Raw genomic sequence first — 72,089 nt, forward strand, 5'->3', positions numbered from 1 at the left:
CAAAACCTCCCCCATTATTATATAGAGAAAAGGAGAGATAGGATCTCCTTGTTTGATTCCCCTTGACGAGGAGAAAAAACCTTGTGGTTTCCCTTTTACCAAGATTGAGAATTTCGGAGTGGAGATGCATTCAAATACCCAATCAATCCAATGTTTTGCAAAGCCAAAAGCTTGCATAACCTTGCTAAGGAAGCACCAATCTACACTATCATAAGCTTTTGATATATCTAATTTAATCATCATACCTGGTCATTTTGTTCTTTGGAGAGTATGAATTGCTTCTTGTGCTATTATAGCTCCATCAAGAATTGAGTGACCTGCTACAAACCCTGTTTGTTCTTATGATATAATTGATTCCATGAGGGGCTTCATTCTATTCATCATGATTTTTGAAAGGATTTTATAGACAATGTTGCAAAGTGAGATAGGTTCTAAAGTCTCTTAGATTTAATGCATTCTCCTTCTTAGGGATGAGGGTAATGAATGTGTTGTTTACTTCCTTAAGAATCCTTCCTAATCTTCTTGAGCATTCTAGGGCTTCCACAAGATCCTGCCTAAGATGTGCCAACACTTCTTAAAGAAATCTGCTGGGAAGCCATCCGGGCCAGGAGCTTTACCCGAGGGCAATTGATTAAGAGCTTGAAGTACTTCATCCAACTTTATTCTCTCATTAAGATTTTGATTTTGCTCATCTGTGATAATACTGGGGATCACTGCCAACATTTTTTTTTGCTCCAGGAATTAGGAGCCTTCTCGATTATTTAAAAGATTGGAGAAGAAAGTGATAATTTCCTTCTTAATCTCCTCAGGGTCATCTATGATTTGGTTGTCCTCAGCCTCTAGTTTTGATATCCAGTTATTTCTCGTTCTGATCTTTGTTACATTGTGGAAGAACTTGGTGTTTTTGTCTCCCATTCTAAGCCAATTCTCCCTAGATTTCTGCTTCCAAAATATTTCTTCTTTAGATAATATATCCTGATATTCCAATAGGAGCATCTTTTCTTGTTGGAAGGATTCCTGGTCCATACCTTCCAGGATGATCTTGTCATTTAGAGTTGCAATTCTTTCTTCTATCGAACTTTTTGTTGAGAAGATATTTTTGAAGTGCTAGGAGTTCCATTGAAGCAGTTTCTGCTTTGCAATTTTCAGCTTAGCAATAAAGTAGAAGAGTCTTGAGCCTTCCACCGAAGCTTCCTTCCACCAGTTTTCTATCAAAGTCAGAAAGTTTTGATCCTTCATCCACATATTCTCAAACCTGAATGGGGCTCTGTAGCTTGCCTTGTTTCCAAGCAAGGAGAGCAATATGGGATAATGATCTGATCCTGAACAAGGAATAACCGAACAAGAGGGGGAGAAAGGGAAGCACCTCAAGTCTCCTTGCCAAAAAAATCTATCTATTTTTTCCGCTATATTGCTAAATCCCTTCGTTCTATTTGTCCAAGTGAATCCATCACCTAAGTCTATTTCCATCAGGCCATTCCTATCAATCCAGTCATTGAAGTCCTGCTAAATCCACCTAAACGGATTAATCCTCCCCTTTTATCAAAAGTTCTTTTGGTAGCATTGAAGTCTCCTCCTATAAAGAGATGTTCCTTGGTTAATGAAGACAGGACTTCATCTAAGGAAGACCATAAAAGTCATTTTTTGAGGGGGGAGACTAGGCCATAAATGTTTATAACAAAGAAAGTTGAGTTGGACTAGAGATGAAAAACTTTAGCCAAGATCCAGTTTCTATTTGAAGCAATACCATCAACTTTAACTTGGGAAGGCTTCCAGATTATCATTAGGCCTCTTGAAACCCCTTCTGAATCCACTGTCACTTGTGAGGACGTTTGAAAATGAGAGCTAATTCAACTTCCAAATGCAATAGGTTGCATATTATCTAGCTTTGTTTCTTGTAAGAAAATGATATCTGCAAAGACCAAAAGAATCCTCCTTTTGATCACCCTTTGTTTGTTAGGGGCATTGAGGCCCCTAACATTCCATGATAAGATTTTCATTGTTGTTCAGAAAGGGGATTTCCCTTCCCTACTTTCCAAAGCTCTTGAAGTTTTGATTGGTTTTCAGCAGCACCATCTAAAGATCTGGCCTCCATAAGAGATTTGCGACCCTTCTTAGGAGGGGAAGAGCCAAGGTCTGGTTTTTCCAATCCCTCTTGATTATGATGTAGGCCTAGCTTCCTTTTTTCCTTGACCTGAGAGTACAGGACTGCTAGGGGAGTATCTAAAATTGTGTCTGGGTCTTCATCCTGGACCATTAGATCATACAGAAGTTTCTTAGCATTCTGGGCTATAGAGAAGCCCAAATCTTGAGGGGCTAAAGTCGATGATATCATGGATGGGTTTGGACTATCCATCGATAAGTTAAGAAACTGTTCTGCTGAGGGAAATTCTGAGGGAGAGTAAATCTCACCATCAGATGGAAGGGGCTCATGGTCCTCTTCTAAATCAGCTATAAGATCATTTTCCATGACCTCCTCCTCCTGCAGGATTTTAGTAATATGCAAGGGTTTTTTATAGGTTTCATTTGTTGAAGGGAACCTTTATGCTTATTACACCTTAAACTGTTATTCTTTTTTAGAACCTTGATAGGAGGCTGGGAGAATATGTTAAAAGCTCCTCTGGTGAGGGAGGGAGTTTTTTTTTTACCAAATAGACTTCTAACCGCTTTTTTAGATTGCAACTTTACAAGCGGGGAAAGAATGAGAGGGGGACAACTATGAGGAGAAGGAAGAGTAGTTGGAGAGACCATACTTGTACTATAGTGCAACAACACACCTTTAGAATTTTTAGGGCAGTGATTAGATCTAGAAGTGTGAAGTTTTTATGGCTCTAGAGGAGCTGGAGGCACGTGAGAGGAAACACGTTCTCTGTCTTGAGTATGTTGAATAGCATTCTTGCCTAGCTGATTTGCATCCACTGCTGATGGAACCATTAGATTATCCTGAGCCCTGACCAGCTTCTGACCTTCTTGCTCTGGGATTCGTTGTTGTTGAGGCTAGGGTGTGAGGTGGATAGCACCCATTGAGGCTGTCATTGAGCTATTTTTTATTATTTGGTTTTGAAGGATACATTTGCCAGGGATTTCCTTACCCAGCCTTCTCACTTTTTGTTTCCATCTTCCCATTTCTAAAATAATTTCTAGGTCGCTATAGAAGCCTTTTTTAAGATCAATCTCCACATAGATATTTGCTACATCTCCTTTAAGGCTTTTCAAGAAATCCTCCTCAATACCTCCTAAAGCATCACCTATTTTCAGAAAAGCCTCCGAGAACCAAAACTCAAATGGAAGACCCACTAAATACAACTAGACGGGGGATTTCTCAAATCTATGTTTCGCCGGATCAAAGCCTAGTTTCCAATTTATAAAGTTGAAAGATGGCCCTTGAAAGAACAACGGGCAACCTTCCATGATTGCTTTCTTTAAGGACAAGTCAATACACTCTAGAAGAAAGAAATCATTCTGCAGCTGTCTTATTGTCACCAAACCTTGAAAAGAAGACATCCACCAGGAGATTATTTTTTTTGCTATTTCCGCCTATACGACACCATTATGCAAAAAAGGCATTTTCTTTTAGTCGGGCAATCATGGGGTTCATGGAATCGGAAGGTAGAACAAAAAGTTTTCTACCCATGGATTTCCCACTCCATTGCTGGTCCTTGCATGCAAAGTTAGGAGGCAGATGATGAAAAGATGGTTTTTTAAAACCCAATGATTTTGTGCTCTTGAAAGGCAGGATAGGTGCAGCTATAGGGAAAGACTGCTTGGTTTGGCGACCATCATGGTTGCAGGCCAGAGTTGCATTGGATGTAGGGCATTTCTGAATCCTAGCTAGGATTGGGATATTATTTGGGCATGTTGCTACTTTCTTGGCCCAAGAGTCCAAGTTTAAGTGTTTTCGAGCACTTACGACCTAAGCATTAGAGCCCAGCCAGAAATTCCTTTGAAATTTCTTATTCTTCTTTCCTTGTGTGATTGAAGGCAAATGATATGAGTGCGGAGTTTGAAAGCACACTGATTTCTTTACAACCGACGGAGGCTCTCTGGTAGAGAAAAATCGTGGGCTCCATGGCCTTCCATATCCCCTGCCTGGCCTTGATTTGAATCCGCCATGAGCCTGCCAAGAGCCCACCATTCTGGTTTTAACTTTTTCTTGGATCTTTTTAAACACCTCCATTAATCATTTTTTATTATATTGGACAAAAATATAAATTAGAAACAAAATTATAGCAAAAATTTCATCAATTTATTAGATGTAACAACAACAACATTACAATAGCACTATCAAGAAGAACATTAATCAGAATTATATGGATTCTAAAAAGCAGACATGTCTGGTAAACTTTTTAATGTGACAACGTGAAACGCTTTTGATCCAGAGCTATGAACCGGTGAGGCCAGAATCAGGGGACCTCATCCCCACACTTCACTTGTTATTTTGACCCGAAGCTATGAACCAGTGAGGCCACAATCAGGGGACCTCATCCCCACATTTCACTTGTTCAAACCCGCGAGCACAATGACCCAGTGAAGACACAAAGCGTGCAAGTACAATGGCCCAACAGGGGTTTGAACCTTGGTGGTCGCTTCACCAATGAAGTGTTTTAACGACACTACATGTCTGAAGACTTGTTCCATTAAATTTTAGAAATATGTATATTTATTATTTATTTTTAGAATGTTTTTAATTATTTTATTTAATATTAATTATCATATTTATTTAATTTTATTTTTTATAAATATTTGATATATTATATTTAATAACCATAGCTAAACACATGCTTTTCAAAATCAATGTCAAAGATACATTTTTTTATTTTAAATCTATATTGTTTTAGTTTATATTTAAATTATTTGGTATAATAGCGTTCTAAGTTGCAAAAGGTTCATAAGTGCACTAATTGAAGCAAAGGGAAAGAAAATCATGATTTATACTTCAATAATTTTTTAGAGGATAATATTGAGAATATTTGTACCTGTAGTATATTTGATGAACAAATGATTTATTATCAATCTATCACATGATCACATGTTTATCCATAGATAGAGGATAAAATATTTATCTATGAAATATAAAGGCTATTAAATATGCATGAGTAAATTAAAAATTTATAAATTTATCATTAGTTTTTCTTTTAACAACAAAGAGATTTGTTATTTATTTTCTATTTGATCCACTTTGTATATCATTCTATTATGAAAAATAAAATACCTTATATGGATCTTATAATGGGTGGTTATCGCCCTTCAAAAACTATCTGGGGAGCAAATATGGAAAGTATAGCTCATCCATTGGTTAAATTTTTATGGATCATTACTATATATATGTAGTATGTCTATTTTTGTTTTGAACGAAACAATGAATTATCCATGCTTATGCTCATGAAAATATAAGTTGATCTCCTTGCTACTTTTATGAGGATAGTTATATGATATTTAGCAAATAAAAAATCTATAATATTATATTTTTTATTTGAACCAAGCATCAAGTCTAATTGATTACTAAATTACTAACTATATTGGTGCTTTGGCAAGATTATGTATTCAAATTATATGATGCAGGTGGTATTACATGGATGGTGAAATACTTTAAAAAATGACTATCTTTATGTGTCTTTAGCTCTTGAAAAATCAATATGGATTTGAATATTTATGGAACAATTCTAGTAGGATACATATAAAGGTACCATCTTACTTGAAGTTATTTTACTCTTTCCAAAGAATATCATTTTGAAGGAGAGAAAAGAATGTTGAAGATTCATGGGAACCTTGCTAAAGTGAAAGTATCTCATCATAAAAGTTCTCTCTAGTTCCATCATAAGAGAAAATTAAAGATCATGTGCACATTATATATATTAGAATCTTAGCCATCACTTATTAAAACTTCTATGCAGCAATCGACTTTTAGGTGATGGCAATGAGGAGAAGTGTACATGACACCATGAAGTGGATAAATCCAAGTTGTAAGACCTATAAGAATTATATGATCCAAATTCAAATCAATTATTTGCCTTAGGTGATGACATTAAGGGGGACTGTGCATGTCAATGACACCACCTAGTGGCTAAATCCTAAATTTAAATCCTACAAGTAGTTATAAGTAAGTCTTAATATGCATAAAAGAAGACCTATAGTTATTCATAAGTCCTTAAATCCTTTGGGTAGGCATAAGTAAGTCTGAATAGAAATTTAATAAGACTTATATAGGTAGTAGTAAGTCTTTAAATCCTATAGGTTGGCATAACTGAATCATAATAGGCATTCAATAAGAGCTATACAGGCACAAGTAAGTCCTTAAGTCCTATAGGTAGGCATAAGAAAGTCCTAATAGGCATAACATAAGATCTATAGATGTTAGTAAGTCCTTAAATCCTACAAGAAGGCATTAGTAAGTCCTTAAAGCCTCTAGATAGGCATTAGTATGTTCTTGGTTTTAAATCCTATTGGTAGGCACTTGTAAGGCCATTGTTTTAAGTCCTATGGGTACATTTGGATAAATTCTTATGATCACATTATATTAATTCTTATGTAACTATTGTAAATTCTTCGCCCTCAAAATCTTCCACTTGTAAAATCTTTGTATTAACTCCTACAAGCACTATGCATTGAACCTCAAGGGAGGCTAATTTGAGGAGATTGCAACTCCAATATAATTTTTTATAAGACCTCGTAGCTTCATTTTTAGAACATTCAAATTTTAAACTATCATGAAATGACTTTCACATAGTCCAGAATGCATGATCTTTCCGTTAGCATATATTTGTGTCCCTATCTATCACCATCAAAGAAGACTTGCATTATTGGGTTACTTCATTTTTTCTTTTATGGAAACTAACATGTGATTCCTCCTATTGACATTAAGGTAGAACTTGTTAGAACATAATGTTATTGGGGTTCTTACCCTTATGATATTTATATAATGTTCTAACATAAGGTTATTAAACCTTATATATTATATGCTTTATTAAGAATATCCCATTTGAAATAATTATAATCTAATTTAACTATTAGAGTATTAATTATATATGAATGGGTTTTATTGAAAATGTGTGACTAGTGATGTCACCCTTCCTCTTATATTTAAGAAGGTTAAATTCTCTCATTTGAGAGGTGTGGAATTTGGAGATTTATTGTGAGTTATATCACTATGCATAAGAGGTATTGTTGGCTATATGGAAGTATTGGAAGAGTATTTTTAGGTTGAAGTCTATTTATTATAGGGTTGTTGGTTTTCTCCCCATTGGTCTTGGGTTCAACTTTGAGGCCTGAATATCAATTGATGCACTTGGTAGGGAGGTTGCTGGGTACATTCCCAAAGAGTAGTCTCGCATCTGGTCACCCCAAATGTGTGTTAGGATAGGTCACAGGGATACCCTATGGCAACAAAAAAATGTATTTATTATAGATTATATTTTATAATTATTTTAACAAAATGATGCTTTATGGGGGTTTTTACCTAAAAGGGTTTTCCCATGTATACCTTGTGTAATGTGTACATTTATGAATGTATGATTCTCATCTTATTTATTTACATCTTGTTTGTAATGATTAGTATCCTAAGATCCTAATTTCTAATAGTAATCGCATCTCTCAAGCATCTAAACTACTTAGAAATTATTTTAATATATGCAAGAAAAGTGTATATCTTGGCATGTCATGTAGGAAATTCATTAATGTTTCAACATATGCTTTGATATCACATGATAACAGCATAATTTAATACTGTAGTTTTCCAATAGCAACTGTTTGGTTTGCTTTTATGAGGAATTAAAAATTCTTCAAAAAGGATGATCATAGGGATTAGAGGAATAAGGAAGAATTAAAAATTCCTTGGAGGAAGGGATGTCTAGAGGAATAGGAAAAGGGAATTTAAAGAAGGTGGTTGCATAGAAGGGACAAGGAGTTGACTTTGTGGCTAATCATGAGGATTAGCCACTAGTAACTCATTAGGAGAGGGATTAGAAGAATGATTAGGTGGGATTAGGTAAAATGGGATTTGTAGGAGGATTTGACTAGGAGAGAATAAGTGGAGGGAATTAAAAATTAGAAGAATAATGATAAGTGAGGTTAGGGGGCTTCTAGAAGAATTCATTAGTTTAATGATGGTTTAGGGAAAAAGGTGATTTGTAGGAATCACCTAGATTAATTAATTAATTGAAATTAATTAATTAAATAAGAGGAATTTAGAGAGAATTAATTTTAGGGATTTTTAGAAGAATAAAGGTAGATTGATTTATTAAATAAATCAATCAGGAGACTATAGTGACAACATTAATTATATTTAATTAATATTGAGAAGGAATAGGAATTGGCACAATTAATAAATTAATTATGCAAGGAATTTAAATAAATAAATTAAAATAATTAATTTAAGTGTCTACAAGAGGCATATGTTAGTGATGATAATGTTGAAACAATATAGTTCTATCCTACTAAATGGCAAATTTTTATCGTTATGTTTGTAAATCTTGCAAAGTGTTTATGGATATTGAGCTTGCTTTCATTTATTTTACATCTTAAGCAGAAATATTACTAGATTTGAAATCTTTTCTCTTATGTGTCATTGCCTATTGATTTGGGTGGAAAGAAAATATAGGCACAGGTTCTGCAATTTTCTATACATCTGCACTTCATAGCTAATAGGCATGAATTGTGCCTTGACTTTAGCTTTCATCCTTTCCTAGGAGGTTGTCATACTTTTTCCCTCCTTAACTCTCTCTCCTTGTACATAGTTCCACCATGTAAGAGCAGACCCCTTCAACCTTGCTTTTTCCAACTTAACCCTCTTATCTTCAGGGATTTCTTTGTACTCAAAATGACTGGTCAATGCTTCAATCCAGTCTATCACCTCTTTTTCTTCCATACTTCCACTATATATAGGAAAACCATCAATGGTGTCCCTATTGACTGACCTCAAAGCATCTACAAATGCCCTCTGATCTGCAGGTATCTCCTCTACCTCCTTAGAGGATTCCCCATCTTCTTTATCCCTTTCTTCATCAGTGTCACTTTCATCTTCCTTATCCTTAGTCTTTTTCAATTCTTCAAGCTTGGACTCAAGCATCTCTTCAATCAACTTCTTCACTGCATCTTGTGACATACTCTTAGGAGGCATTCTGTTAGCCCCTATTTCAATCTCTTCCTCTAACATACACTAAGACCTACAACCCCTCGACATAGTAGACCTAGTAGCATTTTCCTATTTTTTCTTTTTATTGTCCTTCCTATCATCTTCCTAGCCTTCTACTAAATTAATAGTCACCCCTTTATTTCTCTGCCCCCCTCCCTTATGCCCAATCTTTCTCAACTTAGAAGTCTCTGGGAGAAAATCATAGGGTTTCCTTATTTCAAGGGTCACTTTGAGAAGCTTGTTGATATGCATAGAAGAATTTTTTTTTGGATCTAATATTTTATTATGAGACATTTGAGGAAGGTGATGTTCACATAGGGAACATGCAATAAACTAAAAATGGAATAAGATAGGCACATGCATTGGCTTGAGGATATTTTCAACCAATGCTAATGAAATTGACCTTCCATTAATTGGTGTAGATATATCTCCATTTTTAATGTTGTTGATATTTACTAGAATTATGAAGAGACAACAAGAATACAAGGGAATACAAGATCAAGTTTGAAGGATGCATTGGGATGGATTCATCAATTTCTAAAAAAGAAATTTGAAGAAATTGATAGAGAGATTGGTTCCAGAGTGGCTAAAAGAAAAAGAGGAAAATAATACATGGATTCCCTTCTCTTCCCTAGGCACTTTGGGAAGTCTTCTCAATGAGCCTTGAGGAGTGTGGAGACAAGAAATTCCTTTAAGGCATATCTCTTGGTCTCCACACTTGTCTTGTCACATCCTCTTGGGCCATGTGTGGGCTCACATGGAATCCTAACCCTTCATCTTGGGTCAATCCTAGCCCTCCATTTCTTCTCCTCTTCTCCTATAAATTGATGACTCCATCCCCTTGTTTCACATCTCCAAAATCTTGTAAGTGCATGCTGCTATTTTGCTTAGTGAAATCCATCTAAGTACCCAAACTATAGTCAAATCATCCTCATTTTCATACTTAGCCATTTTGATCATCATCCACAACTTAACTCTTTCATCCATCTATCCATCTTCATCCTCATTTGTGTACATCTTGGAGAGCCAACCACATATCCACATTGGACCAATCCAATCAAGCTAAGGAGCGGCACATTCTTGGCTTCATCAAGATTCCAAATTGGAGGAACAAGAGAACTCTCTTGTCAAGGTATAATAGATTGTTGTTCATGTCTTTCATTTGTATGTTTTGTGTGTTTGATTTGAATTTACAATTAAACCTTGCATAGGATTTGTCCCTTGGTTCACCTCTTTAGGTAGGTGAATGAGAAATAAAAAATGGTAGTAATCAACCTTGATCTTCACTTTGTCTTTGACTTAGGGCCATTGGATTTGATCCCGTGCCCTCCAAAAAAATTTAATGACATTTTACTAGGAGAGATTCATTGAGATTTTTATGCCAAGAAAACTCTAAGGCAAGATGATGAATGGATAAAATATCCCTATCTCATTCATACTCTCACAACTCTCATACCTATAGCATGGATTCTTTCTATACTTGTGTGGAGACATTTTAGTTTCTATGCCTTTGAAACAAAATCATGTCCCTTGTGGTAATGTGAATTTGTAGTATTAATAAAGGAAAGGTTGGGCGTTGGGTTGTGTCGCGGGGATACCACTGGTGCAACAAAAAAAATAAAAATAAAAAATAAAGGAAAGACAAAGGATTTGGCTTTGCTACTTTGATGGCTAAGGTCTCCCATAAAATCAAAAAAGAGATAAAGAAATATTAGATGGTAGAACTCAAAATATGCATGCATATTTAAAGAAAAAATCTTCTAATTTGCATCGAAAAAGCATTTATTTTTACTGCTCATTGGTACAAATGATTTTACATGGATGTCTAATTATTATTGCTCATAGTCAAAACAAGTTTAAAAATTCTTATGGCTAAAAACAAGTTGACCTGAATGCTTGTTCACATAGATTCTGCCATTGTATATTATGCCTCGTACTATGAACATAAAGCCTATCTATTTTAATATTTACTTAAGAACTATTTTATTTTTAATTGAAACAATATTAAATTTTTTAATGATAAGGTCAACCAAATAGAATAGTTCCCCATATTTATTCAAAAACTGATCTGAATTATGGATTCAGATGACAACACCTATCTGAGAACCTAAGGTGTTGTGGATGAACCAGAAAATACAGAATTGAAGCAAGCCAAAAAGTATTGTATTCAATTCAAAAATCCAACATACAGTAGTCCAAGGGATTCCAAGGGTCACCAAAAACTCCTTGAGAATCGAAAAACCAACAGTCATATCAGGTTTATTTACATAATAAAATCTAAAACTATGTAATTTTTCAAAAAACTATATAAAATTTGTCCTAACTTTAACTAGGCATAACTTTCTGCACAGGACTCGGAATTATGAGCCGTTTAACTCATTGGAAAGGTCTCCAAGATTTGTAGGTGAAATCCTCGCCACTTTCAAGGGCTAAAAATGCCCTGAAGGCCTTCAAAAATGTCATTTACTAACATAGAAAAACTAAGAAAATATATAATAATATTTTCAAATTTTCTTCTAATCATTACTTCCCCCTTGAAGAGCAATGGTCTCTATTGTATCAATACTCTGAATGAAATGAGGGAAATGGAGTTGAAGCTTCTCCTTGGCAAACTACTTTCCTTTTTGAGTGATCTGCCCTGCTCGAACCACTTTGTATAGATAAATCTGCTGTTGTTTGAGTGTTTTCACCATGGTGTCCACAATCTGATCACATTGGAATGGAGAAGCTGCACCTGGATTCAATTTTGTAGTGGAAATTGTTTCTGCAACATCTAATAGTGGAGGAAAATATGGCTTCAAGAGTTCCTTTTGAATATGCAGCCACACCTTGTCCTCGACTTGAAAATTATGAGGAGTGCAATACTCATCATGTCTCTCCTTATATTTCTTATTGGTATGCTCCAAGATTTCATCCCTTTTCTTTGCCAGAACCATGGGACTGCCACAGGGTGATGCACTTGGACTAATATGTCCTTTCTCAATCAATTCTTGTATTTGCCTCTTAGTTTCATCATTTCCTAATACTGATCTATGATAGACTGGTTCATTAGGCAATGGAGTTCCTAGTATCAAACCAATAGCGTGTCTTACTTGGCAGTGTGTAGGTACCCCAGTTGGCAACTTAAACAAATTCTCATATTTTATCAAAATTTGGTCCATTCATCTTTTCTGCTATGTTGTGGTGTTTGTGATGGCATTGGAACTATATACATACTTCCTTTCTTCTTCAGAACGAATCATTAATAATATGAATGTTCCTATTTTGACAACCAGCCTCCTACCTTGCTTAGCACTAATCAAAGAGGTAGTGTATGCAGGGCTTACCTCTAGTATTCGGTATTTTTGCTTGCCTAATCTGATTGTCACCCTGTGAGGTCTGGATTCATAGACACCATGGCGCTGGTACATATATGGTTGTCCCAACAAAACATCACAAACACCTAAAGGAGCCACATCACATATTACTTCATCTTTGAAAGGCTTTATAGAGTAGGAAATGTGACACTGCTGGTGCACTTGGATATCTCTCCCTTGACTTACCCATTCAATAGAATAGGGTTGCGAATGTGTTGTTGTTTTTAGATTCAATCTTTTCATGATCTCTACTGATATTAGGTTCTTTTGACTTCCACTATCAACAATAAAGTGCAAGGCTTTTCCTCCGACGCACATCTGTGAGTGAAATAATCTCTCCTCATCCTCCTGGGGCAATATCTTTGTAGTAGCTACCTTTGCATATGGATCAACCTCAATGACCTGTTCATGACTTTCTTTTGGACAAGATTCTGCCACCTGAGGTTCTTCCTTGTCCTCATGTGTCTCCATCATTAAACTTTTTATGGTTCTACAATCTTTTGTGTTGTTAGAGGGGCTCTTATGGAATTCACACCACATATTGTTCTCTTGTGTCATCTTCATACCCCATGCTTTTTTCGTTGGTGAATTAGGAGGAGATTCCTTGGAGCTCTTCCATCTGTTATTTGCAAAGTTATCCCTCCTTCCTTTCTGTTTGAATTTCTCCTTAATTTTTGTAGCAAATTTATATGCACTACGTAAACTCTCTATGTTCGGGAATTCCATTTCGGTTTGAATATACCTATGGAGTCCACTCTGATATTTTAAAACTCGGTGCTTCTCACAATCTTTGATGCCAAGTTTTGTTGTTAAAGCATGAAAAATATTAGTATATTCTTGAACAGTTTGGTCTTTTTTCTGTCGAAGCAATTGCCATTGCATATTTTTGTTCATATGTATCTACATGAAAATATTCTTCCTTTATGTACTCCATGAATTCTCCCCATGTGGTTTTTTTTATCAAAGATGAACATAGTGCTCGTTTCTATTGCCTTGGTTGCTAAATTCGTTTCCCAAGAATCTTTCACATGATTTTCAGCTTTGAGGAGCGAAATTTATTTTCTCTTCATCTGAGAACTGGTTAAGAGAGAAACATCTTTCCAGTTTTGAAACCCAGTCATCAACGACATCTGCATCAATCGTTCCTTGAAAGGTGGGTATATCGAAATTCACTTGCACCTTGAATGGTGTATGCCCTATGAATGGTAGGTTTGCAGGTAACCCACGAATTTCCAGCATCTGCTTGAACTGCTCCATCATTTCTTCTCGTTGTTTTGTTAATGCATCTGCAACCAATGCTTTAATGTCTTCATCGGTCTGCAACTTAGCCATCTGCGATCGTGTGCGTCTCAAACGAAGGTAGTCTGAAGGATTCCTTGTTTCCAACCCCAATCTATGATATGTTGATCACATGTGATATGACACACAAGAGTGAACTTGCTCTGATACCACTGATCCGAATTATGGATTCGGATGACAACACCTAAGTGAGAACCTGAGGTGTTGTGGATGAGCCAGATAATACAGAATTGAAGCAAGCCAAAAAGTATTGCATTCAATTAGAAAATCCAACATATAGTAGTCCAAGGGATTGCAAGGGTCACCAACAACTCCTTGAGAATCAAACAACCAACAGTCATATCAGGTTTATTTACATAATAAAATCTAAAACTATGTAATTTTTCAAAAAAACTATATAAAATTTGTCCTAACTTTAACTAGGCATAACTTTCTGCATAGGACTCGAAATTACGAGCCATTTAACTCGTTGGAAATGTCTCCAAGAGTTGTAGGCGAAATCCTCGACACTTTCAAGGGCTAAAAATTCCTTGAAGGCCTTCAAAAATGCCATTTACTAATATATAGAAAAACTAAGAAAATATATAATAATATTTTCAAATTTTCTTCTGATAAAAAACAAACTTTATATCTAATGCGTAATTATATTAATCCCATCAACCATTACATTAATTTTCTCTAACTATGTATCAAAGAAAAGATCCTCATAAATGCTCACATAGTTCGAAAAAAGAACCATATCACACCTATCAAATCCATCCCTAAAAATTTCCAGTGCTTCAACTTCCTTTTGTTTCTACCCAATGGAAACATCATTAAATGCATCAATCATATAACTCATCTTAGGATTTACTTTGATCTTGGTAATGGAAATTTTAACATTCATACAACATTTCTCCTCAACCATACAGTGTATCATCCTTACAACTCGATAGAGAAACCCAAAGGCCTATGCAGAATTCGTAAAAAAGACCTCCAGCACAACCTTGTCGTGTCTATGCCCACCACTTAGCATCTAAGAACCAATGGTTTGTTTTATAGCTTGGACAATTTATATCTCTTCCACTTTGAAAAAGTCACCTCAATTACTACTTTGTATCATCATCTAGACAATGGCATGTCAAACCAAAATACTTCCTACCTGCAATGCCTCCCAAGTTACAACCACCACAAGAATAGTCTTATAGATAGAGCTATATAACTGGGTTAAGCAATAGAATGCATTACTCGTGTTCCTCTCATTCCAATTTATTTCCACAAGTAGCATACAGGAAGCCTATATTGTCTGCAATAAATCTCATCCAAATATTTCTTGCACTAGGAAAGGCTATATTTCTCTTGCCTAAAACAACCAAGACCATAATAATATGTCATTGGTAGAACTTTCTCACTTTCTCTAGATACTTATTAGAGGATACATAAAACAATAAAGAAGAAAGCCAGTGCTTGGTACAAAAGGTGTAGGAAAGACGATCGCTACCATGTCCCATCAATACACGGAGAGATCCCTTGCTAGACTAATCTATATCACTGAAACCACTCAAATAATACTTGAAATGGATCATACAAAAAATTCGTCCCAACCTCGAAATAGGAATGATAAATCCATACAATATATTTCTCTCATATGTGGCTGAACAAGACCCCAATCCTTATTGAAAAATGTCACTGGCAACCTCATCCAACTCTACATCTTGAGATATCAAGCTCCATCAAACCCGACCTGATCGAACGAAAATACTCTAGAATCTTGTTGAGATTCAACCACCTTTCCAGCAAATCCTCAATAATTTCTATTTTGTTCTGAGAGACTCCCACCTTAGCCACAAAATTAGTCGCTTTACTGGATTCATAGTAAACATGAGAAAATCTAGTATCACCAAGGGAGTTAACACTTCGTTTCATCCTTGCCACCCAAGATTTTAACTTCCAATTATTAATATGATATTTGCAAAACAATGTTCACACATATTTGTGAATCTCTTTCAATATCCAATTTTTAATTCCTTTCTCTCACATAACCATCACCCCCTAGCCAATGCCTCCATCTCTGCTTCATTGTTTGGCCAATTTTTATCAGTAAAAGTCATACACATTTACCAGAGTTATCCCTGATGATACATCCTTTCCCATCCACCACCAGATTCCCCTTATTAACCCATCAAAATTCATTTTATACCTGCCTACTTCAAGAGGGATCCAATGAGAATCTTGTCTAGTTTTTGGCTTGCTTGTTATGTTTATTGATGGGGGCTTAAGACTCCCTTATATTTTCTAAATCTCATTATCCCATGAGGAAAAATGAGTTATCTTCTTACCATTAACTATGGCATTAACCACCTCACATATTCCAACCTCAATTGTAGAGATTACTACTCTCACATTCAGACAATAATCATAAAAAATATGTCTATCTCTTTCTTTCTGCACCTGTCAAACAACCATAGAAGGAGCAACATACCAAACATCACCCTAAGTGGAATGTCTCTCGAAGGTTGTCCAACTGATCAATAATTTGAACAATTTTTCTTGTCTATCTGAAGACCATCCAAGGGAGCAAAATAGTCAATTCCACCATGAGGATGTGAGGGGACGCCATAATAGAAGATGGTTGAAGGACTCCCCATCCTTTAGACATAACGGACAATAGCATGGGCCATTGATACCAATCGTCTTGAGTCTGTCACTAGTCAAAATCCTGCCATGCAATGTAGTCCACGAAAAGGCACTAGCCCTTGGAAGGACATTTCGACGCCGACAAATTGATGTGGACCAATCGAGAGACTCTCTTTGTTGCTCTAATGACTTCTGCTTCTCCAACCATAGCTTCTTCGAACAAAATTGTATCATTCACAAATTGGGCATGAGTTACTAGAGCTAAATCTTCCACCACAATTATATCTTTCCGAATTTTTGCAGCCCTTTGTTGATATGTCTCCCCTTCAACTCCGACGATAATCACAAAAGGAATGGAGAAAGGGAATCTCCTTTTCTCAAGACATTGGTTGCACCCAAAAAGCCACACATGGAGCCATTTACTACTACTAAATGCTGGAGGAAAGTAATACAAGCCTGGATGATATCTTTCCATTGGAAAGCGAATTCAAATCTTCTCATGACCCAAAACAAAAATTCCCATTGTACTCTATCATATGCCTTGTTGACGTCCAATTTCATGAGCATTCCTTTGATCTTTTCTGAAAACAGAGAATGAATAGTCTCCATTCATTGTTAGTATTATGCTATCTGAAATATCTCTCCCACGAGTAAATGCATTTTTCTCCTTCAAGATTAATTTCCCTAATAATAATTTTAATCTATTGGCGAGGGCTTTTGAAATTATCTTGTATATTGTATTGCATAATTTGAGATAGTTTTGTAATCTACCATAAAAGAATAATCATTCTTTTTTGGAATTAAAATAATTTTACTTTTATCTTATATCCTTACTATACATCTATATTCCTAAATTTTAATAGATTGACTCAAATTTGTTATTTAAGAGACAAAGTTTACTAGTACATCCAAAATCTTGTAAACATCTTTAGAACTTTAACACAAGACATCTCTAGAGAGATTCCATAAAATTCAATTAATGGAGACAAATAGAAGGAATTAAAAGTAACTAGATTTAAGGGAGTTAATTGGAATTTAATGGCTAATGAATAAAAGATCATTGAAGCCATGTTGATGGAATAATTTCATGAATAAGAAAACTGGTAATAATGATAATAGTTATCTCTAATCGAAAAGTTATGGGACATCCAAAGGAAACTGCAGTGATGTGGGAGCATGCTTTATGGTGACAGATTCTTAAGGTTCCTTTAAGCTAGTTGTTTTGAATTCCTAGGCATTAATTTGAATAATGAAGCATAGATTGAAATTCTTCTTATGGGTCTTTAGGAAACTTATATGAAAGAGTATCATGCACTTTAGTGGATCGAGTTATTTGTAGGGAATTATAAATAATATGAACAAGAACCCAATCGTAAGCTTAAGGAACTATTGGAAGAAGTGTTTGAAAAAAGATCAAGTTTTATTCAAATACAATTATCTATTGATATAACATTTATTGATTTAATGTCAAGTATTTTTATCAATATTACATCAATAGTTGTGACTTTAAAGTTATTGATTTTGATGATGAAGATTCATAGTCGGAAAAATACGTTTGCACTTAATAACATGAGCATGTTTTATAAAGCATAAATTGCACTTGTCTTATACAAATATGAGCACATTTTGTCTAGCTATAGACATTGCAATTTGATGTTAAACAATACTTTAAATTAATATTTTATGTCTTAGGACCATGATCACACTATGCAACAGTAACATGAGTTATGTTGTCGAGTCTAAGAGGACACCAAAGAAGAAAAAAATTAGATGATAGTTGCGTCCAAGGTCCTCGTGCAATTGATTTTTCCTTTTGCACATATTTTTCCAACAAGGTTAGAGATGTGTGCTTCATGCAAGTTAAAATGATTGGAATGCATTGGAATTCAATAATCATTTTATTTCTATTTTTTAACATTTTTTATGGTAAATTTTTATAACAATTTAATATTGTGTTGATAATTGGTTTGTTTGTTTAAGTAATATATCATATAGAAGTCTACGAATAGTCTAGATATGATCAATATGTGTTGTTTTTTACAAAAATTTTATTATTTTGGTTGTGATTATAATTTTTTTTTGGGTAATTAAATCGCAGGGATTTTTAGCCTGGCCTGCACCAGGACTGATTATGATATTTATTAATATATAATAACAATTTATTTTTAAAATAACAATTAATATTTACCATGGGAAGGAATAAGTGAGGACCACATGAGAAGCTTGACGAAGAAAAAAAAAGAGCATGAAAAGTCTAGATCAAATGAGAAAAGTTGGAGAAGAAAGTACATCGTCTTTTGAGAAAAAAATGATGAATTAGTTTTAACAAATGTAAACCAAGAACAAACAACAATCATCACACCTATTGAAATGAGAAATAATGAATCAAATATATGAAATGCAAACTAAGAATACACGACAATCATCATACCCAGAATTATTCAGAAAAGACAAAAGTATTTAATTGACATAGATGAAAATATTTTGATACCACTACTCAATAAAATTCCCAATTGTACTTGTAGAATGGTTTTAATAAATTATGGAAAAACTATTTTGAGATTTTAAGTCAAATTGGAAGGTGCCAATTGTTTGTTGAAATTATTAAAAATCTTAATTATGGAGGCATTATGAAGATCTTTGGCTTGAGGTAATCTAATACAAAACTGAAAGAACTATTATGGGAAATTTAATTAGTGTGTATATTAGTAGGTTAAACCTTGCAAACTAAACATAGTAGTATTACCTGGTGCGTTCTTACATTGATTATAGTAAGAAATGGAACAAAAAATCATGTTTGATTAGCAAAACATCTAGGTAACTAAATATAAGTAGAATGTAACACTATTTAAAGATATTGGTTGATATGTTAAAATTGAGGATCATAATAGTAATTCGCTATGGGCATTCTTGGGTAAACTCGAATGCAAAGACAAGCTTTTTATTGATGCCTTAAGAGAATCAATTAAATAACTTTGAAAATACAAAACAAGAGTTTTACTCAATTAGAGAAATTTTGTTAGAAGAAGATATGACTCAAACATAATTTTATCCTTAATCCAAAAATTTTAATATTAATCCAATTAGATATGAACCACATTCTAAAAACATTTTGGATATGACTCAAATTTATCTTCAAATAAGAATTATTCAAAGGTATTTTGAAATAGCCAAAACCTTTTATATTAAGATAAATCATGCATGCACTACATGTTGTAGGATGCATATTGATTTTTTTGTGCATTGTGATATTTATCAACATATATGTGTTGATTTGTATATTAAAGATGTTTTGGAGGAATGTGGTATAAAATGTCAACTAATTCACTGACAGATTTTATTTCAAGTGTATTATGTCAAAGAAATGATGGCCATTTATTTTAATAAGTTATGTTTTAAAGGAACATGTGATACTTTAGGTGGTTTACATCATTTGCAAAAAAATTACATTTAGAGAGCACACATGGAACTGAAAAAAAAAAATCTAGTTACTTTTGGAAAACGCAAGTTCATAAACATATGGGGTAAAAGATGAAAAAATGTTAAAGATATGTGATTTAGTGAATATAGATACATTTGTATATCAATCTATGAGAATTTTTCAAGATAATATAGTTTATGGGTATGCAATACATGAATATAGAGTTTGATGGTTGGATGAGCAATGCAAGAATGCATTTCCACTTGGTAGTAATATTTATATTATAGATTTTGCTAAGAGTTGTACATTAAAGATATAAAATAAAGCACAATATTAGCATTCAAACTCTATTCAAGTCAATATTTTTGTCCATATAGCATTTATTAATGCACCTTTAATATCAAAGAGGAAGACAACAATATATTAAGAGAATCAATTCTACATCACTAATGATTATTGCTTATTCCACAAAATTTGTGTAAGGCTACTTTTAATTTTTATTTGATAAGATAAGTTCTAGAAATATTAGCTACTGTAATCAACATAATATATGGTCAAGTAACTACAAATGACAATTAAATAATTCAAGGATGTTTCATTGGTTGACTTGGAAACATGTGATAAGTGGTGTTCAAGACTTTTGGAATTTCATTCAGGTTGGAAATAGAAAGGGGGTGCATGATGGTGTAGGAGCATTTGCAAAAATAACCCTAGCAAGAGAAGAGTTGAATTACCAATGTGGTGCTAAGTTGACTAATGTAGCAACAATTGTGAAATTCTATAACTCCACAATGAGACTAGATAATGAAGGTAAGTCTATAGTTTGTAGATACTTTTGATTAGTGGATGAATCTAATATTGCAAAGTATCGATATTAATGTATATTTGTAGGCAAAAGAGAGTTGTAGCCATTTACAAGTTTAAATACAAGTTCGTTGACTATTTAAATGAGAAAGATTGCATATATTTGTTCATCATGTGTAAATGTTTTTGGGAAGATTGTGAATAAAAAGAGTGAGTCGATGAATGATCTTGTAGACCTTTAGTTCCCACTAACACATATCAAGTTCCACAACCATTACATTTGCACCAAATGGAAATATCGATTGACTTTGACCATGTATGTAACCTAGTGCAACTAGGTATTATAATTTATTAATTAGTTAAAATAAATTTTTGAGCTTATTATATTACATTTTACATCAATTGATAGATTTGATTTATTCATTCAATTAAATGCAAATCATGTGCATACAATTATTTTTTATGAGAATAATGAAGAATTAATGTATTATTTTTTGTGACATTGTATAAATGAGGGGTGAACTCACAATGTTGGTTCCCACTTTTTGGTACTAATGCAAGAGAATCCCCGGTTCTTGGCAATATTGCATCAACCAAAAACATTTCCTTTCTAGTTCATTTTCTATTTTGCAGTTTTAACCTTTCTTTTTGCATTTTCCTAAATTGCCAAGCGTTTGGATCATTTACAGACAAGTTATCGATTCCAGATTTCGAGATAGTTTTCTATCCCCAGAACTGCTTGAACCTATTTTCCTTGGTGAATCTTGAGAACCCTGTCCATAGCTTGTGAAGCCTCATTTCAGTGATTCTGATGTTCATTGGCATGTGGTTGACTTTCCCTTTGATCCACACTTCATCCTTTGTATTTTTTCGGAGGAATCTCTTTGGCGGAGGCTAACCTATTGGTTTTGCATTCTTGATCTTGTTCTTCAGCATTTGATCTCTTTTGGACCGACCGGATCTCCCTAGATCATATAAATCAATATAATTAAGCATCATAATTATGTTAGGAAGTAAGGAAGAACATAGAAGATAGATCTTAAGAATTAGAGGTTCAAAGTTGACCGATTCTATAATTGAGCATGTATGTAGGAGGCTAGTGAGCCGACTCTTGTATTTTGGATGTTACCAGTTATCTGTAATCAATTTTCATGATCTAATTCATTTAGTTCTACATTGCCTCCATCATTTCCTCTTGTTTCCATTGTGTTTACTCTTGTTGCCCGGTTTGAATTGATCTCTTTGAGGTCCCTCCTAACCTGTGACTGCACCAAGCGGTATCCGAGTGAGATTTCATTTCAAAGATTGCATTGTCCTAAGAATTTTTTGGTGGGGTGGTGGACTATGGATCTGATCTACAGCTGTAGAGGAGTGGCGTGAAGATGGCATGAAGAGGAAATAGGAATGGTGGCACGTGTGGGAATGCAGACCCTGCTATGATGGAAATGTTGAGAGGAATTGCAACCCAGTTGGAAGCCATTGAGACGACCCAGAGAAAAGGCTGACCTATTGAAGATGTGAGTGATGATGAAGAAGAAGAAGAAGCACCGATAGAACAAGTAGCAAATCCATTGGCGATCGATCCAGATGAAGAGAGGCTCTTGAGGGTTTTGAGCAGGGCAAACACTAAACCACATTTTACCCCATCAAAGTATGATGGAAAGTTGGATTCGGATGAATTAATGGATAGGATCTCAGAGATGGAGAAGTATTTTGATTTTGAGAACACGACAGAAGAAAGAAAGGTGAAATATGCTTGTACCTGGTTGAAAGGTCACACATCTCTTTGGTGGGAACATTTGCAGGTTGATAGACAAAGAAGAGGTAAAGAGAAGATCAAATCATGGGAGAGGATGGTTGCTAAGTTAAAATCAAAGTTTATGTTAGCTGATTATGAAGTAAGCCTATTCTAGAAGTTGCAAAACTTGAAGCAGAAAGAATCTAGTGTGAAGGAGTATACTGAAGCATTTTACAAGATGAATTTAGATCTAGACATGTCAATGATGAGGTTGAGCAAGTTGCAAGATATTTGAATGGATTGCGGATGTCTATACAGGATGAACTCAATTTGATCAAGTTGCAGAGTGTTGAAGAAGCTTATCAATATGCCCTAAAAGTAGAAGAGAAGTTGAACTAAAGACATGAGCAGAGACAGAGAGGTAGAGGTGGAATATTTTCTGGAGGAAGAGGATATTCTGGAGGAAGAGGAACCTATATAGATCAACACAAGGACAAGGAATTAAGTAAAGATGACCTAGTTCATACTGAAAGGATGACATAAATTTCTACCAGAGAAGAGTGTTGGCATTGTGTTATCATTGATGTCACAACCGATATAGAAGGAAAACCGATAGGAGAGTATTGTTGATATGTAGTCATTGATGTCAACTAATGTTGTAGGTCACCATTAAGGAAGAGAATGTCATTCAGAGGAATGACCACTGGAGTCACTGGTACACAAGTTAGTGTTTGACTTGTGTGAATGAAATGGATAGGGATCAGTACTATCTATCACCGGTAAGGATAGGTTGTCAATTGGAAAGAGTTGTGTTGACAGTGAGTAGTTGCCAATCAACAAGCTTAGGACCAGTGTACACACAGGATGAGCGAGGTGCTTGAGTTGTTGTTTGTGATGAAGAGGCAGAATGTTACCTACCTCACATCAACATACGAGGAGAATAATGTACAAGTCACTAGTATGTTGTGTGGATGTAGAATAGAAGGACTCCCACCGGATAAAGTGTTGGTATGATGATGATTTTTGTATTGGATGACTCTATTTGTTGTCATTGATGGTGCACATATGTTTTGATTGTCTTAGTTAGGTAAAAACGGTATCATATGTATAGAGAAGTCTAACTGGTATATATTTACAACTAGTATATACAGTCAAGACAATTGGTTTTGGTCAATTCCACTGTCACTAGTTTTGAGATGCAGTGGAGAGTGGTAAGGAGGAACTTGGAAACAATCAGTATGTGAGTTGGAAGCAGTTAACACTCAACCAGTATTGGTGTTCCAACTGGTTTCACAGATTATGTGACAAGCTATCAGTGGTCGTGATGAGTTACCTCTAAATGACATTTTTGGTGGTGATTTATTATGTGTTATGAAATATTGTCTAGATTCACTGAACCTAGGAAATTGTGTTGAGGTTCTTGAGTCGACATGAGACCTAATGTCTATAAAAATACATTGTGATGAGTTATTTTGATATGCAAGATACAAGTGATGTTATGAGTTAGAGTTGATGTGATTTATTGAAGGAGTTGCAGAGTATGTCGATTTTGCATTATTGAGTGAGTAGAAAAGGATCTATACAAGTAGAATGTTTTATTCCTAGATCAACCACCTATTGTTTTCTAATCACTATAGTAGTTAAATCCCCTAATCGGGTAAGCTCTAACAAGCTTCATTGTAGAAATCCTCTAACAAGGTGATTCATTAACTTGGATCTAAACCCTCCACTAAGGTTACCTTTAACCAGGTATAGCTCCTAACAGGGTTTTGGGATCCTTAATAGGATTTGCTCCTAACAAAGAACTTTTTAGACCTTAACCGACCAGTTACCTTTTTCTGCAGATTGTTAACCTATGAGTCCCATCTCACCGTGGTTTTCCCCAGTTGGGTTTTCCATGTATAAATACTTTTGTTATGGTGAATGGTTTACTTATTGTGAATTCTTTTATAACACTTTGGATCGCATGCAAATTCTCAAGTAAACTAGTTAAATGTTTTTACCAGTCTGGGTTTAAAGTGTTATTGTTTTTGCTATCACTGATTCACCCCCCTCTTAATTCTTTATAAGTCTATCAATTGGTATCACAAACTAACTTCCTTAAGGCTTAATCACTTGGAAGGAAACCCTAAAGCCATTATGGGGGATATGAGTTAGAGTAATTGATGCAACTAGGGATGAGCTTCAAACGCTAAGAGGTATATTCAAAGCTTCACAAGTAAAGAGGAGAGAAATAACTAAGAAATTATTGGAGATCTCTAACAACAACTCTTCAGATGAGGCCAACATTGATGCACTGGCTGAAGAAGTGGAGAAACTGAATGGTGAAATACTCAACCTGAGGAGAGAACTTGAAGCTCTTACAATCCCTATGAGTCAAGATCTTGAAGCAAGGTGAGCAACTGAAGACCTAATCAAAGAGAAAGATCATGAGATTTCTAAGATCAAGTAGGAGAATGCAACTTTGCATGAACATTGGCTTGAGGAGAAGGAAGAAAAAGAAGCATTGCAGTTAGATCTTGAAATGGCAATGTCTCTCAGAGAGACTCTTACAAAGCACAATGAAGATCTTACCAAAGATATTATTGAGGCTAATGGGAAGCTTGAAAAATTCAACAAGAGTTCCTCTATGTTGGATGAACAGATCCAATTTCAGGGGATGAAAGATGACACATTTGGATTAGGATTCAATAAATCTAAGAAGGGAGAATCTTCTGGCACCAAGATCAACATGCATGAATGTAAAACTACTCCTAAGGCTAAGAAGCCTACCGATAAGAAAGCTTTCAAACTTGTTTGCTTTAACTGTCTTAAACCTAGACATACTACTAATGTGTGTAGAAGAAGATCTAATGAGAACACAGGCTACAATGCTAATACTAGATATGTGTCTAGAAGATTTGAAGGTCATTGTTACACATGAAATATGTATGGACATAGATCAGTTGAATACAGATATGGAATGGACAATCTGGCACCTCACATGAATCCAAGACCTATCGGTGACTAGAGAGGGACTTATGACAACCAGAGAAACATGAACTGGCAAAGACCTTATGTCAGCAGATTTAGTCCCTATGAGATGGAAATGGTAACCAATATAATTTGCACAATTTGCAATAACTATTGACATGTGGCTATGAACTACAAAAGAAGGACTGAAAGAGGTAATGCAAGACCTTGGAGAGAATCTGGGATGGCTTGCTATCATTGTCATAAATCGAGACACATTGCGAAGTTCTGTAGAACAAATAAGAACCAACTAGTAAGTCACAATGCAGATCAGTAAGGAAAGCAAAAGGTTGATGTTGAAGAGACTAGAGAGAAGATGAATAAGATTTGGAAGAAGAAAAGTGAGGACAAACCATTGGAAAAATCAAATCCTTCACGTAGTGTGGAGAATGCTACACTGGTAAACTGACCTTTTCAATAAGCCTAAGGGGAGCATATCAGTAAATCTACTTCCGGACCCCTTGAAGAGTGTATGGTAAGAGAGTTTTGTATTTCAAGTTGTAATAAGATAATTTTTGATATTGTTCTCTATCATTTTTTTGAAGGATTACCAACCGATTTAGTATACCTACCAGTATAGGCAAGTTTGTTAAGTGGTAATTAGGGTTCGTCAGTCTATCGGTAGTGCATTTAATGCAGTTGGTAAAGTTAATAAAATGCAATTTCACAATCATTTTTACCTAATTTCATTCAAAGAAGCATTTTGAGCATTTGCAGAGCGAAACAAAGCATTGTTAGTAGATTAAGAATGGATTTGTTCTATGAGTTAATAAGTTGAATTGAATTTAAAGCTAAAGGAAAGGCAAATCTGGTGTGCAAGCGAGAGAGAAACTGGAAACCCTAGTAGTGCAAAGGGAACAAGGTATTTTTGTCAATCTCTATCGAATCAAGTTTATTTAGAATGACAATGTCATCTACACCAGCAAAAAGTCTGTTTATCACTGCTAGAGCTATGGAGTCTATGGGAACAAATAAGGTAGAGTCTTATAATGCATTATCTCAAGTTCCTCAAGGTGTTCTGATTAAAGGTGACTTGTCTAGTTACATAGATTGCAAAATTGAGGATCTAGGGTCATTAGCAATCTATTCTCAACTTAAATCTTTGTGTGATAAGAGTAGGAAAATCAAACCCGAATATATTAGGGTTTATGAAAAGGGTTTTCATAATGCAGTCTACTTTCTTGAAGATTTTGAGGAAGAACATGTTAGGATTATCCTCAGTCATGTACATGGAGGAAATATGTATCTGGATAGGTCTCATACTATTACAAAGGAGGATATTCATGTAGTAATTGGTTTCTGCCAAACTGATGAAGTACCTAAATTGAGGAAAATCTCAAAGGACATTGTTATTGAGTTGACAAAGACAATTGTTGATGGTCGTGCAAATACAATCAATAACATTGTAGATGAAGGAGTTAGATTTGCAACAATCATTATTAGCTACCCGATATTCCATTCTAGTAGAATGAATAGTGTATCATCTATTGCTATGCATGCCGCCTACAAGATGATGAAAGAAGATGCAGATTATGATCTGTGTGAGGTGATGAGAATTCAATTGATGGTCAATTTAGAATCAATAAAGAAAGATAATAGCTAGAGGTTTAAATATGGACAACTGTTGATCAGTTTATTTTTCTACTTTCAGAATTTTATTCCAGAAATTGGTGATATATAATGGTCTAAGGATACATCGGTTACAACCCAAATTAAGAATAGCATAAAGGTTGTGAAGAACACATTTCCAGTTGCAATAAACAAGTATTTCAATGAGTTTCAAAAGAAAATGAGCATGAGATTAAGGTTATCTAATGAAGTGGTGAAACACTTTGAAAAAGATATTCGTTTTACTGTGACCACTGATTTCTGTCTTATGGAGGTTGTTGAGCTGAGAGAAGAAGAAATGGAGGAAATGAGCTATGAAGTCAATTATGACTTATTGATCAGTTATGCCAACAACCTATTGGCATCACCTAAGGATAAGAAAATAATGGTCACTTATCAAGAAAGGATTGCACCTGCTCAACCTAGTAGTCTGAAAGAGAAAAAGAAGAAAGAACATCAAGGAGCTTGTGCATCTACCAATACTAGAGTAACAAGGAGTGTTCAAATCAAGAAGGAACTGGTCCCTATGGTACACGCAAAGAATCCAACTGTCATGAGGAAGAGAGGCAGACATCTCATCCTTCAAGCAAAATCTAAGGGAACTGAGTCTGAAGAGGAGAAGAAGAAGCTAAAGGCAACCAGTAAGAAATCTAAATCTATAGAGGAAATCTCTAAGCATAATATTTCTATTGATGTTACATCTTGGAAGCCAGCGAGTCATTTTGAGAGGACTCTAAACTTGTTAAAGAGAAAGTAATTTAGTAATGTAAAAGAATATTTTGATTCTTTTAATGAAGTTCAGAAATAGGAAGTGGTAGAAGAGGTAATCAATTACTTGTGTCAGAATAACAGGTTACCACATGATATTCATAAGGAAATCTCTGATTCTTGAATTCTAATTCTTGAAAATAAATGGAAGTTGATTGTAGAGCAGGACCATCAGATTATTAATTGAATTTTGTTCAATATTTTCCTGAGTTGTTTCGAGAAGAATTATTAGCAATGCTTGCTAAATATAAAGGATAATTTAACTCAAGATTCAGAAGAATGAAACTATGGGAAGGAATTATTCAGGAAGTTGAAGAAGATACTCATTAGGTAGCTAAAGCTATTCAAGGACTGAATGAGCAATTGAAGGACTATCAAAATAAACCTAATTAGAATGAGACTGGAGCTCAACCAGAGCTAGACACCGAAGACATTATTCAACCAGATGTAGTCTACCCTATCAAGAATAAGGTTGACACAAGTTCTCCACTTGTCATATTCATTGTGGATGATACTGAAGAAATTCAGGATACTATTGACACAACTAGTAATGTCATTGAACCAGTTAAAGATAAAGAACAACAACTGGATATTGTTGAGAAACAAGTAGCAGAGGAAGCACTGGTTACTGAACCAAGTGTGGATATTCAACCACCACTGGTAAAGGATCATAATGTTGAAAGTCAACTACCATCGGTCACTACAACTACACAGGAGGAACAAATAGAGATAGAGAAAGAGAGATCAGAGAAAAAGGGTGAAGAGAAGAAGACTAAAGAGAAAAAGGATGAAAAGGAGAAAGCAAAGAAGAAGGAGAAAACAATAACTGATGATGATGATGACATAATCAACATAAAAGGTCCTATTGATATGGACAATTTCAGTGTGTATGAACTGATGGATATTGCTACTATTATGCAATCTAGGGCTCAAAAGAAGAGGTTGAAAGAGAAGAGAAAAGAAGCAAAAACTATTCAAATCGATGTTGACATTTTGACAAGTCTCCTGCTGGAGACTGATATTGGTAATTTGTCTACCCCTATTGCCAAGCTTGGACAATTGGTTGTTGATGCTACTGACCAACTGAAATCACTTGAGGAGGCAGCTAATGTGCTAGCTAAAAAAGATTACAGGAAGAAGAGGGGAGAACAATTAATTTCAGTAATTGATAAAGGCAAGATTGCTTTATCAGTGAATAAAGATATATTGAGTAAAGGTATTGAAACTAGAGCTAAAAATTTGGCCAATATATCTAAAGTTTCATTTTTCTATTCTGATTTGAAGAAAAAGCGAGAAGATATAGAAAAGGAACTGGAGAGGATAAGTGATGCTTATATACCAGTACATGATTCCACTTTAAATTTTGGTAAATCGGTTGATGCTTTGAAAAATCTGTTAGATGTTTACGATTTTGAATAGGTTAAGCGAATTAGATCCTTGAAAGAACCGAAGAACTGGTTGATTCCAAAAGTTGAAATTCTACATAAGGCATACAAGGATTCAGAAGTATTTTTGGCAACCTCGGAGATGAGCATAGTGGATGTAATGGAAGAATTTGTTGCACAAATTTTCACAAATGTTGAGATCACTGAGACACTACTAGAAACATGGGATAATGATCTTAAACAGATGAAGATTCATTTCAGTGACATTTTCTTACAAATTGCATTGTACACACCTTAAACACTTATATATATATATGCAGTTTTTTGATGACAAATTTTGATGTAATATATGTATTTTACTTTTTAATTTGGCATTGTTGTCAAAGGGGGAGTAGAATTAGTTTTGGAGGTCAAAATTTTGTATGTACTGTTAAGGGGGAGTTTTTACATTTTTGTAAGCACACTTAGTTGACAAAAGACAAATATTTTCTAAGTGTTGCCATCAATGCCAAAGGGGGAGATTGTTGGCATGATGATGATTTTTGTATTGGATGACTTTATGTGTTGTCATTGATGCCACACATATGCTTTTATTATCTTAGTTAGATCAAACTGGTATCATATATATAGAGAGTTCTAACCAGTATGAAGGTGTCTAACTAGTATATACAGTCAAGAAAATTGGTTTTGGTCAATTCCACTGTCACCAATTTTGAGATGCAACAAAGAGCAAGAAGGAGGCACTTGGAGACAATCAGTATGTGAGTTGGAAGTGGTTAACACTCAATCGGTATTGGTGTGCCAACTGGTTTCACAGATTATGTGATGAGTTATCATTGGTTGTGATGAGTTACCTCTAACAGACATTTTTGGTGGTGAATTGTGATGTGTTATGAAAGATTTTCTAGATTCCCTGAACCTAGGAAATTTTGTTGAGGTTCTTGAGCTGACATGAGATCTAATGTCTATAAAAAGACACTATGGTGAGTTATTTTGATATGCAAGATACAAGTGATGTTATGAGTTAGAGTTGATGTGATTTATTGAAGGAGTTGCAAAGTATATCGGTGTTGCAGTATTGAGTGAGCAGAAAAGGATCTATACAAGCAGAATGTGCTATTCCTAGATCAACCACATGTTGTTTTCTAATCACTACAACAGTTAAATCCCCTAACCGGGTAAGCTCTAACAAGCTTCATTGTAGAAATCCTCTAACGAGGTGATTCATTAACTTGGATCTAAATCCTCCACTAAGGTTACCTTTAACTAGGTATAGCTCCTAGCAGGGCTTTGAGATCTTTGACAGGATTCGCTCCTAACAAAGCATTTTGTAGACCTTAACCGATCAATTACCTATTTCTACAAATAGTTAACTTGTGAGTCCCATCTCACCATGGTTTTTTCCAGTTGGGGTTTCCATGTATAAATACTTGTGTTATGGTGAATGGTTTACTTATTGTGAATGCTTTTATAACACTTTGGATTGCATGCAAAGTCTTAAGTAAACTGGTTAAATGTTTTTACCATTTTGGGTTTAAAGTGTTATTGTTTTTGCTATCACTGATTCACCCCCCTTCTCAGTGCTTTATAAGTCTATCATAAAGATACAATCATCATGTGAAGAGATGATTGGCAATGAATGTGCCCGCACCAGATCACATGTGCCTGTTTGAAGGTATGTTGCACAAGCAAGGAAGCCACATGAGTGCATTATAGGATGCAGATGACAAGGATTCACTACCACCGGTGTTTGAAGGTTTACATCAGATTTACTTGTGAAACAAAAGATGCCTCAGGTGCATGTAATCAGAGATGTGCACTAGATCAAAAAGGGTTGGCATAATGTGCCATTGAGATAAAAAGGAAGAGTAAAGAAGTGATGGGTTTGTCACCTGGACAAACTGACTGAGTTGAAGTCCGATCTGATGATGAAGAAGGCAAAGTGGAGCAGCTGCAGATAGAGAGTGTAACCGGCATGCAAATGCCTCAGATGGAAACAATTCAAGGTTGATGACATGGTGTCATCAAGGTGTGTACCGATAAGCATGAGAATCGGTAAGAGATCAAAGAGGCTAAATGATGAGCTCCTACCTGATGAGAATGTGATTGCTATGGATAGGCATGTCTAGCAACCGGTTAAGGTGTTCCATTGACAGTTTAACAAAGTGTAGACATGATGGTTAACCGATTGTGTGTTGATTGTCAGTAACCAAGTCTAGCCGACAAACATATTTGTTGGGGATGATATCGACATGGATGACATGTGGAGTTGAAGTGGCAAGCTTGCAAAGGTCGGTGAAGTTCTGTGTAGGGGTAGGTGTTTTTATAGTTGTGCATTTAATATGGAGCCTGTGATTTGCAGATCAGATCAGAGGAGTGCTGCTCGAGGAAGAATGAATGACAGAGAAAGCTCAGGGAGTTGTTGGTGCCTGAATCGAAGCAAGGAAATCAGATTGCAGGAGGACCTTGAGAAGGAAACAACTAGGTAATGAATGTGTCGACATATTTCAAGGCCAAAAAACAAGGTCGGGTTTGCTATTCCTGGAAAACGTACTTTAGACAGATGGAAAACGTGTGACGGATTATCCCTCCAAAGTAGGTGAGTGATCCAATGCAGATCGGATAAGATTTGATGAGTATTTGGTCGGTGGAAGAAACCCTAACTGCCTGAAGTTTGAATTGGCTTTTAGCAGGAAAACAAGTTGATAAATAGGCAATGCCAAAACCGATGGATGTTGCTGCCATATGGGAGAGTGTTGCTGCTGCAGAAGAGAGCAAATCAGTTAAGTTCTCATCGAGAATCAGAGGAGAGACTGAGTGAGAAAGAGAATCAGGTTGAAAGGTTCAACTGACAACAATGAGGCAACCTGTAGTCTGCAAATGAGACTCTGAGAGAAGTATACCGTTGGTGACTAAACCGATAGAGAAGGGCCATAGCAGATTGTAGAGAAGGGAATTTGAAAACTGGCAGGTTTCAGATGGTAGACATCTAACCAAGTAATCAAGACCGGTGATTGAGAGCAACAGTGTAGCAGAGTAGCTGAGAGAAGAGAGAACTAGTAGAGAGTAAGGTTACAGTAGTGTGAGGGCTACTAGAGAACCGACAGTGAGCTGGATAGAAGATCCAGTAGAGAGTTTTGAGGAAGAGTTAAAAAATATATTTGTAACAAGAAGATAACTTTGGTATGAAAACATGTTATTGTATTCAATGAGTTGTAGCTCGGTGCAGGGGTTGTAGCTCCTTGGGTTGGTACCCTAAAATCAGGGGTTGGTGCTCCTTGGGTTGGTGCCCTAAATTAGGGGTTGGTGCTCCTTGGGTTGGTGCCCTAAATCAGGGGCTGGCGCGCTAAATCAGGGGTTGGTGCCCTAAACATTGTAATCAGATATTCATTGTGAGTCTGGACTGGAGTAGTAGTCTCCAGCAACATTTCTCGCCGAGGTTTTTCCCATCTTGGGTTTTCCTCGTATATGATGATGTTATGTGATGTCTCTTTATGTGTGAATGCATTTGTGATTAGTCTCCCCTCTAACCGGTAAGTCTGCATTGAGTTAGATCTGATAATTGGTATACACACGTAGGATAGTTAAAGGGAAAATATTGAGAAACACTAATTCACCCCCCTCTCAGTGGTGCATTGTGTCTAGCAAACAAAACCTGATAGTTACTGGAATGAGGGTTTTGGAAAAAATGACAGAAGACAAGGTAAGAGAGTGTTTAGAGGAAATTTCTATAAGTGTGGAGGAGAAGGACATCCTTCTTTTGAATGCAAGAAGACAAAGAACACTACCAGAACAACATTGGTAGAAGAAAGCCCCATCGGATTAGCTAACAAAGTGGAATATGGAGAGCTATTGATGATAAGGAGAGCTTTGTGTCATATTGGAGAGGATGAAGAGCCCTTACAAAGGAAAAATTTGTTCAAGACTATATGTTAGGTATCTTGTAAGTGTTGTAAAGTAGTTATTGATAGTGGAAGTTAAGATAATCTTGTTTTCGAAGAAATGGTGAATAAATTAAAGTTGAAAAGACTGAAACACCATAACCCTTATTAGATAGCATAGATTTAGGATGATTTGTAGTGCCTCTCCCTAAGCCATCTAGCTCTTTTGTACAACACTAGATCCCTTTGTTATAGCTTAGTCTACTTAATGTTGATTTGATGATATTATATGATTTACTAACCCTAATTCATGATGTGAGATCAATTATGATATTTATCAATTGTTTGTGAGTGTCTTCTACTGTCTTCGTGATAGCGATGATGTCACATCACTCATTGCGAGTGGGATGTTCCATTGTGATTCTGTATCACCCTTTTGGATTATATATTGTATATGTGGTATCGTGGCTTTCTGGATGTAGGATTTGCAAGTACCAAACATCGATTCCACCTAGCTTCATTGGTCCGAGCGTGTCTTATCTCAATGGCAAGTTGATCGAAGATGACATGAAATCCCATTCTACACTCTAGGTTTAAGTTGATTACCCTTGTCAGTTTGGTGTCTTGGCATGAGATGCTATTTAGCATCTAGTGATCTCTTGAGTTTCCCTTTGTTATCTTGTGTAGTGTATTGTGTTTATTGTTTGTTTTAATTATTAATAATTAATTAATTGAGTTATATAGTTTAATAATGCTAAATTAAATTAATAGATTTATATAGTTTATAATAAAAGAAATAAATATAGTTGGCAATAATAAAATAAAAAAATATTTGGTAATAATATTTAATATAATTGAGAATATAATGTTGGTAAATGATTTTATAATCATTGGATGTTTACTGTCTTTTGGTATTATTATTAATATTTCTTTGTAATACTAAGGCTTAGATATTTAATTAATTAAATAGCATTTAATTATTTATTATGGCTTTAATCTATTTATAGCCCCTGGTTTATTATATTTAATTATTTGTGTGGCTTTATAGTTAATTGTGCCCATGAGTATTATTTTATAGATTGATTTATTATTTACCTTCTTGGGTTGATTAAATATTATACTACCTACCCTTTTTTTATGATTGGTTGAGTTATTGGGTAAGTAAATTAACTATTATTTTATTTTTAAATTTACCTTGGTTTTTTATATGGGTCGGTAAGAAATATTATTTTGCTTAATATTTTGATTGGCCGACATGATCTATGGTTTTGGCCTTGTTTTCCATTTATTTGATTTCCTTATATTTCATAGGAGTTGGCTGGAACTGCATTTTGTGTGACCTTGGATTTTGGAATTGTTGTGACGAGCTTGGATTGTTCTAGTTAAGCTTGGTTGGATTCCTTCTTCCTTACATTTTTATCTCGGCATTTTTTTTTACTGGGATGGAGGTTCTTGCTTCTGCATTTTCCATTCAAAAAGATTGTCTTCTTCGTGGTTGTATGTGGAGGTTTGGGAGAAATAAATTTTATCTTATAGTTTTATATAGTTTCTAAAGTAAATATTTATGGGAAAAAAAATTATATTATATGGGTTTTGATATAGTTTTATTGAAATATTATTATTATGGGAATTATTGTTGTCGTGAGCGCACTTCTCTGTGAAGGCTTGTTTGAGATTTCTCTATGCTTGTCTTCTTGCTTGGTGCTTGTGTTTGTGATTTGGATTATGCTGGTTTTGAGAGCCTCGTTGTATTATAGAGGAATGCCTTTTTGTATTTCACTTTCTGTGTAGTTTTTGGTTGGAAGCTATGAGGCTTTGATGTGTGAGATCTTTCACTATGATTTATGTTTAATCAATTTGGTTACACCTTTCTTTTGGTATTGGTTGGGCATCACTTTTCAGTCTGATTTTGGGACTTAGATCATTTTCCCTAATTTTTAATTTGAAGTTGTAACTTAGCCTTTTTTGTCAAATTTCTTATTTTGTGTCATATGTGCTATTTCCTGTCATAAATGCACCAAGATATGTTCTATATGAACCACTTCCTATCACATATACACCAAACTAGGTGGCGAGTGCGCTAATTCTTGTCGCAAATGTGCCTAGAGATAAATGCACCTTCTTGTCGCAATTGCACCAGGAGATGTTTCATATGCGCGACTTCCTCTCGTAAATGCATCAGGAGATGTTTCATATGCGTGAATTCTTATCCCAAATCCACCAAAAGATGTTTCATATACGCTAATCTAGCCATTTTTTACTTCTAGGTCTATTTTTTGTGTTTTCAAAATTTCAGTTGGTTTTTCTCTTTTCCTCATATCGTTATGATGTCTGTTAAGAGGTTGTGTCTTGGTCTTGAGTGACTCTTGGATGTCTGGAGTAGTGTTTTGATGCATTCTTTGATCATTTGTCTTATTGTAAGATGAGTAATTCCTTATTATGTTAATGGTTCTTTTCCCTATGACGTTGTGGGATCTATGTGACTTATGTGATATATGTTGTCGCCTCCATTTGCATTGATGAGCATTTATCTTGGTTAGTCAGATTGTGCTTCATGAGATTTCTTGTTTTGATTTCATTTCTTTTTGAGGTCTAGGTGCATGATCAGGGGGAGTGGGCTTCCATGAGTCTTGCAAGGTCACGAGGAATAGACTGCTAGGATTCTTGAGTAATAGAGTCAGGGTCTGGACCATTTAGATAACCCAATAACTTAATAAGTAATAACATAATAATTAATCTTAGGCAGGTTGGGTAGTAATAACTCATGTAACTAAGATAAGAAATGAGTTTATTATTACCCATCTCATGGATCAGAGATCGTAGTGAAGTGGTAGATTTGGCAACTAGATAAACCGAACTCCCTTGATTTCCTCAAAGGTTGAGAAGGTTCCGCATGTGTATCCTATGTGGTAGCATGTGATGACACTCTTTCCCTAAATGTTGGTCCTAGTTCCTTATGTCTTGATGTTGCGTTGCCTCTGGAGGTCTCTTGGTTGTTTGGTATGTTTTCCTTGGTTGTGTTAGAGTTGTTTCCTCATTGGTTTATAGGTGTCAACTTAGATCTAGAGTGTGTGTGGGGTCTTGTGTCATCTCCTAGCATGGGGGGTGGTTCCTTTGGTTCCACATGGTCAGGTGGTTGGTACCTGTCTTCCATTGGGATGTTCTTCAGTGGATGCTCTCATGCGTGGATGTGGATTCTATCATTGCGGCTTATGGATGGATTACTTGTAGCAGATCGATGTATATGATTCATATGGCATATGTGTCTTGTATGATTCTTGATGTAATTGAATATGTAGTTTAGAGATATGTTCTTTGATGTGCATGATTAATGTATATGCAATATTGTATCTTGGATAATGCTTATTAATGAGAATTGATTCTATGGTCATATTTAGTGTTATGTGATTTGCTATGATGTGTAAGGAAATGGATTAGTAAAGTGGTAATTAGTATTGTTAATGGTAACAGGATGTTAAATTGATGTACAAGAAATTGGGAATAGGAACATTTGGCATTGGTGCTCTTAAAATGAATCATAAGGGTTATATGGGTTTTGCATTATTGGAGAATGGAAATCATGATAATTAGAGTAGTGAAGGATTCATATGTGTGCATTAAAAGAATCAGTTCTAGTTGAGTAGATAGCTCTAGATTGTGGTAGTTATGTTTATGATAATATGTTCTTGAGGATAGGTAATGACGTTGAGATACCTTAGGGATTGTTAGTGATATATTGTGTTTATTTTCGCTTGCGTTTTGTGCTCTTGTAATTGTGATTATGTTCATGATGGTTTATTTGTTAGCATGTTATTGAATGTTAAATGCGTATGAGTACTTGATTATATATGTTGCTATTAATGATGCAAAAATAAATAAAAAATTCCCTATTTTGCTTGTTAGATAGTTATATTTCTCTAGGGTATTTTGGCGGGCATTCCATCTAGTATCAGAACTAGTGTTGCAAACACTGGGATCTCTAGTTAAGGTAGTTTGTCTTAGTCTTGTGTGGTGTGCTATAGTATAGAATTTTGAAGATTTTAGATGTTTATGCGATGTGTTCTCTCTCTAACCCTTCCCAAAAACCATAATTGTGAATAGTCTCTTAACTAATGTTGTTCTTATCGAATTAAATTGTTATAAATCCTTAATGGAGTAAAGTTGAAGTGTTTGTAATATGTGTAAATGAAGAACATGTATGAGACACTTTATCTTTTCCTAGTATATGTTCTCTTTCATTTGCTTAAGCTTTTATAAGAGTGCATTGCATTAAAAATAATAAAGGAATATGGTTATGAAAATAAATTTATGGTCTTAAAGGTCTGATGTGCACTCTCTAACACATTTAGGGTATTTTACCCTTGGAAGCTATGTAGTGGTTACTCCCTTTGGTGTGTCTGATAATGGTCACCTCGTGATGTAGAATTGGACGAGTTGGATATATTGCCTTGATTTACTTGGTGATTGAATGAAGTGTCATTGGAGTTAATTTGGTTTATGGATTTTTGTAATTCTTCATTCCTCTATTTTGTTCTTATGGTGGCACATGTCACCCTTTATTTCTTGTTGATTTCGCCGGTAATTTTTCATGATTTAATGTTGAATTTGACGATCTTTTCTTTTAGACTTTTCTCTTTTATTGTTCTTGTTGTCTTTAGTGGTCTTTTTGAATGATGAGTATTGTGGGCCCTCTTGTTTTTTTGTTGGCATTTTGAGTTTGTTGGCATTTTCAATATAGATTGCATTAATGATATGTTGTCATTGATGTCAATTGAACCACTAATGGTATTCATGTTATTGTTGATATTGTTGTTTTTGATATTGGCTAGTAATCGGTAAGAAGAGCTTTGTGGAAGATATTGTAAACTAATATATAAAGTTTGTAAGTTGAACTGGTAAACTGGTGTAAAGGGTTAAACCTTTTTATGCAATGTAACCGGTAAACCCTATCAATTGTTAAACCCTAACCGATCAAGTTTGTTGGTTTATTATCTGATAAGCAATAATGATGGAGATATGTGTGATCATTGTATGAGGATAAGTTCAAATTGTTTTGGCATGTTTGGTTATTGTCTAGGGAAGGAGCAAAGTGGATTGCATCTAATGCACAGCACGTGATGAGTTACAAAGTTCGATGAAGCGGTGATCATGGAGAGGTTGGAATTTTCTTGAAGAATGTGAAGAGATTGTCATGATTTCTAATGGTCAAGATTGTACCGACTTGTTTGTAATCTCAATGATGAGAATTAGGTTTTTGTTGTGTTACCGACCTAATTGATTTGTATTTAAGGTTGATGAAGTTGTTTGTAAAGGTTGTTGGCAAGATTGATAGAAACCTGTTGAGTGTGTTGTTGCCTAACCAGTGAATGGATCTGCACTTTGAGTGAAGCCAAATTGAAGATTAAAAGGATCTAATCAAGCAAATGTAGTGCTACTCAGATAGATCAAAAAAACCTGTTGTTTTCTAACAATTACAGCAGAAGTGAAATCCCTTAACCAGGTAAGCTCTAACAAGTTTGGTTACTCATTAAATCCTCTAACAAGGTGGTCCATTAGCTTGGATTCTTAAATCCTCTAGAGAGGTTACTCCTAACAGGGTATTGTGCTTTTCTTCAAGGCATATTTGTAAATCCCTTAATAGGGTGATTCCTAACCGGAATTAGTTCTTAACATGACTTATTGTAAAGCTTTAATAGGCTTGGCTCCTAACAGGGCAAACTTCAGAAGAGTTTAGATAGCTATCCTTGTGAGTCTCATCTCACCGTGGTTTTTACCTATTTGGTTTTTCCACGTATAAAAATTTGTGTCAAGTGGTGAATGTTTTTGTGGTTATGATCTTATTTGTTGATTTGATTAAATTCTGATAAGGCATGGTAACTACAAGCATTGAGAGATGAATATGTTGAGTTATGATTAAGCATTATTGTTGTTTACAAGATTGAAGTTGTTTACTGTTAAGTTGTCATAACAGTCAAACCGGTTGATGTCAAGTATTCTTATGAATATTGATCTTGACTGAGATATGTTTACTTTGTGTGACTGAGTTTGATTTTGGGAAGTTTGTATTAGTTTTTCAATATACTGATTCACCCCCCTCTCAGTATTCTACCAAATACTTATTCTTTCATCATACCATCAATTGGTATCAAAGAATATCAGGTCCTCTTTAATCTAAAATCCTAACAGTTTGAAGAAAAGATCTTGTAGATCATGATGAAGAAAGGTCTGAAGGTCAACAAAGATAACTATAGAATATGGAGTGACGGAATGAAGATTTACATTAAGAGTCTTGGTAGTCATTATTGGGATCATATAGAAACTAAGTATATTACACTTACTGGAATCCTGATTGATGATCAGAAGAAAGAACAACAAGAAAATCACCAAGCATTAGAGGCTATTATTAGTTCTTTGTCTGATGTCGAATGTGTAGATGTTCATGGTCTTGAAACTACACATGAAGTATGGCAAAAACTTAAAGAGATTTATAGCGGTGATGAACATGTTAAGATTGCCAAAGAGGAGAGTTTAAGAGGAAAGTTTGATGACATGAGAATGTCTGAAGGTGAGAATATCTAGCAGTATGGTCAATGGATTAAAGAGATAGTTGGTGAGATAAAGAGTGCAGGAGGGAAAGTGGAGGATGTCATAGCAATCAGTAAGGTACTGATAACCCTGCTACCAGTCTATGCTATCCAAGTTACAGCTATTTAGGAGCTGAAATCCATTGACAAGACAAAGGTAACTCTTGACTCTATTATTGGCAAACTTACTACTTTTGAACTAAATGGCTATGATTGTAGTGTATAGAAATTAGAATCTGCATTCAAAGCTTCTGTCTCTAACCCATCTGTGAGAAGAAGTAGAGATATCGGCCATAGCTATGAATCTAGATCCAGTAGAGATGTTGATGATGAAGACAGCTTAGTGGAACTTGAAGCATTGTTGGCAAAATGACTGCCTAGAGGCACTGGTAAGTATAGAGGTAAGCTACCTTTAAAATGTTTTGCATGCAACAAGACTGGTCATATAGCAGCTAATTGCCCTAATGGTGAAAATGAATACAAGAGAGACAAATTTAAGAAGTATAAGGGTAAAGGCAAGAGAGATTGTCTTGTAGCTATTGACAGTGGTATTACTGATGAAGAATCTGATGATGATGCTAGTGAAGATATTGTGTTTGTAGCTATTAAGGGAGAAATATCAGATCAGAAGGCACTAGTATCCAGAATGGATAACTTTGATGATTGGATCATTGATAGTGGTTGTTCACATCACATGACTGGTGATTGTAGAAAATTTCTTTCCCTAAAGTAATTTGATGGTGGCGTTTTCAGATTTGGCAATGACTCACCCTGTATGGTTAAAGGTAAGCAAGTTATTTCTCTTAATGGGAAGAGTAGTGCTGACGATGTCTATTGGGTTGAATGCAGGCCTGGAATTTGACGACCACCCCTACCTGTCAAATGAAATTTTTTTAATGGTTTGGTTGTTTTGATGACTTTCATTTGACGTTTTTAGAAAAATATTAATTGTCAAAAAAATTAATATACGACAAAATCTTAAATTTTATGTATTAGGATAAGTTTCTAAATTTATCTTGAAGACAATCTTATTAAAAATATGTAAAAATTTAAATTTACTAAGCTTCTAAATTCATATAAAAATATACAAACTATTCTTAAAAATCATATTAAAATATTTTAAAATTGATTCAATTATCACAAGTTTAAATTCATATAAGAATTTACAAACTATTCTAAAAAATCAAATTAAAATATTTTAAAATTGATTCAATTACACAAGTTTCCAAATTCATATAAGAAAATAGAAACTATCCTAAAAGAAATATTAAAATATTTTTAAAATTAGAAACAATAATATCTTACCATTTTAAAATATTCTAAATAAATTTATATTTTTTATAAAAAATATTTTAAAATAATATATATCAATATTATGAATTATAATACTTTATAATATATATTATCTATTATAATATTTTACGGTTTATTAATTATTTGAAATGTCATATGTACATCTTTACAAAAATATAACATGTCAATACATACGGTCTAATAATTTTTTGGGTTGTCATATACGGTCCAAAAGTGAAAAAACAGCCATTTAGCCTGTCAAATTCCAGGCCTGGTTGAAGGCCTAAAGCAATATATTTTAATTGTGGCACAACTTAATGATAGAGGATACCCACTAGAGTTTAGAAATGGTATGTGCAAAATCTTTGACAACAAAGGTGAATTGATTGCAACCGAGAAACAGACCAGAGGTAATCTATTTCATCTCAATCCTAAAGTTAGCAACTGTTTGATTGCAAAAGTAGATGATAGTTGACTTTGGCATAGGAGATTTTATCATATAAATTTTGACAATATTGTTAAAGTAAGCAAGTCAAAGACAATAAGTGGTTTGGCTCAACTAGACAAACCGGTTAATGCTCTTTGTAAAGAATGTCAGCTAGGAAAGGTGACTTCTTCAACTTTCAAGAGAAAGTCCTTCTCAGCAGAGCACTTGTTAGATTTGGTTCATACAGATTTATATGGACCAACAAGAACAAGAATCATTCAAGGTGACAGATATTTCATGATCTTCATTGATGATTGTTCAAGGATGATGCGGGTCACATTCTTGAAGGATAAGAATCAAGCTTTTGGTAAATTCAAGGCCTTCAGAGCCTTAGCTGAGAAAGAGTGGCAAAAAGATAAAATGTCTAAGAACATATCAAGGCGGTGAACTCACTCCTGTAAAGTTCACTAAGTATTGTGATGATAATGGTATCAAGTGGCATCTTTCTGCCCCAAAGACACCACAGCAAAATGGTATAGCAGAGAGAAACAACTGGTCAGTGGTTGAAGCTACTAGGACTATGTTGATACAAATAGGTGTAGAGAAAACATTTTGGAAAGAAGTTGTAAGTACAGTTGTCTACATAATGAACCAAGTTTTGGTGAAAAAAGGTAAGGACAAGACCCCATATGAATACTGGTATGGGAGATCACCTGATATTAACTACTTTAAGATATTTGGAAGAGAATGTTTTATTAAAAGAGGTGATTACATAAGCAAGTTTGAAGCTGAGAGTGATGAAGGCATATTTCTTGGCTATTCCACCAAGAGTAATGCCTATAAATGCTTCAACAACTGGACATAGAAAATTGTTGAGAGTGTTGATGTTCGTATAAATGAATGTCCTGAAGTTTCAGAAGGAACAAGTTTTGAGAAGAAGGATGAAGATCCTTGCATTTTGCTTTTGGAACCTGAAACTGTTAAATCAGAAACCGGTAAAGCAAATCCTGATGTACTTGTTCAACCGAAACAAATAAATTCAGAAGAAGATGATAATGAATAAGTTAAACCTGAAGAGAATGATAATGTTATTCCTAGGTATGTGAGACTGAATCACAGTCCTGAACAAATAATTGGAGATAAGGATGTCGGTGTACTAACTAGAAGGAGAATAAGAGAAAATTCTTGCATGATCTCCACCTTTGAACCTAGAAGTGCTAAGGATGAATTTGGTGATGATCATTGGGTGAAAGCCATGGAGGAGGAGTTGGATCAAATTGAGAAGAACAACACTTGGACCTGGTACCCCGATCGATAAACAAGAATGTTATAGGTACTAAATGGGTATTCAGAAACAAGTTAAATGAAGATGGTGTTGTAGTTCGCAACAAGGCAAGATTAGTATGCAAAGGTTATGCGCAAGAAGAAGGAGAATATTATGGAGAAAACTTTGCACCAGTAGCAAGACTGGAAGGTGTTAGAACATTACTTGCATTTGTAGCTCATAAAAAGTTCAAGGTATACCATATGGATGTTAAGTCTGCATTCTTGAATAGGATACTGGAAGAAGAGGTTTATATAGAGCAGCCTGATGGTTATGCATTGATAGATAAGGAAGACATGGTATGAAAATTGCTTAAAGATTTGTATGGATTAAAGAAGGCACCCAGAGCATGGTATGAATGGATTCATACTCATCTGATGAAGATAGGCTTTGCTAGAACCAGTGATGACAATAACATTTATCTCAAATCTGAAGGAGATGAGATACTAGTTAGTGAAGTATTTGTTGATGACATTATATTTGGAGGTACTGATGACATGAGTAATTGTTTTGCAAATTAAATGAAGAATGAATTTGAAAAGTCATTAGTAGGGGAAATAAAAAAATTCACAGGCTTACAGATACAACAAATGAAGAATGGTATTTTCATTACTCAATCCAAGTATGTGAAAGAGGTTTTGAAGACTTTCGGTATGAGTGACTATAAACCAGTTGGAACCCCAATGGTTACAGGTTGTAAGTTGTCCAAGGAAGATACATCTAATTCTATAGATGAAAAAGAATACAATTCAATGATTGGCAAATTACACTATGTTGTTCACAATCGACCGGATATTGCCCATGCAGTTGGTATTGTTGCTAGGTTTCAAAAGAATCCAAAGGAGGCACATCTGATGGCAACCAAGAGAATTTTTAGATATCTGAAAGGTACTGTTGACTATGGGTTATGGTATCCATATGGTGGAAATTTTGATTTGAAAGCATACACAGATGTTGATTAGGCAGGAAATATTGTTGACCAGAAGAGTACTACTGGGGGAGCATTCTTTCTAGGAGGAAGGCTAGTTTCATGGATTAGTAAAAAGAAGAGTTGTACTTCACAATCTACAGCTGAAGCTGAGTATGTAGAAGCTTATATGAATTGCACACAAGCTATGTGGATGAGGCACATTTTGGAAGGTTTGAAGATGGAAATCTCAAAACCAATTAATATTTTGTGTGATAATACAAGTGCAATAAACATTTCAAAAAATCATGTTTTGCATGCAAGGACTAAGCACATTGAATTGAAATATCACTTCTTGAGGGAAAAAGTTCAAAGTAAAGATGTTATCTTGGAGCATGTTTCTACCAAGGAATAGCTTGCAGATATCTTTACCAAACCTTTTCCTAAGACCACTTTTGAGTATCTTAGAAGTCAATTAGGGGTTGTCCCTCTTCATGAAGTTAGTTGAGCATGATGTTGATTGTATCAGTCCCTGAATTACTTGTAGAATCCTACATGGATTGATGAAGAAGTGGATGTATTCCATAGGGGGAGCATCAAGTTGCAGTATGATGTTGATGCACAATGAGAGCAGAATTACATGTTTTTACTTTCACTTTGGCATTATTGTCAAAGGGTGAGAAGAATTATGTGATTGAGGAGCAGAATTATGTGTCTCATTAGGTGAACCAGCGGCAGGATGAAGACAAACAGAGCAAGGTGAATACTTGGTAATGTAAACCAAGATTCCTATTCACCAATCTCAGCAGCAATTAGAGGCGTTGATATTTGTATTGCCATCAATGACAAAGGGGGAGATTGTTGGCATTTTGAGTTTGTTGGAATTTTGCATATAGATTGCATTAATGATATGTTGTCATTGATGTCAATTGAACCGCTAATGGTATTCATGTTATTGTTGATATTGTTGTTTTTGATATTGGCTAGTAACCGATAAGAAGAGCTTTGTGGAAGATACATTGTAAACCGATATGTAAAGTTTGTAAGCTAAACCTGTAAACCGGTGTAAAGGGTTAAACCTTTCTATGCAATGTAACCGATAAACCCTATTAGTTGTTAAACCTTAACCGATCAATCTTGTTGGTTTATTATCTGATAAGCAGTAACGATGGAGACACATGTGATCATTGTATGAGGATAAGTTCAAATTGTTTTGGCATGTTTTGTTATTGTCTAGGGAAGGAGCAAAGTGGATTGCATCTAATGCACAGTGTGTGATGAGTTACAAAGTTCGATGAAGCAGTGATCATGGAGCGTTTGGAATTTTCTTGAAGAATGTGAAGAGATTGTCATGATTTCTAACGGTCAAGATTGTACCGACTTGTTTGTAATCTTGATGATGAGAATTAGGTTTTTGTTGTGTTACTGACCTAATTGTTTTGTATTTAAGGTTGATGAAGTTGTTTGTAAAGGCTATTGGCAAGATTGATAGAAACTTGTTGAGTGTGTTCTTGCCTAACCAGTGAATGGATCTGCACTTTGAGTGAAGGCAAATTGAAGCTTAAAAGGATCTGGTCAAGCAAATGTAGTGCTACTCAGACAGATCAACAAAACTTGTTGTTTTCTAACAATTACAACAGAAGTGAAATCCCTTAACCGGGTAAGCTCTAACAAGTTTGATTACTCATTAAATCCTCTAACAAGGTGGTTCATTAGCTTGGATTCTTAAATCCTCCAACGAGGTTACTCCTAATAGGGTATTGTGCTTTTCATCAAGGCATATTTGTAAATCCCTTAATAGGGTGATTCCTAACCAGAATTAATTCTTAACATGACTTATTGTAAAGCTTTAACAGGCTTGGCTCCTAACAGGGCGAACTTCAGAAGAGTTCAGATAGCTATCCTTGTGAGTAGATCATCTCACCGTGGTTTTTACCTATTTTTTTTTCCATGTATAAACATTTGTGTCAAGTGGTGAATGTTTTTGTGGTTATGATCTTGTTTGTTGATTTGATTAAATTCTGATAAGGCATGGTAACTACAAGCATTGAGAGATGAATATGTTGAGTTATGATTAAGCATTGTTGGTGTTTACAAGATTGAAGTTGTTTACTATTAATTTTTCATAACAGTCAAACCAGTTGATGTCAAGTATTCTGATGAATATTGATCTTGACTAAGATATGTTTACTTTGTGTGACTGAGTTTGATTTTGGGAAGTTTGTATCAATTTTTCAATATACTAATTCACCCCCCTTCTTAGTATTCTACCAGATACTTATTCTTTCATCATGCCATCAACATTAAGTGTAGTCTCTATCATGTTCACATCTGATACTGTGTGCAGGGGAGGACACCGTGGAGAAAAGCACTAGACTTAGCGAATAATTAAGTAATAATAATATTAATTGAGTAGATATATATGTTAATATATGAAATTTAATGGTAAATTTATGGATTTTATGAAATATCAAATTGAAGTGCATTTGGATTTAAGAAATTTGTAATAGTTAAATATAAATGAATTCCATATTTTCTATCTTCAATGAGTGCCTATGTGTAAAATGTTGTATATATGTCCTCTTAATTGCATGTAGATAGATGTTAAAGGAGTGTTGACATGCTTTCATGGTGTGAATTATTGTGAATCATTCTTATAGATGCTAACTCGGCGATATAAATTATAGTTTTGTCTTGCAAATGCGGATCAAATGAAGGTTTCTGGAAAATATTTAAATGATTTTGTAGACACTCAAAATTGGTCATCACTCCTACGTCGTTAACCTAATTTTTAACATATCTTCCATGTCGCATTTGATTTTCATCATATGTTGACACTATGCCATTTTTCTAATTTAAATTTTCTATTTTCCTAATCATTTAAATCATTTCATCATTAATCATTAATTTCCTAACACTAATTGAATAATCTTTATTGTTTGATTAAGTTCAATCTAGCTTTAATTAAATAATCTTTATTATTTAATTAAATTCAATTTCATTTTCCTCATAATTGAATAATTTATTTAAATTATTTAATTAGCTAATTCTTTCATCATAATTAAATAAATTTCTATTTTTTAAAGAAAATCTTAATTATCTTCTTCTAAAAATCAAGAATGGAAACAAATCTTTATTTGTTTTTATTTAATTAATTTAATTTCTAATTATCCTCATCCAAATTCAAAAATGGCAATAAATCGAGAAAATGATTTAAAAATTAAAATAAATCATTATCCATTTTAAATAAATTATTTTCTCATATTCTCCCAATTTAAAAAAATGGAAAGTATGTCATCATCTGCTTTATATGATATTCAAAAATCATTATCATATCTTCCTAAAAATTGAATAATTTTTATTATTTGATTAAGTTCAATCCAACTTTAATTAAATAATCTTTATTATTTAATTAAAATCAATTTCGTTTTCCTCATAATTGAATAATTTCTTTAAATTATTTAATTAGCTATTTCTTTCATCATAATTAAATAAATTTCTATTTATTTAATAAAATCTTAATTATATTCTTCTAAAAATCAAGAATGGAAACAAATCTTTATTTGTTTTTATTTAATTAATTTAATTTCGAATTATCCTCATCCAAATTCAAAAATGGCAATAAATCGAGAAAAATGATTTAAAAATTAAAATAAATCATTATCCATTTTAACTAAATTATTTTCTCATATTTTCCCAATTTTAAAAAATGGAAAGTATGTCATCATCTGCTTTATATGATTTTCAAAAATCATTATCATATCTTCCTAAAAATTGAAAATGGAAATAACCAATTAGCTTTGTTTTTCTTGATTTATCTTCTTGGAAAATATCTCTTTAATCTCAATTTAAAATTCAAAAGGAGATATGTCAAGTCAAAATCCTCTTTATGCCATCTTTTTTAATCCATCTTGATTCTCCAATCAATCTCAATTTTTCTATAAATTTAGCCCTTTTCTCATTGATTTTTAACCACATTTCAAGTATCCTTATGTTGTCAATTTCATCATTATTTTGCTTGCAACACATTTGCTTTGTAGGTGGCATCCACAAATTTGAAGGAGAAAGAAGAACAATGGAGGTCAATTGAAGGAGATTGCATTTGGTTTGCATTTCTTTTTTATATCTTATCTTCAATTCTTTCATTGAATGTATTAGGATCTTTTTTCATTGCAATTTAGCTTTCGTGGTTAGCTAATTTAATTGCTTTGATGCTTTATGCTTGATTTCCTAGTTACATTTTTTGGTGAACCCATCGTGAACACGTAAATGTGACAATTTTGTGAGTCTAATATTTGCATGCAAGTTTTATGTGTGGATTTCTTTTTGCATGCAGGTTTTTGGTGTTAATCTATTGTTGCATGCAGGCTTTTTGGACTAATCCATTTTTGCATGTAGGTTTTTTGTCCTAATATATTGTTGCATGCAACTGTTTTAGACTAATTTGTTGTTGCATGCAGGTTTTATGTGAGGACTTGTTGTTGCATGTGTGTTTTTTGGACTAATTGATTGTTGCATGCAGGTTTTTTGCACTAATATGTTGTTGCATGTAGGTTTTATGAGAGGATCTATTATTCCATGTGAGTTTAATGGAGTCTAAACAATGATTTATGTAGGATTTATTAACATGCAATGAACAACAAAACTTCACATAGTTTAATTATAGGGATTTAATGAAAAACAATTTTTCACATAGCCTAATTAGGAGGTTTTAATGAACAACAACTCTTCACATAGCCTACTTAGGAGGTTTTAATGAATCTTTCAATTCTCACATAGTTTTAATTAGGATTTGGATCAAAGAACAACAACAAATTTCACGTTTCATGCATGCAAAGGGTTTAAAATGAACAATGAATTGCATTTAACCATGGCTTAAATTGATCAAATCTTTTTCAAATTAATGCGGAATTAACCTCATCTAGTCTTAATTAGGATGCAAATGAATCAATAAACTCTTTTCATTTTTCTAAAGGTCAAATAATTAATGCTTGTCATGTCTTCTTTTATTTTGCTTTTGTGTTTTTAGCCTTTAGATAGTGGGCTTGCCTCCCAATTTGTGAGAGGGAACGACCCTAAGTGGTGACAGGGTTGAAGATGAACCCCTTCCAAACCACTCTAAATAACTGTGGATGCAACGAAAGTTGTAGAAAATGGGTGCTAGAATGGTATTGTGATGATTTATTCATTGGATCAATACCCACCCGAACGGATGCCATAACTAGAACCCTTTGTTTGTAGAGACCAAAAACCTTCTATCTGTTGGCTCAGGCATTGTGATACACACATGCCAAAGGCACCTCTCATGTACTCCTCAGTTAGAGATAGAAATTTCATGGGAAGTGGTATGCCCGAGAAGTGAGTGCACTGTAAGGGGGAGCCAATGCTACCAAGCATCTAGCTATCTAGCTGAGTGTTGTATTTTATGGTTAGAGGATTCAACAGATATTACCCCGGCCAACGATAGGATATGTTGTGAATGAGCATGACTACCTTGGGTCTAAGTCCAAAAATCTTGTATTTTTTTATTGTCAAAAGTTGAATCATATACAATTGTCACAAAACATCATTTGTCAAACCAGTCCAAACATTGTCCAAACAAGGTTAAAAAAAACCAGAGCATTCATCCAACAAAGTTCAAAACATTTTCAAAAAAGGGCTTTCAAACTCATTGAAAAACTTTGTCTCAACATTTATGTCACTTAGGTTTAGGTTCTTCATAGTCCATACTTAGGTTTTAGGACAATGTCATTCCATTCAATTCAATCCATTTCATTGTTAGGTGTCCTTATTTTGAATGTAGGTTTAACACCATTTTCCTAAGTTTGGCATGTCATTATTAGGTCCTATCTTAGGTTTCCTTTTGCATGTCACTATTAGGTCCTATCTTAGGTGTCCTTTTGAATGTCTTTATTAGGTCCTATCTTAGGTGTCCTTTTGGATACCATTATTATATCTTCCCCTAGGTTTCATTTTGCATACCATCCTTAGGTCCTTCCTTAGGTGTCATTTTGTGTACCCAAGGTCATTCCATAGCTTAGGTCATTGTCATATCATATTGTGGGTTTATACCTTAGGTCATTTGTCCTTTTTTATTATAGTGTCCAAAATTAGGTTTTGTCATACTTGAGAATTCAATTCTTTAGATAAAACCCTAAGCCATTGTTAGGAAGTCTAGACCTTGTCAAACTTTTGTCTCTTTTGTCATCAACAACATTTTGTCAAACCTAGCTTAGTATCCAAGCATATAGGTGAGGCACTATCATTTGTCCTTTTGTCAGCTTGTCCTTTTAAGGTCTAGATGTAATCTCAATTTCCTAAGGGTTGAATCTTTAGGGTTGCATTTTTAAGGTGTGTCTAAAATCTCCAAAATCATCAAAAACATAGGTTGCATACTTATCCTGGTTTGCATTGTCAATCATTTAGGTTGCATTTAGGTGCACATTATTGTCATCCCAAATTTTCAAAAATCCAACAACATAAGTTGCATTGTCATCCTTTTAGCTTTCATCATCCCATTAGTTGCATTGCATAGTGACATGTTTGTTGAAATGAGGTCTCAACCTTCTTATGAAGCCATGTCATCATAATTGAGCAATCAATCATGTCAATCCAATCTCTACATGTCTCAGAACTTGGATCAAACTTATCATGATGATTTAAATGTCCAAATAAAAAAACTAGAGGAGAAACTAGCTCAAAAAAAGGAGATATTTAAACAAAAAGTGCAAAACATTGAGAAGAATAGATCACAAATGTCCAAAATGTTTCAAAAATTTCCAGGTCAAAATCCAAATATTGAGCCAATAGATGTAAGATCTCTTATCGAACAATCAAACATACCATCTCTCCTCTCAAACATACCATCTCTTCTCTCACAAATTGAGATGATGAAACAATTTCAAGAAAAGAGACAACAACATTATGTGCCTCCAAAACAAGAACAAGAAGGTGTTTACTATCAATCACATATTCAACCATCACAACTAATTGTTCAATAGTTCCAACATTTCCAATATACACAACCAATGGTCCAAGATATACAACCAACACAACCAATGGCCCAATTTCAAAAATATGTCCAACCAACTATACAATGTCAACAAATGGTTCAACCAATATCAACAAGTTCAATCAACATATCAATGTCAACAACCGCTACCAAACATTCCAAAACAAAGGTTGCAGCACACACCAAGCCAAGTTTTAAACATGTCAGAACAATTGAACCAAGTCCAATATCAAAAACATGACATCAAACCAGGACCAAATTCTTGCCAAGAAAGTTCAAAATACAAATCCAATAATTTCAAAACCTCGCAAGGATTCAAATGTGTCTCCAAACAAAGGTGGCCTTATTTAAAAAATCTTAAAGAGAGTCCTAAGTGATTTTCCCGAGGATGATCAAAATCATACACCAATGTCTAGCAATGGCTCATCCATCCATCAAGAATTTGACCCTCAAGTGGCCTCCACTTCCCCTCCCATTCCATCATATTTTGAAGTTTCACAAGAGAAATTTACACCATCTCCTCCAAATGATGCATTAAGTAATGCATCCTCCCAAGGGTTGTTTGCCATAGAAATACATGCTAATCAATACCTTTATACATATCCCTTGTACTATTTGGAAATGCAATATTTAATGCCATCAAATGCTTCTCTTTTAGAGATTCTCATTCAAAGTCCATCCCCCTTGTACCAAAGTATTGATCCCTTGCCAAAATTCCCCATGCATATCCAAAGTCCAACCCCATGTCAAGAGGATAATTTAGAGAATGAAGAAATGTGTCTTGAAACAGATCAAGATCAAGATCCTGAAACCTTATCATCCCATCCAATTGTTGACCAGGATCCCATCTTCCCAAAAACTCATGATGATTCCTCTATTCTTGTCCATCCTATCCAAATTCCTATTTACACTCCATTCCCTAAGAAAGATCAAGATATCCCAGTCCATCCAATCCCAAATGATCCCCTTCCATTTCATGAAAAAAATGTCCTTTCAAATCCCATTGACATTCCAGATATCCCTTCCATATTTTCCAATGAACCCATTGAAATTCAAGAGCAAAGCACCTTTGAAGAGGATTCCAATGATCTTCCTCCTTGTCAAGATCAAATTATTCCTTTAAATCCTCCACAAGATCCTTTTGTTCCTCCATCTCCTTGTCTTAATCCTCCATATACACTCCAAGATCTCATTTATTTTGATGATCCCATTATTTATCCCATTCCATCTCTTGAAGAGCCTATCATTGATCCGTGTCTACCACACAATCCTAGTTCTCCTCGTGATCCTGATCCCCCTAGTGATCCTAATCCCCCTCATGATTCTAACATATGGTGCAAGATGTTCATGAACCCCCTATATGCATAATGGGTTCTTCCACTTTGGTCCATTCCGATCCACTTTATGATCTCATTATTTATGTCATGTCATGTCCACCTAATAATGGACTTGCATCTTCCTCTAAAAGCACAAAGTATCCTACATGTCAAAATATTCATAACGGCAAAGAGGTAGACCTTCATGAGAAAGAACCCCTCCATATCAAAGAAGATCTTAAGGGTCATGTCTACATAACTTACTCTCAATACGTTGGTATCCCTCCATCAAAATCAAAACATACACCTTCCTAAATCGCTCATGCAAGCAATGCACTCTAGGGAACTACAAAAAAATGAAACATGAAAAACCACATGGATTCCCAAGAGGCTCCTTGAAGCACAAAAAGAAAAAAACCAGATTGATATCTGAAATTGCTATTCCTCCATCACCTTCTTCATCCGTTTTGGGCCCTTATGTCCTAAAATTCATAGCCTTTCCTCCATCAAAATCTCAATATCCAAAATACATTTTTCCTCCATCAGTCCATCACCCCTTGAGGTGTGCGCCAATGTCAATCTTGCCAACATTTCTATCCACTCAAGCACAATTCTTCCAATAACCTATCCATTATCCAATGCATATTTTCCTTCCTTCGATCCCTTTGATACCATCCTTTGCATAAATCCTTTCCTTAGTTTCATCTCATTTTCCATGTCCTTATCCTACCAATGTCTTTGAGCATACTCTTAAAGGTCATGGTCCATTTTTTTTCAAGGCTACTATCCAAAAAAAGAAGAAGCTTGAGTCCTTCTTCCATCCCCTATCATGTGTCCATCTTCTATTGAAAAAGTCAAAATACAAAAAAAAAAGTGAGAAAAAAGAAAAAAGGAAAAAAGTAAAGCAAAAATAATTCGCCCACCAAGTTGTCTTGGGCAAGTACCATGATGAAAACCTGGCAAACAGGCATCATGCATAATCTATGAACTTCTTGCATACCATAATCGGGGACATGTTTTATCCTATCATATCCTTTTGTCCTTCATTGTTCCATTATCCTATCGCACCCTTGTCATTGCCCTTCATATCCTATTGTGCCTCATGTACATATCCCCTTTTCCACCCTTGATCTTGACAAGGTTGAGGATCTTCATGAGCGTCATGCATCCTATTCACAACTTTCAGTCTATCATATCTTTTGGTCATTTATCTATTGGCTTATTACAATTTTTCATCCATATTCCATTGGCTTATCACCAACCCTTTGTCCATATTCCTTGGCTTATTGTAACCTTTTGTCATTATCCCTTAGTCTATCACATCTGTATCCTGTTCATATCCTTTATCCATTTTTGATCTTGCTTATCTTGTCCATATTCTGTCATCATCCATAATCTCTTTATGTCCCTTGATCTTGATCTGACATAAGGAAATGAAATGAAAAACATGTTTTTCAAATCATCTTGACATATCCCTTATGCCATTGCACTGCTTTACATTGCCATATCCAGTCTCTTGTCCCATCATGCAATAGCCCTTGAAAATTGCATCTGTATTGTCTCCATAATAAAAAGGCCTTTGTCTTCCCTCTATCCACCAACATTTTAGCAAGCCTATTTGTTCACTTGTCATATTCCTTGCCTTGCTAGACACTAGGGGCAAAATCATAAAAATCTAAAAAAAGAAAAAAAGTCCTAAAAAAATTGAAAAATATCCTGAAATAATCAAAAAACATTCAAAAAATATCCTGAAATAATCCAAAAACATCGAAAAATGTCCTAAAATAATTCAAAACATTCATAAAATGTCATGAAAAAAAGCCCTAAAAATCAAAATATCCAAAAACCCTAAAAATTTCAAAACATTAAAAATTCAAAAACAATCGCTTTTGTTTCATTTCACCAATAAACTATCACTTTTGTACATAGACAAATAGATAACATGTTACAACACTGCGCTTAACAAAGCATGCATTAACAGATGAACTTTTCAATCAAACCAGGCATTCAAACTGATCAAAATTGTCATGTCAATCAATCAACATCAATATCATTTGTCCTTGTCAATATTATCATGGGTCTTATATAGGGTGTGGTATACTCGAAACCAGATTGTGTCCTATCATAGACGGGTTACTGCATTCCTTGAAACTAGAAAGCATGATCGTCCTATTATCACGACACTATCACTTTGGCAACAAAGATCAGAATGTATGTTTGACTTGTTTGAATTTGTGAGTCTTATCTTTTTATTGATTTTTTTTTGGCTTTGGCCATGTTCCTATGTTTCTCAATGATGTCACTAAGTGATTTAGAGTGATCGGGATGGCTCATGGTCCTTTATTGTTTTTATCTTCTATTTGCAGAGTGTTTCATAACAATCTGGGTCAAGTATGTCTTAGGATTTTTGAACCATTCCTTGTCTCTAAACATGTATGTCTTACACAAAGGGATTGCATTATCATCCTGGCCTTCATTGCCATGGTGCATTGCATCTGTTTTTCCATATCAAATAAAGGATCTCACCTACTAGTTGCATTTGTGAAAGCAAGATTTCATCACATTAATCGTTCTTCACTTCTCGCTTGCATTTCTTCTGGCTAACATTTCCTCTATCCCATGAATCCTTCTATCTTTTCATCAAGTCGATCATTGTCATGCTATCTATTCCCTTTGATTAATTAATAATTTCTTCATTTGGTATCAATCATCCTATTTTTCTACAATCCCTTAACATTCTTCCCTTCTTATTAACATTTTTCTCCTTCATCATATTTTCTCTTTCTAGCATTTCTTCTCTTCTTTCGAGAGATCATATATTTCTTTCATACATAAACAATCTCTCGAGGGGGCATCCTACCTCCATCCCTTAGTTTGTTGGGCCATGACTTTTTTTTAATTTTCTTTGAAACAACGCTCATAAACACATTGTCTCAAAGAGGGGCAAAATGTCGACACTCAAAATTGGTCATCACTCCTACGTCGTTAACCTAATTTTTAACATATCTTCCATGTTGCATTTGACTTTCATCATATGTTGACATTATGCCATTTTTCTAATTTAAATTTTCTATTTTCCTAATCATTTAAATCATTTCATCATTAATCATTAATTTCCTAACACTAATTGAATAATCTTAATTATTTGATTAAGTTCAATCCAACTTTAATTAAATAATCTTTATTATTTAATTAAATTCAATTTCATTTTCATCATAATTGAATAATTTCTTTAAATAATTTAATTAGCTAATTCTTTCATCATAATTAAATAAATTTCTATTTATTTAATAAAATCTTAATTATCTTCTTCTAAAAATCAAGAATGGAAACAAATCTTTATTTGTTTTTATTTAATTAATTTAATTTCTAATTATCCTCATCCAAATTCAAAAAATGGCAATAAATCGAGAAAATGAGTTAAAAATTAAAATAAATCATTATCCATTTTAAATAAATTATTTTCTCATATTCTCCCAATTTTAAAAAATGGAAAGTATGTCATCATCTGCTTTATATGATTCTCAAAAATCATTATCATATCTTCCTAAAAATTGAAAATGGAAATAATCAGTTAGCTCTGATTTTCTTGATTTATCTTCTTGGAAAATATCTCTTTAGTCTCAATTTAAAATTCAAAAGGAGATATGTCCAATCAAAATCTGTTTTATGCCATCTTTTTAAATCCATCTTGATTCTCCAATCAATCTCAATTTTCTATAAATTTAGCCCTTTTCTCATTGATTTTTAGCCACATTTCAAGTATCCTTATGCTGTCATTTTCATCATTATCTTGCTTGCAACACATTTTCTTTGTAGGTGGCATCCACAAATTTGAAGGAGAAAGAAGAACAATGGAGGTCAATTGAAGGAGATTGTATTTGGTTTGCATTTCTTTTTACTATCTTATCTTCAATTCTTTCATTGAATGTATTAGGATTTTTTTTCATTGCAATTTAGCTTTCGTGGTTAGCTAATTTAATTGCTTTGATGCTTTATGCTTGATTTCCTAGTTACAGATTTAGCATGCTCAACATAACTAGCAAGAATTTTGTTACTCGTTTTATCTATTTGGTAATGTATTTATCTTGAATAAGTAAAGTATAGGAAGAAAACTTTGGTTGTCATTATTTTACCTTGAGCTATAAAATTTTTGGATTAGGAAGTTCTATTGATTGATAAATCCTTAAATGGGAAAGATTAAGGGTATTGTTGGTAATTGTCCTAAGAAAAAGATATTAATTTGCCTATTTTCAAAAGTTTTTGATTACTAGGTGTATGTTTTCAACTTGACCCTTGCGAGTTCCAGGAGTAAGTCGAGCCCAAGGGGGGGAGGATATAGTGCCTTTCCCTAAGACATCTAGCTCTTTTGTACAACAATAGATATCTTTGTTATATCTTAGTCTACTTAATGTTGATTTTATGACATTATTTGATGTACTAACCCTAATTCATGATGTGAGATCGATTATGATGTTGCTTAATTGTTTGCGAGTGTCTTCTACTATCTTTGTGAGAGGGACGATGTCACATCACTCATTGCTTGTAGGATGTGCTATTGTGATTCTATATCACTTGCCTATATTATATATTGTATATGTGGTATCATGGCTTTGTGGATGCAAGATTTGCAAGTACCAGACATTGACTCCACCTGGCTTCACAGGTTTGAGTATGTCTTATCCCAATGGCAAGTTGATTGGAGATGACATGAAAACCCATTCTACACTTTAGGTTTAAGTTGATTACCCTTCTTGGTTTGGTGTCTTCGTGTGAGATGTTATTTAACGTCTAGTGATCTCTTGAGTTTCCCTTTGTTATCTTGTGTGGCATATGTTAGAGTAAAAGGTATTAGTTTACTTAATTAATTAAATCATATTGATTAAATAATTAAGTCAACTTTTCTCTATTTCACTTAAGCTAAACTTAGGAACATTAGTAATTAATTTATTATTAATTATTAATTGATTTTAGGGTTTATATTTTAAGGTTTTGATCTCCTTTTATAAGGATTGATCCCTTTGTAATCCTTAACCAACCTAATTATCATTATTACATTCTTTTGCTCTAGGTTTTCAAAGCAATCTTTTTATTATTTGAATCTTCCATTGTTGTGACAGGTTATTTGCATACAGGTGTTCACTGGGTTCTATGAGGTTGTATTATAGAACTTTAACATAGTATCAGATCTTCAGACCGAAGGCTATCCTGTTCTTTAGATTGGAATATTCTACCTATAGCAGGTCTTATGTACAATTTGGGTTGATTTCAACCTCACCATTGAATCCGACAAGTGTCAAATAGTCAAGATTGTGTTAGACAGTTCAAATAACCAAAAGACAACTGAGAGGGGGTGGTGAATTAGTTATCACTAGATTACTAGAACCCAAAAGATCAATACCAGAATGCATAAACCAAATACTGATATATTAGATATACCAATTAAAAATAAACAACAATTAGATAATAAATACCATCCACATGACACCAAGATTTGTACGTGGAAAACCTAGTAAAGGGAAAAAACATGATGGGAAGACTACCTACGGTCTATAAGGAAAGCATAGTGTGGAAATGCCTTCCTAATGTCAATCAACAGGGAAGATCATGCAAGAATGCAATTTAAAACTTTTATAGAATGTTAAGAATAACATATAGACAAACAAACAGAATCAACACAGAGACAAAAGACCAAGAATTGCGTGGGAAAACCCTTTCAGGAAAAAATCCACCACCAACAGTTGAAACACTTTATTTTGAACAAATGAATTTACAATAAAGTTTCGATCTGTAACTACAGGTATTTGTTCTCAGATTCTCATGAGCTAGACACTACAATCAACTCTCAGATATCAGTTACACACCATAGTTATCCAATGGCTACATATAACAGATTGTCGATAGTTCATCTAAGCAACTGCATCAATGGTTTGAAGTCTAATTGTCTGCGTCAGTTTGCATTCATGAGAAACACAATATCCCACATGCACCAGAAAGTCAGGTCGGTTCGTATTCACATACACCAACAAGACCATCTTTAATGTCCAAGTGTTTAGCTTTTGGACTCTGGTTTGATGATATCAACCCGATCGTCGAAGGCGACCTCATCGGGCATCGGCATAGAAAACAACCAGTTCTTTCGATCTCTGATGACACTTCAATCCCTCTCTGTGCTTTGCCACATGGCACCCCCTGATTGGTTCTGGGGTCCCTATCTTGACACCTTAATACGACCTCACTAACCATTCTTTGTTGCTGGGTCACGATGGAAAGTCTAACAAGCAATTTCCCATCATGACCTAGCGACCACTGTCGAATCTTTTGTGATCATCATCCAATCATTTGCAATCTGCTCGGCCTTTAACTTTCCTTAGCCACTATCCTATTGGGTCCCATCGCTTGGTCGCCATATCGCGAGGGATATACTAACAAGCAGTTTCCCATTGCGACCTAACGACCACCGTTGGATCAACCTTGATCGTCATTTGATCATTTTGATTTGCACGACCCTTATCTCACCAGGACCGCTCACTTATGCCACATGTCACTTCCTGATTGGCTCCAGAGTCCCTGCCCTGCCACCTTAACACAACCTCACTAAACCACCAGAATGAAGCCCTTCTTTGTCACTGGGTCATGATGAATACTCTAATGAGAAGTTTCCCATCATGACCTAGTGACCACCATTGGATCAACCTTGATCTACTCGGTCTTTAACTTGCTTCTTTTTGCACGTGCTTTGTCGCCAAGCTGTGGGGAATAACTTTCGATCATCTTCCCATCGCGGCATAGTGACAGTCATTGGATCTTTTTGCTCGACCATCAGATCTACTCAACTTGCTCACCCAATAGCCGATCACAAGAAGAGGGTTGCATCGAGATAGGCTACTCTGATCCATTTGAAACAAAGGTCAAGTTAATTCGAGGCACATTTCCAACAAACTCCCACTTGACGAGGAATTCACTGGACCGATTTTTACTTCAGACGTTACTAAGAATCATGGGTATCAAGACCCATAGAATTAGAACACAACCTAAACTTGTGAGTGCTCACAGGTTCGTCAAGGCATCTGCAACATTTTCTAGAGTGTCTACCTTGTTAAGATAAACTTTTCTATCTTCCACCATGTCATGAACAAAGTGATACTAAACATCAATATGCTTCGATCTAGCATGGAAAGTAGGATTCTTCGCCAAACATATGGCACTCTGACTATCACTCCAAATTTCAACCTGCCCTGCATCAAAACCAATATCTAAACTCAAACACCTAAGACAGACATCTTCTTTACAAGCATGTGTGGCCTCCATGTATTCTACCTCTATAGTGGACAAAGCGACTATAGATTGCCGCTTGCTTATCCAACTAATTGCTCCACCATTCATGACAAAAACATATCCACTAGTGGATCTTCTACTGTCTATGTCTCCTACATAGTCAAAATCCACAAAACCACATACACTAAGAGTTTTCTTTGAATCATCAAAATGACCATGATAGCACAAAGCAAAATCTGAAGTTCCCTTTAGATATCTAAACACCCTTTTTACAGCATCCCAATGTGGCCTTCTTGAATTTAACATAAACCTGATAAGTACTCCCACTGGTTGGGCAATGTCTGGTCTTGTACAGACCATAGCATACACCAAGCTACCAATAGAAATTGCATAAGGGATCTTCTTCATTTCAGCAATCTCTTTAGGAGATTTCAGACTGTCATGCACAGTTAACTTAGTTCCCTGCAAGATGGGAACACCCTGTGATTTACAGTCAAACATATGAAACCTATCAAGAACATTGGTTATATATTTTCTCTAGCTGAGCCAAAGTTTCCTCTTAAATCTATTCCTTTTGATCTCCATTCCTAGAATGTAATTTGCTACTCCTAAGTCCTTCATTTCAAATTTCATAGATAACTGATATTTTAAATCTGAGATCATACCTTTTGTATTTCCTATGAACAGCATTTCGTTTACATACAAAGCTATGATAAGAATCATATCACCTTTCGTTTTGTAGTAAACACAATGATCATCTTTTGATCTCACAAATCCTAAGGACAAAACAAATGTATCATACTTTTGATACCACATTTTGGGAGATTGTTTCAAACCATAAAGAGACTTCTTGAGTCTGCATACCAAATGTTCTTTACCTTTTTCCATGAAGTACTCAGGTTGAGACATATAAATCTCTTCTTCAAGATCACCATGAAGAAGCATTGTCTTCAAATCCATCTTCTCAATCTCCCAATCATATGTTGCTGCAAGCAACAAGAGAAATCTGATAGATGTCAGCTTAGCCACATGAGAAAAGATCTCTCCATAGTCAATACCTTCCTTTTGAGAATACCCCTTTGTAACCAATCTTGCTTTGTACTTGTCAATGCTGCCATCTGGACCATACTTCTTTTTGAACACCCACTTGCAACCTACAAGATTTCTGCCTTTAGGCAATGACACCAAATCCCAAGTTCCATTTTTATCCAATGATGATATTTCATCATTCATGGCTTCCAACCAGGAATCTGAATCAAGAATTTTAATAGCTTCTTTGACAGTCCTAGGCTCATCAGTATCTGCAAGTAAAGCATAAGCACAATTAACATTCAACATAGAGTGACTATACTTATTAGGTGTATACCTATTAGGTTGCCACCTCTCTCGAGTAGATCTTATCAAATCTGGTGTTGAGGCTTCTTGAGGTTCAACAGGAGGCTCATCATCATGTTCTTCTTCAGAACTACTTGAACTGCTTGAACTCTCCTCATCTTCAAGTATCTCTGGATATTCTTCCTTAGCTGGAGGAATTTCCACCTTTGCTTCTCCTTGCTTTCCTATGTTGTGATCTAGTGACATAGGTTTCAGCTCATGAAAAATCACACTTTTGTTGTACATAACCTTACTAGTCACTGGATTCCAAAGTTTGTATCCTTTCACACCAACTCCATAGCCAATGAAGATACATTTCACAACTTTGTTATCCAACTTAGATCTATTAACATCAAGCACATGAGCATATGCCTCTACACCAAAAACACGAAGGTGCCTTAAAGAAGGTTTCTTACCAGACCATGCTTCCATAGGTGTTTTGTCAACCAATGTTGAAGTAGGAGAGTGATTTAGCAGGTAACATGCTATAGCAACTGCTTCAGCCCAGAATTTTTGTTCCAGCCTAGCTCCGCTCAACATGCTTCTTGCTTTCTCCATTAAAGACCGATTCACCCTTTCAGTAACTTCATTTTATTATGGAGTGTAAGGTACGGTCTTATGTCTCTTAATTCCATGATCAACACAGTACATGTCAAAATCTGCACTATAGTTGTCACCACCATTGTTTGTTCTTAAACATTTAATCCTTCTCCCAGTCTGATTTTCAACAAGGTTCTTAAACTCCTTAAACTAACTGAACACTTCTTTTTTACTTCTAAGAAAGTACACAAATGTCCTTCTTGAATAATCATCTCCAAAAGATACATAGTACTTAGACTTAGATAGAGAAGGAACATCCAGTAGACCAAACACATCAGAGTTAACATAATCCATAATGTCAGAAGATTTATGAGAACTGGAATAAAACTAAACACGGTTATGTTTTCCATATATGCAGTGTTCACATAAATCAAACTCAAAACTACAATCATCTAGACCTTCAACCAGATTCTTATTCTTCAAATCTTTTAAACCTTTTTCACCTATGTGGCCTAACCTATTATGCTAGAGCATTGTTTTCTCAGCAGGAAGTTTAGCTTCCAATGAATTAGCATTATGCATCATTACAGTTGTCTTAATAGACTTTTTAGAGGTCACATTACAAAATATAGGTTCAACATTTAACTTATACAATGTACCAATGCAATCACCCTTTTCCAATACAATGGAACCCCTAGTCATCTTGCAACCACCAGATACAAATGTAACTTGTACTCCGTCATCATTAAGTTTACTTATAGAAAGAAGGTTTCTTGCAAGACCTGGTATATGAAGAACTCCATTTATCCCCTTCACTCTACCATCTGGGAATTGAATTTTAATTATGCCTCTCCCTACAATCTCCAACATAGAATCACTCACTAAGTATACCTTTCCACTAGCATACGGTTCATACTTTGAGAACCACTCCTTATGGGAGGTCATGTGAAAAGATGCACCAGAATCTACTAACCAGGTGTCATCTAAGGTAGGCACTACCAGGGCTGCTACAAAATAATCTGCATCACTCTGAGAAGATTCAGTGTCAAAATACTTCTTCTTCTTCTCTTCCTTGAAATGCTTTTGGATATGCCCTTTCTGCCCACACTTCCAGCACTTCACCTTTGACTTCTTACCTGAAGATTTTGATCTCTCTTGAGACTTAGACTTGGACTTCTTTCCTTTCTTCTTGTCTTTTTCCTTCGGTCAGCCTCAAATAGAGAGTGCATCTTTTGTCGTCTTAGAGGAATTCTTTCTCATTTCTTCTGACAAAAGAGTATTAACCATGGTATCCATCTTGAACTGGGTCGTAGTACTATTAATAGCCATCACTAAGTGATCCCAAGAGTCAAGCAATGAACATAACAACAACATGCAACGTTCTTCTTCCTGAATGGACACACCAACAGAAATTAACTATGCAATAACCATTTTGAATGCATTCAAGTGGTCTACCAATGGTTTTCCTGCATCCATCTTAAGAGAGTACAACTTCTTCCTCAAAAAAATTTTATTCACCAGGGACTTGCCTTGATAAATATCTCCCAACTTATTCCAGAGAAGATGTGCAGTTTTCTCTTCATGGACATTTAACAAAATAGAATCAGTAAGACATAGCCTGATTAGACCCCTTGCCTTCCGATCGGCTAATCCCAATCCTCTTATTTCATGCCTGTAGGTTTCTGCCCAGACATAGAAATCCAAAGGTCTTGGTTGACCAACAAGTCTTCCATATTGAGTTTCCATAGTTCGAAACTGGAACCATTAAATTTCTCCATGTCTATGTGCCTTGAGGTACTCGTCATCTTAACCTGTAAAACAAACAAGTAGACACTCTACAAGACTCTCACTGAAATAGAACTGACACAAAAAACCAACCCTACCCAACAAGGATAACAAAACGGGCCAAGCTCTGATACCACTTGTAAGGAAAGCACAGTGAGAAAATGCCTTAATGTCAATTGATAGGGAAGATCATGCAAGAATGTAGTTTAAAATATTTATAGGAGGTTAAGAATAACATATAGACAAACAAATAGAATCAACATAGAGACAAAATACCAAGAATTATGTGGGAAAACCCTTTCAGGAAAAAACCCACCACCAACAATTGAAACACTTTATTTCTAGTAAATGAATTTACAATAAAGTTTTAGTCTGCAACTATAGGTATTCGTTCTCAGATTCTCATGAACTGGACACTACAATCGACTCTTGGATATCAGTTACACACCATAATTATTAAATGGCTACATATAATAGATTGTCGACAGTTCATCTGAGCAACTGCATCAACTGTTTGAAGTCTAACCATCTGCGTCGGTTTGCATTCATGAGAAACACAATATCCCACATGAACTAGGAATTCGGGTTGGTTGGTATTCACATACACCAACAAGACCATCTTTAATTTTCCAAGTGTTTAGCTTTTGGACTTCGGTTTGACGATATCAACCCGATCGCCGAAGGTGACCTCATCGGGCATCGGCATAGCAAACAACTAGTTCTTCTGATCTCTGATGAGACTTCGATCTCTCTCTACGCTCCACCACATGGCACCCCCTAATTGGTTCTGGGGTCCTTTCCCTGACACCTTAGCACGACCTCACTAACCGCCCAAAATTCTTCTTTTTTGCTGGGTCATGATAGAAAGTCTAATGAGCAATTTCCCATCGTGACCTAGTGACCACCATCAGATCTTCTACAATCACCGACCAATCATCTATGATCTGCTCGACCTTTAACTTGCCTTACCCACTTTCTTGTCGGGTCCCACCACTTGGTCACCATGTCGTGAGGGATATACTAATGATATGTTTCTCATCGTGACCTAATGACCACCATTGGATCAACCTTAATCATCATTCGATCATTTCGATTTGCATGACCCTTATCTCACTTGGACCGCTCACCTATGCCATGTGTCACTTCTTGATTGGATCCAGAGTCCCTACCCTTCTAACTTAGCATGACCTCACTAAAGCACCAGAATGAAGCTCTTCTTTGTCGCTGGGTCATGATGGATATTCTAATGAGCAGTTTCCCATCATGACCTAGCAACCACCGTTGGATCAACCTTGATCTACTTGGTCTTTAACTCGCTTCTTTTTGCACGTGCTTTGTGGCCAAGCAATGGGGAATAAATTTTGATCATCTTCCCATCGTGGTATAGAGAGAGTCATTGGATCTCTTTGCTCGACCATCAGATCTACTCAACTTTCTCACCCGATAGACGATCACAAGAAGAGGGTTGCATCGGGATAGGTTACTCCGATCAGTCTGAAACACAAGTGAAGTTAATTCGAGGCACATTTCCAACATGGTCAGATAATACTTCTACAGTAAGTATGTGATTACAAATGAGGGGCCTTCACTTGTAGGAAGGCCAACAGCCTAGAGCACACTGCTCATCACAAAAGGAGTCTCACTGACTACATAAAAATCCAGACTACAATCTGGAGGAAAGAATGAATTGCAAAGATAGCATCTCATATTCCTGAGTACAGTTTCAATTAAGCTCAATACCGAATGACTAAATCCTCTTACACAAACCTAACTCGATCACCAGTGATCAATCAAATCCTCTTCCTAAATGATTATTACATAATTCACTCCTTACATATCCTTTTCATCCTCACATATTATCTACAATGAGATCTTGCATCATATATATACAAAACCCTCAACCATAAACAATAAGGTCAGCCACCAGACAATAAAAAAATTACATAATTACAAAATATGTTATCCAGAGACCAAACAAATAATATCCAACCAATAATACATCTTGGAAACATATCAAGAAGTCCAATCAACACATTACATTAAGTTGGTCCATAACCTAGATAAACCGAGACCCAATATAGGTCCACACAAGCTAAAGCAATGATCCCAATCAACCAAGTCTTGAACATAATCACCATTAGCATCTTGAATCTCTTCTAGAAGTTGCACCAACACCACATATGCATAACATCAAATATCTTCATCAAAGCTCTGTCAGTGAAACCCTCACCAGAACAACAAACCAAGCTTGCTAGCATATAGGATAGCATCCAATCACCAGATCAAAACCAACTAACTGAAAATGAATATGAGTAGCATGAATAAGCCAATTCCATAACCCAAAAATACTGGAGCATACTAAATCATTATGATCTAATCCAACCAGAAACAAAACAACCTACCGAGACCAAAAGGATACCAGTAAAGCAGCCAAAACAGCTAGTGTTGACATCAATGACAAAACATCAATGCAACACATAATCAATTACTCCAAATGGCCAACACTCTCCCCCTTTGGCATTGATGGCAACACTAGATATGAAAAACATCCAAGTGCCAAGAAATTCCAAAGAAGTCTCCCACTTAAGAATATAGCAATGAAGTTCTAATCCATACTCTCCCTATAAAAGATATCATAATTAAGTTCTACAAATTTCTCCCCCTAATGTATATATCCCTTAAGTTTTTCACATGAATATCTCTCCTCCTTTGACATCAATGCTAGAAATATGATTAAAAATATCAAAGAAAAAACATAAACCATTGAATCACAAAACTAAATACTCCCCCTGAGTAGTAGCGTCCCCACATCAATCCGGAATGAATAATATCTTTGATAATGCACACCGGGCTGATGCAAAATAGAATCAATCAGTTCTTTGTCAAAGGGGCATAAACCCCTAATCTGTCTCTAAGGTCTTAAATGATTCTTTAGGCAAAGGTTTAGTAAAAATATCTGCAATCTACTCTTTAGTGTTCACATAAACCAGTCTAACCTCATTTTCTTCCACTTTCTCCTTCAAAACGTTATACTTGATAGATATGTGCTTTTTCTTCGAGTGAAATACCGGATTCTTTGATATGTCTATAGCAATAAAGTTATCATAGTGAATAACTACCGGTCCAATGAAATGCACTTCTATATCCTTCAAAAAAAATTTCATCCATATAACTTGTGTACAGTTAGTAGCAACAACAACATACTCAACTTCAGAAATAAATAAAGAAGTACATGATTGTTTCTTGCTGATCCATGAAACAAGTTTCTTTCCAAGAAATAAATCTCCACTGGAAATACTTTTCTAGTCATCAACATCACCTTCCCAATCTGCATATGTATATGCACATAAAGTAAAGTCATCATACTTAGGGTACCACAAACCATATTCAGATGTACATTGTAAGTATCTAAAAATTATTTTAACCTCTCTCATGATTTTCTCTAGGATCACTTTGATATATTGATGCAATGAAAACAACATTCATTATATCAGGCCTAGTTTGAGTCAAATAGCAGACCTCTAATCATAGACTTGTATCTTGTAGGGTTTATGGTGCAGGAGCACCAAGTGAACCAAGTGTACCTCCTGATTCCAATAACCTATATGGGGTCAAATATGAACATTTTGAGTTTTATATGGTTTCAAATAAGGTCTAATAAGACCAATAGAATTGTAATAAGGTTATTTGACCATTCATGTAATCAAGTTGTCTAGATGAGTCTAAGAAGGTCCTGATTTGGCCAATATTATGCAAATGAGTCAAAATGGATAAAATTGATGTAATAATGTAAAATTTGGTTCCAAAGGTCTTGTCATGTCTATTTGGATTATTTCAATGTGTTTAAGGTCCTGGTTTAGCAAAATGTTGAAAGTTGTCATTTTTGACAAATATTGTCATGAGCAACTTTTCTTTGTAAAAGGGTAGTTTATGTCTCTAACGGTTGAATGGAGTTTAAAAGGTGGTTGAGTCGGTTTAATAGGTTTTTGGGGTATAAAAATGTTCCATTCCCTCAAAGAAAAGGGAAATATTTGTAATTTGATGATAAAAGGCAATAAAAGCATTGAAGTTCTGAAAATTCCCTATGAATTCTAACACTACCGATCTGAGTTTGGATGGTTTTCCCATACCAAGAGGCATTGAATGACATTATATTTTGATTTGTTATGAATATCCATTGAATTAAATTCCTTTTTAAATTGATGGCATATATTTATATTCAAATTTGATCAATTTATTTTTTACTGTTCTATAAATTGTTGTAGTTGATAGTTTAAGAGGGGTTTTGAGAGTCTTCTTGTAAATCTGACCCATTCTGCTTTATGTAATAACTGTGGCTTTTGGAAAGGGTTTGATAAATTTTAAGATAAATTTTTCTATCTTTGAGAATTTAGGAGAGAACATAAATGCATAAGGAGGATACCTTAGGGGTGCTTAGTCACAAGTTGACAAAGAGGATAATCGGTGCCATGTATTAGTCTAAGAGTTTTCATTGAATGAGGGCAGAATTTTATGATGCATTATGTCTCCACAAGTAATTTTAATGGTGTTGTATCCTTTGGTTGGGTCTAGAAGTGACCGGAAGTGAGAGATTGGGAAAGCCCTAGGTTTGGGTTCCTAAAAGTGAGGGTTTTATAGTTGAATAGGTGAATGGGAATAGAACCACCTAAAACATTGAAAATCCTTTTTTTTGAAACATTTCTTAAGAGTTTTACTAGGTGTGAAGGTTTGGAGTGGTGATCTAAGGAGAGTTCCTTTGGAAAAGTGGGTTGATTTGGCCTAATCCTAGTAGGACAGGGTATTCAAACTAGGTATTGGTCCAAAACTACCATAGCTGAAATTTAATTATGTTGTGAAAATTGTAAATGGGTATCTTAAAGTGTTTTTTGTTTTCCAAGTGGTTTTGGAAAGTTTTGAGTTAATGTGCAAATACCGGTTTGAAGGGCTAGAAGGAATAAACTGGTTAAGTGTTGTTTTGGTGTATTGGGGATTGAACCAATCAACTTGGGTATGTGGAATCTTGTGTCAGGGTTTCACAGGTGTGTTGAACCCCTAAGTCATGTTTGGTTAATTCATTGAAGTTGGAAACCCCATCTGGGTGATTTGGTGAAGGTTTGTGAGTGCAAGGTGTGAAGGGTTGAGGAACCTAGTATTGGTTGGCTGAAGTATATTCGTGCCAAGTCATTTGAGAGATAAATAATTTGAAACAAGGCTCCACATAATATTGGTATCAGAGAAAGGAAGTAGCTACCTGAAGAAGATAGTTGGGTTTTGAGAGAAGGGTAAGTAAGTGGTTGAAGTCAAGATGCCTCCTAAGAGCGTGGGTATTGCTAGAGAGTTACAAGAGTTGAAGGAGAATAATGCAAGGTTGCAATAATCCTATAATTTGGTGATGGAAAGGCTTTAATCCCTAGAGTCCAATCAAAGAATTAATGTTGATATAGGAGCTGTGAGTGATGAAGAAGAAGAAGAAGAGAAGTTCCAAGAAGCATGGGAGGAAGAACAAATAGATCTTGAGGAGAAACAGACACTCAAGCTATTAAAGAGAGTGAAAGGTGATCAGTACAAGGCAAGAGTTGAGCTACCTATTTATGGTGGGAATCTAAATGAAGAAGAGTTTCTTGACTGGGTGGTAGCCATGGACACATATTTTGAGAGTGAAGAGGTGCCAGAGGATCAGAAGGTCAAAGTGGCAAAGACAAAATTGAAAGGACATGCTCTCCTCTGGTGGGATTATGAACAGGAAGAAAGAAGGAAGAAAGGAAAGACATTGATCATCTCATGGGATAGAATGGTGGTAAAAATCAAAGGTAAATTTCTTCCTAGAGACTATGAAGCTCAAATGTTTAAGAAATTGCAAAGTTTAAAATAGAGGGATTTTGATGTGAAGGCACATACTGATGAGTTTTATAAGTTGAGTATAAGAGAAGGAATGGATGAAGATGAAGTTGAAAAGGTGGATAGGTACCTTGGTGGTCTTAGATTCAATATTCAAGATGAGTTGGTGATTGCTAACCCCAAAAGTGTGGAAGACTGTTTCCAATTGGCACTCAGGGCTGAGGAGAAAGTCAAAAGAAGGCAAGAGAAATCCACAAGAGGAGGAGGAAACAACAATAACAGAGGTAGAGGTGCATTCCCTTCACAAAAACATACCTATGAGGATCAAGGTGATACAAGAAAAGGTAAAGAACAATCATTTTCTTATTTTAGAGGTGGATTTGGTAACAATAGAGGCAGATTTGGTAGAAGTTCTAATCAATTTTCAGGAAGATGTTATAATTGTAATGAATATGGTCATCCTTCTTTTAAGTATCCTAAAAAGACAACATCACCGTCATCTAAGGTTGACAAGAGGGTTGCATTTTCTCAAGAGGAGGAGGAGGTTGATAGTAGTCCAAGGGAGGTTGTATGCAATTCAGTGGTTGGTGAAAATTTGATGATTAAGAAGACTATTTTGAAGACCTCACAAGGACATGAACCCATACAAAGAAGAAACCTCTTTAGAATAAGGTGTCAATGCGAAGGTAAAGTTTATAATATTATTGTTGATTCTGGTTCAACCGATAACATGGTTTCTACTGAAATGGTTGAGAAATTGAATTTGGAAAGGATACCTCATAAGAATCCTTATAGATTTTCTTTGGTTAATGATGATGTTACTTTGTTGGTGAAAGAACAAGCAAAGGTTGATTTTCGGGCTGGTCAATATAAAGATAGTGTTTAATGTGATATGTTGCCCATGGAATGTAGCCATATTCTAATTGGTAGACCCTAGAAATATGATAACAATACTTGTTATGATGGTAGGAGGAAAAATTATACACTTGAAAAGAATGGGGTTAAGTATACTTTGTTGCCAATGAATGATGATGTCAAGGGTAAGAGTAAAATTGTGATGTTTGGTAAGAAGGCACTTGTCAAGGGTGATGAAGTTGCAGCCAATTCAAGGCTACAGAAGGCTGAAACTAGTGACTTGTTAGCAAGGGTAATGGTTGGTTCAGTTTTATGTCCATTTGTGCAAGACATGGTAAAGAATAAATCTGATGTTACGGGTAAGAAGGAGCAGGTACAACAAACAGAGGTTGGGGAAGTGGAGAAGAAGGTGCAAGGGAAAGCACCTATTGAAGATTATTGGTATCAACCAAGAACTATGGTGGTTGGAGTTCCTTTGTGGACTAATTGGTTTTTGTATTCTAGTTTTTATCAGTTTCTTGTAGGATTTCAGAAGGCTGGAGTTGATGTTCCCCCATGGGACATGAAGATTTTTCAAGGGGGGGAGTATGGTGCAGGAGCACCAAGTGTACCTCCTAATTCCAATGAACTATATGGGGTCAAATATGAACATTTTAATTTTTAGATGGTTTAAAATAAGTTCTAATAAGACCAATAGCATTTTAATAAGGTCATTTGACCATTCATGTAATCAAGTTGTCTAGATGGTTTTAGGAAGGTCCCGATTTGGCCAATATTGTGCAAATGAGTCAAAATGGGTAAAATTGATGTAATAATGTAAAATTTGGTTCCAACGGTCCTTTCATGTCTATTTGGACCTATTTCAATGTGTTTAAGGTCATGGTTTAGCAAAATGTTGAAAGTTGTCATTTATGACAAATATTGTCATGAGCAACTTTTCTTCGTAAAAGGGCAGTTTTATGTCTCTAATAGTCGAATGGAGTTTGAAAGGTGGTTGAGTCAGTTTAATATGTTTTTGGGGTATAAATATGTCCCATTCCCTGAAGAAATATTGGTATTATGGATGTGTTGCATTGGTTTGTCATTGATGTCAACACTTATCAGCACTGATGACATCTTGGTTATTGAAGTTTTTGTTGATGATATCATTTTTGGAGGAGAAGAAGGATTGTGTAAAGACTTTTCTAATAAGATGTAGGAATAATTTGAAATGTCTATGATTCGGGAGATTAAAAAAAATTAGGATTGAAGATTTCACAAACTGATAAAGGTATATTCATAAGTCAATCAAAGTACTTGAAAGAACTACTAAAGAAATTTGGTATGGAAAACTCTAAACTGGTAAGTACTCCTCTGACAAAAACTGATAAACTATCATTGAAGGATGAATCAACACCTATTAATTTGACAAGATATAAATATATGATTGGAGGTTTACTGTATTTGACACAAACAAGACCTAATATTATGAATGTAGTATGTATTGTTTCAAGATTTCAGAGTAATCCTAAAGAAAATCATGAATTAGTAGTGAAAAGGATTTTTTCGGTATCTACAAGGCACAACAAATCTTGGTTTATGGTATCCTAAAGATGAAAATTTTTATTTATGTGCATACACAGATGCAAATTGGGCAGGAGATGTAGATGATAGAAAGAGCACCACCGACGGAGCATTCTTTCTTGGTAGCATATTGATTTCATGGTTGAGCAAGAAATAGAGTTGTACATCACTATCAACAACAAAATCATAATATGTTGCAGCAATAACTAATTGTACACAGGTATTATGGATTAAGCAAATGTTGAAGGACATAAAGGTAAAATGCAAAGAACCTATAACCATTTACTGTTATAATATGACAGCGATTGATATATCTAAGAATCCGGTATTTCACTCTAAAACTAAACATGTTTCTATCAAAATCAATTTTATGAAAGAGAATGTTGAAGCAAAAGAAGTGAAATTGGTTTATGTGAATACTAAAGAGCAAATTGCAGATATCTTTACTAAATATTTGCCTACAAAAACTTTTGAATATCTCAAAGAGAAACTTGGGGTAATACCCTCAATGGTAGAGACTTAGACAATTGGAGATTGGCATCAAACCGACCGGAATTGACAGAGAAACTTTTTTCCGGCTTTGATGAAGGACAGCTACTTCTCAGGGGGAGTAGATTGATAAGTTGGTATTTGTAATAAGTTCTGTGAACTGATTGTATCTAGTTTTTGTATTTCTTTGGCATTTGATGTCAAAGGGGGAGAGATATCTATGGAAAAACACATTATATTTTGGGGAGATTATTGCTAGGGGAGTGATATTATGTATTTTGATTTCTGGTAATTGATCTTTTTGGGAGATTGTTGGTTTTTTGGTTTTTGGCATTTCTGCTTTGGCACTTAGATGGTTTTTCCATCTTGTGTTTCCAAAGGGGTAGATTGTTGGTATTATGGATGTGTTGCATTGGTTTTATTATTGATGTCAACACTTATCACACTGAAGATCTTTGGTTATGTTCACTGGCATGTTCAATGACT

This window comes from Cryptomeria japonica, chromosome 7 (genome assembly GCF_030272615.1).
Source record: "Cryptomeria japonica chromosome 7, Sugi_1.0, whole genome shotgun sequence".
In the NCBI taxonomy this organism is placed as follows: domain Eukaryota; kingdom Viridiplantae; phylum Streptophyta; class Pinopsida; order Cupressales; family Cupressaceae; genus Cryptomeria; species Cryptomeria japonica.